Genomic DNA, 55,432 nt, shown 5'->3' on the forward strand with positions numbered 1-55,432 from the left:
TAAGACCACGAACACACAGCCAAATGTTGTGGCCCCTTAATGACCTTTGACCCCAAAATATATGAAAACCCCATAGACATTGGCTAATGTCAATGTATGTGTGCACGTGGCATCACTTTGCCATGTTATTTGTGGCAGAAGGGGCATTTTGAAGTGTTTTTTGTCTCAGACCGGAAATGACCCCTTAATAACCTTTCACCGCAAATTAAAAAAACTACCACGTATACACTGAGTAACATCAATTCATGTGTGAATGTACCGTATCTGTGCTATATTTTTCTTGGCTGATAAATTTTTTTGAAGTTATTTCGTTTTATACCGGAAGTGATCCCTTAATGACCTTTGACCCCAAATCTGTGTACACCCCATAGACACTGGGTAATAACAATGCATGTGTGCAAGTGGCATCACTGTCCTACGTAATTTGTGGGAGAAGATGCATTTTAAAGGTATTTCGTTTTATACCGGAAATGACCCCTTAATGACCTTTGACCCCAAATAAAAAAATACCATATATACATTGGGCAAACACAATTCATGTGTGAGCACACCATCACTCTCCTATGTTTTTCTTAGCTAATAAAAATTTTTGAAGTTATTTCGTTTTATACCGGAAGTGACCCCTTAATGACCTTTGACCCCAAATCTGTGTACACCCCATAGACACTGAGTAATAACAATGCATGTGTGCAAGTGGCGTCACTGTCCTACAGAATCTGTGGAAGAAGATGCATTTTAAAGGTATTTCGTTTTATACCGGAAGTGACCCCTTAATGAGCTTTGACCCCAAATAAAAAAAAATACCACATATACATTGGGTGACTGCAGATCATATGTGAACATACCGTTACTGTGCTATGTTTTACTTAGCTAATACAATTTTTGAAGGTTTTTCGTTTTATACCGGAAGTGACCCCTTAATGACCTTTGACCCCAAATCTGCGTACACCACATAGACACTGGATAATAACAATGCATGTGTGCAAGTGGGGTCACTGTCCAACGTAAGTTGTGGGAGAAGATGCATTTTTAGTTGAAATCACGTTTTTGACCCCTGTGACCCCTGCATGACCTTTGACCCCACAAGTTTCATGTGACATGTAGGGGCACGGTCAATGATCATTGTGACCAAGTTAGGTCAAAATCGATGTAAGCATGTGAGTGCTAGAGCAAATGTAATGGTTGACAGAAGAAAGAAGAAGAAGAACTAGACTTAGCTGTGGTCTAAGACCACGAACACAGCCGTGTTGTTACCCCTTAATGACCTTTGACCCCAAAATATATGAAAACCCCATAGACATTGGCTAATGTCAATGTATGTGTGCACGTGGCATTACTTTGCCATGTTATTTGTGGCAGAAGGGGCATGGTGGTTACCAAATTTGTGTTTATGGGCAGGGAAAGGAGATAAGTAGGGTCACAGGCATAGATATTCGTGTTTTGTCGAACACATCTCTGCTGAAGCCACGTGGTTCAGCTATGCAAATGATGATATTCCTAAACAATTTGAAGCAGCAAGAGATTTGCGGATTCGTCCTCAGTGCCCAGGACCCGCAAGACTGTACTTTGTCAAATCAAGAGAAGACAAAGTAGGAGACTAAGACTCGTTTCTGACTAGTGCAATTGTTGTTGTAGATAGAAAGGGGTCCAGTGTACTTTGTCTGCAGAGAAGACAAAGTTGCCCCATTTCTAACTTACGCAAAAATTGCCCTACCCTGGGCATACGAGTCTTAACTAAGACTCAATTATAATTATTGGTTAGCATATAGTATTATACAATAATTGCAAATAATTTATTATGAGTCATGACAAATTATTTTAAGTAGGCTATACAGAGTGACATTAATACATTATTAAAAAATAAACAGAATATTTGATTGATATTGCACAAAGTAAAGGTATATACATAATTTACCAAAAAGTGAATAAAAAGCGACTACAATATTATTTGATATAATGATGTCATGTATAATAGGCCGGACAATGAGAAAGCATAAATAGAATTACAACATAATTATCGAGGTTATGTCACTTATAATTTTTTATTGTACGTTGCATTTTCTAAAAGTAATACTAAGATAGAGGCATCTACGTGTACACATTCTCTGAACCACTAACAAATTATGAAAATGCATTTTTTTTACACTTTGAATATGAACATGTTGAAAAGTAGTTCAATGGAATGACGATGTTCGTTATATATACAAGTTATAGTATGATGAAATTCGGTAATTGATTGACATGATTCATATAATGTTGTTTTTGATAAATGAGGTATTGAAACTGTTGAAGACGAATATAAAATATACAGGAAAAACACAATATTTAAATAATCCGATTCATAAAACATTCATAGACCATTGTAGAATTAAACAATGTTATGTAGATATTAATTAACATCTGCTATGTCACAATTATTGCGTATAACAAAATACTTGGATTGACATAAAAATGTTTCACTGAGCTCAATTCTTTTTAAAAGATATATAAAATTTAGATTGACGTGCAAGACATTACCAAGTGCATGGTTTATATTAATCTTGACATAAGTTATACAGTTATCCTGCTCGTAAACTTGCTTTTGCATATAATAAATCATTTCACCTTTATTATTTTGTTTCAGTACAAGGAATCGTCTTCGTTTGTAAATCTAAATGGTTTAACTGAAAGAATTGCTAATACGTTATGGCAATAAATGTTGGCTGATGGTAGCTGTAATATGTTGTCATTACAGATGCTTGGTATTGCTTGGGCTTGGGCTTGACATAAATGTGATCTAGCAGAGTTCCTTTAGCGGTGGTAGAATTGGAGATAACCTGATGGTATTGTCTGAAAGCGGGTAAAATGGTTTCTTTGAACAAGTTGCGATTGAAATCTCCGACGAGTACTTTGTAATCTGTATCTAGTACTTCTATTTGGGCTGTGATATTGTTCATTTCTGTGGTAAACGTGCTTGTACTTGTTGCCATATGCTTGTATATTGTCGCAACCAGTAAGTTTGTTTTTCCACTTGTTCTTATGGCAAGTATATCACATTCATTACTGAAAAGTGGTACTACTGTATAACGGATGCCGTTCTGAATATACATAGCGACACCTCTACCATTTCCAGAGTTAACTACTTCCAATGTGTATCCTTCAATTGAAACAGAGTCGAGGTTACTCTCGTCGGTAAGCCATGTTTCAGACAAACAGATCACATGGGCCTTTCTTATTTCTGGGTTCTTTTTGAGATCATCTATGTGTCGATGTAAACTCTGTATGTTGTGATGAGCGATTACAAAATTTGTGTTGTGGTCGATTTCTGTCAAAGGGTTTGCTTTGGAAAGATCACATGTAGGCATTTTGGCGACGTTTGCTTCGATATCTTCATTACAAAAGATGCGGGATTCATCATAATCCATCAAATACATTCCTTCAAGATGAGTGACTCGACTGAGTGCTACGTAAGCCATCGATTTTCTTAGACCTTTCATAGAAATCACTGCCTGATCTGTCGTTTGGCCCTGCACTTTATGAACAGTAACAGCCCATGCAAGTTTCAATGGCATCTGTTCTCTTGTCGTAGTGAATGTTCTACCTCGGACCTGGAACGATTCTTTACGTGGCTTTATTGGTACACATCCTGCATAGTGTGGTGGAATAAACTGGGTAGTTCGTGTTTTTGCTCCAACTCGATCACTGTCAAATTTGACATATACAACAATTGGCATATTTTGAGAATTGCAGAACTCGATTCCTTTCACTATGCCAGGAACTCCGTTACATAGTCCATCTGAAACATTTACATTTGCTATGAGCATAACTCGAGCTTCTACTGCTAATTTCAGGTAAGATGCTAAAGAAGTATCATCTGCACGTGTTGTTTTATGTGGCGTTTCATGCACTTGGATAATTCGTCCACCTCTTTGGTCAACGTCATTAGCTTTAATGGTGAACATTTCAGTGTTCAGTGACGCAAGTTTTCTTTCATTGTGGCTATCGACATCTTTGTTAAGGTAAAACAAATGCAATGCATCAGGAGGCGCTGTTAGATTATTTTCCTCAACTCTTCGCGATTCGAGCAATTCTTTGTTTGTCTTTTGCAGTGGTTGCTTCTTTTTCCGTTCACGTAGCCGATTAAGCATTTGAGCAAAGATAGCATCATCTTTTTGGCGCATGATTTCTTTGAGCTCAACTATTTGAAAGAGTGGGTTCCATATATCTTTCAAAATTTCTTCGTGTGGAAAGCATAATGGTGTTGGTGGGCTAATTGGTGGCAATTGATAGAAATCTCCCACTGCTAGGATTGACACATTGCCAAAGTCGGTATATGTTCCTTTAATCTGCTGCAACCGTCCGAATATATATGTCAGCTGAGTTGTACTAACCATTGAAATTTCGTCTATAATTACTAATTGCAAATGCCGATATTTGACTCGTAAAGTGTTTAGTGATTCTTCACCAAGTGGTTTGTATTGTTTTTGAGATTTAGGATTAATTTTTAATCCGGAGCAGATTGTTTGACCACAAATATTGAATGCAGCTGTTCCAAGATGAGCAAGTGACAAGACTGTCATATCTTCGGCGGATTCTGTCATGCCTGCAAATACTTTTTTTGCATAGTACTGAATGCATTTGATAACATGCGACTTTCCGGTTCCTGCACCTCCAGTAACAAACATTTGAAATGGGTCGACACTCTGATCTCTTGCTTTATCGTCACACCATTTTGTAACATGATTAAATACCTGACGTTGCTTTTCGTTCAGTTGGCGCATCATGTGTTGTGCTTGTTCTTCGGTTATTTCAGGATCGCATGTTTCAATCGCACATCTAGGTTGATCTCCCTGATGTATATTTTGTCGTGACTGCAGTTCAGGAATTTCAATTTCGGCAAATTCATCATCTGAATCTTGAACTAAATTGCGGTCTAATTTGTCATCCAGACGTTGTTGTTCACCTTGTGGATTAATTGCTGCCCATGCATCTTGAAGGTCTGCAACATGTTGAATCGCATCCCATGCTTCATCTAATTGATCAGTTGCTGGTTCAAACTCTTTCATATTTTCTTTAACTATATCTTTGACTCGTGCTCTTTTGCCATTGATATTCACATTACCCTTCATATGATAATCTTCATATTTGGTAAAGGCATTTGGCTTGATTTGTTCATTTCTGTGTGGCAAATATAAGCGTAACATGTTCATATGATAACGCTCACTATCTTTCTTAACTGATACTCTTGGGTAACGAATAACAGCTGGCTTTCCTCTTGTACGTTCTTTCATCTTGATGGAGCAATTTTGCAGTTCGATTGGTTTATTTCGTTGGCAAGATTTTGCTTCTTTCTCATTACTTGCTTCATCACCTACATCTTGTTCATTCTCTGATTCAGTTTGCTCAACATCTGTTTCGTTATCTGCTTCATTGTTTGTTTCGTCATCACGTACATCTTGTTCATTCTCGGGTTCAGTTTGCTCAATATCTCCAACATCTGTTTCGTTATCTTCTTCATTGTCTGTTTCGTCATCAATTATATCATCTGGACTGGCATTGATATTATCTGATTTGCCTGATACTTGATAATGACTGGAGAAAAATTTAGCCATGCACATGTTATTATACTTTGAGGTTCTTGGTCTACCTATATACTTTTCAATTTGGGATGTTTTCCAAACTTGTTCAGATTTCCCTGCGTTTGCTTGTACCTCTTTCAATGGCAATGATATTTTGTGTCCGTCCAAATCAGTTTGAACAAAGATGACCTTTCTGGTACTATTTCGTAGAGGCATGCTACAGATTAGGTAGATGGCGCCCATGACACTGATTTCTCTATGTTGCAAATAAACACTACCAAGTTTTCTTAATTGCGAAACAGCATCATCATTTCCCAATTCCCTTGCTTCTCTCTGTGCATTTCTTAACAAATCACCCATTTCTCTTTCAGATTTGGTAATGTAGGAAAGCATGTACATGGCGGCACCAAATGGATCTAACACAAACTGTATGTCCATATTTCCATTCCAGCATCGAATCAAGTGTGGGTTGTAATTGTTGATCCATTGATCTTGGATACGTCGTTTCAGGTTTATTGTGTTTTTTCTTGTAACCAATGCTAAGTACTCTTCAAATTCAGATTGTGTAACTTGTGCGGTACGGAGTATTTGTTCAAATTCTGCGTCAGTGTTACCTTCGACAAGTTCCCAAATCTTCTTTAAAGTTTCCTTTGCCTTTGTCTCATCTTCTTTTCTATGTTCAAGAGCTTCTTGATATTCGAGATCTTCTTCATTTCCTTCTATCCCTTCAACTGGTCTGGAGATAAATGTTCTGTTGGATGGTGGTTTTGGAAAATTAAACCGACAGACTTTTACTGTGTAGTTGCACATTGGTCACTAGTTCATGTAATTCTTCATCAGTCTCAGGGGGCTGTTCACAAGATATATACTTGTCAACAAACTCTGTAATATCTTCATCAGAATCTTCATCAAACTTGGGTGCATCTTTAACCCATACCATCATGTGAATGTGTGGCCAACCTCTTTGTTGAAACTCTGTCCTGTAGTAATAGTCCTCAACTTTACCAATTGGGTTAGCTGATGAGCACATTACATCTTTAATTAAAGTGTGCACTCTTCGTTCAAACATTCTGGCTGCTGCTGCAGGATTAGACATGATGATGGTACAGTGATCTTCCCATGTCATGTTCTTATGTTGCTCTTCAGTCATTGGTGGTTTGCCTTGTGCTATTAGGATACCATTGGTTATTTCGATCCAGCGTCTATCTGCAGCACTAAATGACATGAAAAATGTTGGGATTCCTAATTGACGTATCATTGCAAACAGATCTCGCTTTGATCTTTCCCAATAAGCAGGTGTTCCTCTTATTTGTGTCAGGAATCTATATCCTTCGTCCCTTTTGATTAGGTTTTTACTTGTTCCTTGTCTCGCAACATAGATGCAGTTATCTTTCTACCTCCTGCTGTCTTAGTGTTGCCTACTCTAATTGCGATAGAAATACCGGAGTGAATTTGGTGAACCTCTGTTGCATACAAAGCAAAAAAATATGTATTCCGGATTCCTGACAAATCTGTTGTCCATTGAAAATAAGCGAGCATTAAAGTATCGTGAAGGTGATATCTTTTCTCTCTCTTTTCCATGTAGGTGTTTTTGCCATCAGGAAATTCAGTTGGAAAACTCTTTGATTCCATTTCCAAAACCTTTTCAGGTATATTTCCTTCGCCAGGAGCAAGACACATTATTGATTCATCATGTTTGTCTGCAACATATTGAGCAAAATCTACTGGATGTAGAAACGAAAAAAGTGGTGCTGAGGTATTTGTAACATAGTCAGTTTCCGCTTGTACATTATTTTCTGATGCATCTGGAGGGTTATATTCGGAAGGCTCATCTATCATCATAGGATCTATATCAGAATTGTCTTTAGTAGCTTGGCTATCTTTATTTGCATCATCAGCAATATCATCTTTGTGTTGATCTTCAACATTACTCATATTGTCACTGGCCAGATGACTGGAACATTCTGATTCATTTTGGATGACATCGGTAGACTTAATGTTTGTTGTTTCATTCACAGATATATATGTATCCACTTCTATGGCTAGTGGTTGAATGACAAACGTTTTGTATCTTAGATGCAGTTCCTCAGACAAGAGAAGCAGATAGTCGTGAAGGTTTTCAAAGTTTTCAAAATACAATGCAACTGCAGTTCCTTCTGATGTTGGAAAACCGAATTCATCTCGAGAATGAGAATAAAAAAATACATATTGTCCTGATGTAATGTCCTTATAAATCGCCATCATGTAAGGTTCAAATATCAAAATGTTAAAATTTGATACATGGAATGCGTCCTGTAATTCAACATTAAGTGGTCTTAACGCACTGTCTGGAGTAGCGTCTAATCTTCCACATCTTTGAATCAGATATCGAATCGGGAAAGATGAATTGCCAAAGGTACAAGTCGTCGGCAATTGTTCACTATCTAGATACTTGCTACGATCGAGTTGGCCATTTGCATTTAGTTCCTGAGATGTTGTCTTGTACAATTCATCACCATATATCAGAATTTGGTCTAAATCATCGGATGTCAATTTGTGGGAAATACTCGGTATATAGCATAACATTACTAATGCATTACACGAACATTGTACAGCTCTTGATTCTTCGCTGAATTGGACATCTCCTTGATGAAAATTTGCGAAAATTCTGTTTGCATAGGTTAATCTAATGGCCAGATCATCATCATGGAAGTCATGATCTCTGTTCTCATTAACGTGGTCATCGTAACATTGACTAGAACTTCCGTCATAGTCGGTACTTTGTATGAATGACTTATCATCGTTCTTCGAGGTATCATGGAAAAGTTCATCTGAAGCATTAGTGTGGTGACTTGATTCCGACATTGTTTCTTCCAACGCATCGTTTTCTGCCTGATGTTCTTCATTGCGAAGTAACTGATCGTGTAACATAGTGTCAAACTCGTCGAAATTTATATCAATACTTTCATACTGTGGATTGTTTTGTTTTAACCAGACAAGCGCTTGCCTTACTTTTGTTGGATTTATGTCCTGACACATGTGATGTCCTTTGTACTCTAATTTCTTTTTTAGTTTCACTCTGATTAGACTTTGTTCTGTTGGCAGTCTTGGTAAACATCGTGCAGTATTATCGACATTAGCTTTGACGCATACAACCTGTCCATTGATTCCTTTTGAGCACCCTTTATAAGTGAAATCATCTTCATGAATAGTATGGCAGGCGAAATGAGATGTCTTTCCAGCATATTTAACTGAGATAGTTCAGGTGGCTGCTCATGTAAGCTAAGCTTATTTACTGTTGCTAATCTAGGAACAGAATTTGATAACATATTTCTATGACATGTTTCACAGATCCATTTATTTTGGTTATCATTATCTGAAGTAAGAGCAAATTCTGCAATTGCAATATTTGCTGGTATACTCTTGAGTAGGATGCGCTCATTATATTTGTCTCGATATAATGCTCTAACCTGTTGTTTGAAAAGGATTCGCTGGCATATTTGGCATATGTATATTAGTTGTTGGTCTTCTTTGCACGATTTTTTTGAAATTCGCAATAACAAATACCATATATACATTGGGTAATCACAATTCATGTGTGAGCACACCATCACTCTGCTTTGTTTTTCTTAGCTAATAAAAATTTTTGAAGTTATTTTGTTTTATACCGGAAGTGACCCCTTAATGACCTTTGACCCCAAATCTGTGTACACCCCATAGACACTGGGTAATAACAATGCATGTGTGCAAGTGGCGTCTCTGTCCTACATAATTTGTGGAAGAAGATGCATTTTAAAGGTATTTCTTTTTATACCGGAAGTGACCCCTTAATGAGCTTTGACCCTAAATTAAAAAAATACCACATATACATTGGGTGACTGCAGATCATATGTGAACATACCGTTACTGTCCCTTGTTTTACTGAGCTAATAAAAATTTTTGAAGGTATTTCGTTTTATACCGGAAGTGGCCCCTTAATGACCTTTAACCTCAAATCTGTGTACACCACATAGACACTGGTTAATAACAATGCATGTGTGTTAGTGGCGTCGCTGTCCTACGTAAGTTGTGGGAGAAGATGCATTTTTAGTTGAAATTACGTTTTTGACCCCTATGACCCCTACGTGACATTTGACCCCACAAGTTTCATGTGACATGTAGGGGCATGGTCAATGATCATTGTGACCAAGTTAGGTCAAAATCGATGTAAGCATGTGAGTGCTAGAGTAAATATAATGGTTGACAGAAGAAAGAAGAAGAAGAAGAAGAAGAAGAAGAAGAAGAAGAAGAAAGAACCTGTAAGAAAAAAGACACAGCCGTGACTAACGTCACGGCTGTGTAAGAAGAAGAAGAAAGAAAGAACTAGACTTAGCTGTGGTCTAAGACCACAAACACAGCCGTGTTGTAACCCCTTAATCACCTTTGACCTCAAAATATATGAAAACCCCATAGACATTGGCTAATGTCAATGCACGTGTCCACGTGGCATCGCTTTGCTATGCTTTTTGTGGCAGAACGGACATTTTGAAGGTATATCGTTTTATACCGGAAGTGACCCCTTACTGACCTTTGACCCCAAATGTGTGCACACCATATAGACACCGTGTTTAACAATGCGTGTGTGCAAGTGGCGTCACTGTCCTACGTAATTTGTGGAAGAAGAAGCATTTTAAAGGTATTTCGTTTTATACCGGAAGTGACCCCTTAATGACCTTTGACCCCAAATCTGTGTACACCCCATAGACACTGGGTAATAACAATGCATGTGTGCAAGTGGCGTCACTGTCCTACAGAATCTGTGGAAGAAGATGCATTTTAAAGGTATTTCGTTTTATACCGGAAGTGACCCCTTAATGAGATTTGACCCCAAATAAAAAAATACCACATATACTTTGGGTGACTGCAGATCATGTGTGAACATACCGTTACTGTTCAATGTTTTACTTAGCTAATAAAATTTTTTGAAGGTATTTCCTTTTATACCGGAAGTGACCCCTTAATGACCTTTGACCCCAAATCTGTGTACACCCCATAGACACTGGGTAATAACAATGCATGTGTGCAAGTGGCGTCTCTGTCACACATAATTTGTGGAAGAAGATGCATTTTAAAGGTATTTCTTTTTATACCGGAAGTGACCCCTTAATGAGCTTTGACCCCAAATAAAAAAAATACCACATATACATTGGGTGACTGCAGATCATATGCGAACATACCGTTACTGTGCTATGTTTTATTTAGCTAATAAAATTTTTGAAGGTTTTTCGTTTTATACCGGAAGTGACCCTTAATGACATTTGACCCCAAATCTGTGTACACCACATAGACACTGGGTAATAGCAATACATGTGTGCAAGTGGGGTTGCTGTCCGACGTAAGTTGTGGGAGAAGATGCATTTTTAGTTGAAATCACGTTTTTGACCCCTGTGACCCCTGCGTGACATTTGACCCCGTAAGTTTCATATGACATGTAGGGGCACGGTCAATGATTATTGTGACCAAGTTAGGTCAAAAACGATGTAAGCGTGTGAGTGATAGAGCAAATGTAATGGTTGACAGAAAGAAAGAAGAAAGAAAGAAAGAAGAAAGAACCTGTAAGAAAAAAGACACAGCCGTGACTAACGTCACGGCTGTGTAAAGAACCTGTAAGCAAAAGGACACAGCCGTGACTAACGTCACGGCTGTGTAAAGAAAGAAAGAGAAAGAAAGAAAGAAAGAAAGAAAGAAAAAAAAAAAAAACTAGTGGCAAATGGTGGTCATAGACCACAAACCTAGCTGGGCGTGTTGGTGTTGTGGGGGTATCTGACCCCTACAAAATGTTCCAAAAATGTTCCCCTGGTCATGAGGTCTGTTGTCACTGTGTTTGAGTCCCGTACTCCTTACAGATGTCCAGAAAATGCAATTTTACGATTTGATCCCAGATGACCTTTGTACTGACCCCTGCAAAATGTTCCAAATATGTTCCCCTGTCATCAACTTTGTTGTCACAGAGTTTGAGCCCTGTACTCTTTATAGATGTCCAGAAAATATGTTTCTGAGATTTGACCTCTGCATGACCTTTGCCATGACCCCCCTGCAAAATGTTCCTCTGGTCATGAGATTTATTGTCACTGAGTTTGAGCCTCATACCCCTTACAGATATTCAGAAAATGAAATTATAAGATTTGACCCCAGATAACCTTTGACCTGACCCTGTAAAGTGTTCCAAAAATGTTGCCCTGGTTATCAAGTTTGTTGTCACCAAGTTTGAGCCCCGTACCCCTTACATGTGTCTGGAAAATGCACTTCTAAAATTTGACCTATGTATGACCTTTGAACTGACCCCTGCAAAATGTTCCCCTGGTCATGAAATCTGTTTTCACCGAGTTTGAGCGCCATACCCATTACATATGTCCAGATAATGCAGTTGTAAGATTTCACCCCTTAATGACCTTTGACCCCAATTCACGGTTGTTTGATGGGATCATTTATTAGTTTTCAAACAAAACATCATGTACAACCAAATTTTAGGCTTAAACAGCTAAATGTGATATCATGCTAATGTATACAGATGCTTTTGAGTCATTCTCAACTTTAATTTCCCCTCTTTTACACAATTTTTCACTTTTATAGCATTTTATAGCTTTTTCGGATATAAAATGTATCTATTAATGACAAAATTGGTGGCGCTATTTAGTTACTGTAAATTACTCTTTCAAGCTTTTAATTAATACAAATAACTCCTTTTATTGTTTGATAAAAATGTTTATAAAATTTCCTTGTTGCTTGTTTCACCTATTCCAGCTGTTTTAATGGCAGTATTAATCACCTGCCCCTTGCAAATAAAAAAATATGATTTAGGATAAATAGCGCCATCTATAGTTTGCATTTACTTAATAATGAAGCTAATTCTATATACATCAAACAACCGTGTTAATTCCGTATACAAGTTATAGGCGTGTGGTATAGCCGATGGATATATGCAAATGACATCATTGTACTATATAATATGTGACAGAAGAATCATTTTGAAGATATTTGGTTAAATACCAGAAATGCCCCTTTAATGACCGTTGACCCCAATTCTGTTTAGACACTATGGGCATTGGATATAGCCGATGCATATATGCAAGTTACCTAATTTTAGGGTGGAACATGTAGGAGGAGAAGCATTTTAAAGTTTGTTGCCAGAAGAAGAAAGAAAGAAAGAAAGAAAGAAGAATCGGATAGCAAAACAGTACCTAGCTCGGGGGGTTGAAAACCCCCCAGCTAGGTAAAGAAAAAAGAAAGAGAAACAATGGGAAAGTAAGAAAGAGAAAGGAAGAAAGAAAGAAAGAAAGAAAGACGAGAGAGAGAGGGAGGGAGAGAGAGAGAGAGAGAGAGAAAGAAAGTGAACAAGCAAGAAAAAGAAAGAGAAATGGAACGCTGGAAAGAGAGAGAGAGAGACTGAAAGAAAAAAGGGAAAGACAAAGAAAAAATAAGTAAAAAGGGTGTTTGGTAGAAATATTACGCAAAAGATTTTATGCTTAGGAAGTCGTTTGCAAAGTAGTGGCAACAAATGGTAGGCCTACCAAATAACTAACCGCGTAATAATAGCTAATAATAAATTGAGCTGTTAAAAGCGATACCAATTGCCATGATTACCATTTCCATCGTTTATACTAACCGCTCCCGTTTACTAACCGCTCCCATTTACTCATCTAGCGGGTACCCGCTTGTATTGATGAAACTATGGTCAAAAGTAGCACAATATTTCTTATTCAGTTGAGAGAAATGTATAATCGATTTTGCATATGAATAATTGCAAAAGATCCGGATCAATCCAACTTAGCCCGTGATGCCACTTTACGCATGCATTTCGTAACTAATGCGCGTTTTAACGGTTCACATGTTGCTTGTTTGGTCCAATTACGGGATAGAAATGACGCACCTAAATTGGCTTCAAATAGTGTCGATTGGGAAATTACGTGCCCGAGGGCAACCACTTCGATCATGTAACGGTCACCTTATGAATATCATATTCGATTACTGCTAGTAATTTAGTCAATATTGGAATGATGTGTCCGTAGCCCGGTCACCGGATACTGGAAAGCATTTTATCACCCAACGCACAGCGACAACGCCTGGTAAATAATTTGTACAGACAGGGAAACAAAATCAATACACGTGCATCTTCTATGCACGTAGATACACGATGTATTGATTTTCAGACGATGAGATAATAATTCTGCTTGACAAATAAGCTCTTTTACAAACTACTAGTTGTTTTAAAGTAGGTTCTTTTAAAAATCATAAGTTGATTTGAAACAAGTATTTGAACAATATCTCAAGTTAATCAAAAGGAGATTCTTAAACAAAATACACTCTTGTTTCAAAATTGTCATTTCAACGGTTTTGCTTCAACGTAACATAAATATGATCAAGGAAGAGTTGTTTCAAATTTTACGGTACTAATAAGCTACATGTAGGTTTTGGTATTAATTGGCGGTAAAGACCCCCAGTTGGACTCGCAACTCGCATCTCAGGTATTTACGCCCCTAACAATCCAGCTCTTCAGGACCCTATGGACTTCTCCTCCAGTTATTTGAAACCATAAGTTCCTGCAAACAAAAATAATAGTTCACTCCAAAGGTACATTTTTTATAGTTCAAGATCTAAATTGTCTGATTCTCTAGCTTCACAAGATTTATACATGATCAAGATTTTGATACAGCCTGTATGTAGCTTTTAGTATATATGTGGCGGTAAAGACTTCACCTGACGCCACCAGGTTGAGCATGCTCCAGCTCTTCAGGGCCCACATGCAATTCTAAATAAATTCTTCCAAACAAAAATAATATTCCCCCCCCCCAAGCTAAAATTTTGAGTAAATTTTCAGTTCATCATCTAAGCTGTCTGATTTCAGAAGATTACATGATCAAGGAAATTATTCAATGTCGAAAATATTAAATTAAAGTTATTTTTACATCACTTCAAAAATGCTACGTTTTGATACAAAATACGGAATATTAACTTCTCGTTACCACTTAGGTTATAGGCAATGTATCTGCTGCTGAAAACAATTAGAAACAAAATAAATTAGGTCTTATTTTGCCAGTAACTAAAAGTCAATGTTAGGCAATTTAGACTCATTTCCCTTGATCTTGATCCTTTTTTGCACTCAAGAATCAATTCTTTTAGCCTCTAGTATTATAATATACCACCATCACTCTCTAAGTCTATGCTGCTATTTAATATAGCTCAAAAATGAACTATACTGTATGAGTTTCTTGTATGATAAATATTAGGAGAAGAAAGTCCAAACTGTTATGGTGCATGTCCATCTTAATAATAATTCGGTTCGTATTTTTCATTCACTGCATTATGAATGACAAAAACTTTCGTGACCGAGGATATCTTGCAACTACGTGAAGCTCGTCGTGCAAATTCTAGAAATTAATAAATTCGCTTCACGTAATGAGCAAGTCGTATTTGATTGGTCAGTTTTACCTCCGCGTAATGAACGTTGAGTGCCCCAGTGGTGCGGTATTTGGTCCATGCTCTTAATAAAATAGCATAATTATTGTCAAGTTTAGGTTTTCTAGATATAGGGTCTCTAGATATAGTTTATGTGAACAAATGTTCCTATTTCAGTTGAAATACTATGGAATTGTTGTCACAGATAAGCAGCTCTTCTTCATCGTCTTTGAGTGCGATTCCCCAGGGAGATCTGACTTCTTTAGTCAGGATTCCAATATAGTCACCTGTGAGAGAATAGCGGTAGACTGCTGGAACTCCTTGGTAGCTGGAGACGAAGACTTCATCTTGGACAACGCATAATCCTGTAGGGTAGAAATTACCTCCTGGTGGAGTGGCGAAGGTGTGGAGTTTGGTACCTTTGGCGTCGTACACGTGGACGGCTACTTGAGAGCCACCATGATCGCTGACGATAACGTGATCATCTGCGGTGACAGCAATGAAGTATGGATGCAAATTATTGAGTTTGAAGCCAGATACTCGAGTACCGTCTTGATTATGGATACTAATGTACCGATTATTACTTCCGATATACACGCGACCTTTGTTGTCAATGGCTAGACCGTACAACCGGGAGTTTTCACTTTGTGACAGGGTGCCGTTAGGATTCTGAACACCGAACCTTTTCTTGAAAGTTAATTGTGCGTTGAAAACTTTGACGTATGGATTAGTGTCCGTGATGAAATAGTCGCCATTTTGCGCGATTGCCAGGCCAAATGGATACGAACCACATTGAGGATCGCCGCCACCTGCACCGCTAGTCTGGATTTGCCGCTTGTTCGTCACATTTTCATCAAAAACTCGAACGTAATGCCCACTGTTGAATGTAGCCACAGCGATGTCATCATTTGTGTCAAAAACGATGTATCTTCCCGTAGTGAATAATCGCGATGCAATAGTCTTTCTTAGAGCCCATTGCTCGTAGGTATTGAGTGAACCAAGAGACCACAGGCCGTTATCAAGATCCTCGCTTGGTATGAAGTCAACTTTACCCATTGACTTTCTGACAGCTTTTGGATTCAACGTAGACATTCGATCCATGGTATTAGAGAGCGATGAATACATAGTGGCTACATCATGCTCAGAACCGTTCTGGGTAATCTGTTGTGTCATCTCCATTGCAGTATAAAGACGTGCTTTCCAAAATTGCAGACTATCTCTGTGCGCTTCTATCTCCTTTCTTCGTTTTGCCTCTAATGCATTCATTTTCTGCGTGAATTCCGATTCTGCTTTCTTTGACGTCTTCTTGTAGAGACTGATGGCTTTCTGCACATTGGCTCTCAATTCTTTAGCAGTTTTCTCATCCTGTGCAGTGGCAATATCAATAGCTTTGGGACCGAGTTTCACCTTTTTGAGTAACCCTTGGAGTGTGTCATTTCGCTCGTCGGCCGCCCTCTTCAGCTCTGTCTGTTTATGATCGGGGCGTGGGTGGCCTACGACGGTACAATCTCGGCACATTGGCTCGTCGCATGTCTCGCAGTAGAACCGCAAAACTTCACCCTTGTGCTTGGGACACATCTCTTGCTCAGGTAGATTGTGCATGGTCAATTTTCCCGTGCGGAGTTCTTCCAATGTAAGCACGTGGTGATGTTTCAATACTCGCAACGATTTGTGACTCTCCGCACATTTATTACACAAGAAATCATTGCATTCTACACATCGACCAACAGCCTGATTATCAGAATTATCGCACGAGGTACATGGAATCTTGGCATCTTTCTCGTACAGTTGCTTCATAATTTCATTTCGCTCTTTCAATTTGCTGACGAAAAAGTTAGTCCGGAGTTCCTTGACCCCACCTTTTGGCAACGGAAAGTCTTCGCGACAGGTGGGGCACGATACCGCGTCCTTGTACTTATCCGGATTTTTCTTTGCCGAGCTTTGAGCCCAACTTGTGAGACATTTCAAGCAGAATGTATGAAGACATGGCAATGCCTTAGGTTTGTCAATAGCGACATGGCAAATGCCGCACTGGACAAGATCGGCGTTATTAACAGTTCCTTCCAGGTTTAGTAGCTTTGAATCGGCCATTTTGTTCGCCTTTGTTCCCGGCCCTTTTTGGCCTACGTACATGTACACGAAACAACAACTCGCGACTTGAGTAGCCTATATGTGACGCTTTCAAGTCGGTCAAAGTCTATTGCCTATAACTCACTACTGTATGTTTTTGACGTATTTCGATATGATAAGTTCAGATGCAAAAGCCGATAAACGCAATTTCAAACTTTTTGAGTTAAGGGAGTGTTCATAAATACTTTGGTGGAGGGGGGGGGGGGGCTGGAAAATATGGGGGATCAAAAATATTTTGGGTCAGGGGGATCAACAAAAATTTAGTCCTTAATTTGATGGTAAAAGTCCGGGCTAATATGTACGACAAGGCATGCACATTCAAATGTTTTGCGCCTTCCGCGCGCATGAATGTTAAGTATTTCAATTGTGTACTCACAAGCTTCAAACCAACAAAATCATTTTGCGAACTTTACAATTTGGGTGGAAAACTATGACTCCAATGAGTAATAACTCCAAGCGCTAATTTTTAGCTTTAGCTAATGGGTTAATAACATTGTATTTGTGGTTTCTTTTTTAGGACATGAAGGGGGGTCCAAACAATTTAGACCATAAAAAGGGCGGATCAGAAATTTCCACTCCAGCAAAGTATTTATGAACACTCCCTAAGGCCATCAACATCTGCCCTATAATGCTAGCTGTAAATTAACACCCTACTTTAAAATTGTCAAGGTAGATTGATGAATTTATGATCAAAAATAGCACACATTTTCTTACTATTTTCTTTATATTTCACCAATTATATTGAGAACAATTTATAGATCGGTTTTTGCATATGAATTCTCCATGCGAACTGCAAAAGCTCCGAATTAATCCAAATTGGCGAGTGATGCTACGTTACGCATGTATTTTGTCACCCGATGTACATTTGAACGGTTCATATACTGCTTGTTTGGTCCAAATCCAATTACATGAGAGATGACACAACTAAATTGGCTTCCAATAGTGTCGATTAGGAATTATGTGCCCAAGAACAACCACTTTTATCATGTAACGGTCACCTTATGAATATCATATTCGATAACTGCTGATAATTTAGTCAATATTGAAATGATGTGCCTGGCCCGGTCCCTGGATACCATTTGATCATCTAAGGGTTACCTTATATTATGAGCTCTGTGCGCAGCAATCACGAATATTATATAATCGCGTCAATAATGCATGAGTAATAGTTCTCATCCTTTTAATATCATGTTTATTACCATAGCTAATATGATATACGAATAAGTTTATCAATTAATTTCGTAATCGTACTTTTATGAAAAAGGGTAATGTTATGGTGTGGTCACCAATCGGGTACCTCTATTGACAGTTTCCCATTTAGACCATTCCTTTAGGTTGTTCCAAATGTTCCCAACCTTCTTACTAACCCTGTCATAAACTGAAAGATAAAGCGCACAAAGAAAACGATATCCCAGAGAATGGCCCATTTGCAAGCCAATGATGCTAAAGACAGTTACGCAGATTTTCGAATGAATTAAATCCATTATACGATCTTTTCGAATGAATATGGTTTTTATTTCGGTCTAGATCCGTTAGTCCGAAAATAAGGTTCACTTACCGAAAAATGAAGGAGTCGCTGGTCCGAAAGTTCTCTAGTACCCTACCCCTAAACCCTAAAACTCTAAACCTACCCGTAAACCTAACTTTCGGGCTAGCGACCACTTTTTATTTCTCGGGCTAGCAAACCTTATTTTTGTACTAGCTGACCCTAGGAGTAATGGCCCTGCATACCACCTGTTCAAATCTGAACATATCCCAGATTACACTTTTTTTGGAATCGGTCAAATTAGTGGTGTTTGTAGGACAACAGAGCAATGTTGTAATTATAACAATCATATATATATATATATGACCCAGATAGTAGTTGGGGTTTCTTTCATTTTACCTCATTATTTCGACTTAAAACGGACAAAAACCCTTCCTAACAGTTACAGTAAAATTGTTATTAATATTATATCATAATTGTTGGCAAACAGGGTTACAATTTGACCGAAATTATATACTGCGGCTTTATCCAGTCTCTGATAACAAATCAATACCCCATGTCGGTCATAAAGGCGCAGGATTGGTCATTGCACGAAAGTGTGCAATTTGTATAAATAGTACAAATAGCACAAATAGCCAGTTGCTTAAGCAATTTTTACAAATTGCATAAATAGCCACAGATAGCTGCAATTGATGCAATCTATGCCGGACGAATTGTATAAATAGCCACAGGTGTTGCAATTTGTGGAATTTATGTCAGTAAATTGCACGAATAGCCTACAGTTGCAAGAAAGTGTACAAATAGCACAAATAGCCACGTATGTAAGCAATTTTTACAAATTGCATAAATAGCTACAGGTGTTGCAATTTTTGCCATTTATGTCAGTCAATTGCACGAATCATTTGGAAATTCTGATCTTTGGTATTGAACACATACAATTTTTCCCCAAAATGCCTAAATATTTTAGGTCTAAGATTATCTTGACCTGACCAAGATTAACTTGAACTGTCCACATTAACTAGATATAATCGACAATTGATCTGCAAACTTTGAACAAAAGAAATACAATGGAGAATGGCACAAAAGAACAGGCCTAGACGTATTTAAGTTACTATAAAGTAAGTTCTTAAACGTGTTATATCAGAGATCATGATCTTTAAATTCCATTTTCAATATTTTTTCACTCCAAAGCTTCAATGTAGAGTAAAATTTCAGTTCAACATCTAACTTGTCTGATTTCCTAGTTACATAAGATTACATGATAAATATCAAATCCCAAGATATTTTACATCAGCTAGGAGCCCTTCAAAAACTGTTTTGATTTAAACCACGTGGAATTTTAACGTCTGGTACAATTCATCAGTTGCTGAGCACAACGTGAAACAAAATAATATTAGCACGAGGGGCGGGGGTTTTCGAAAAATTTTGTACGGAGATGCGCCACGAAGACTTTCTGATGCTGAATTTTTGTATATCTGCTTTTTGCTGTTTATATATGCAACCCATTATACCAATATTTCACAAAAAGCACCAAAATAGCGCCCAGATTTGTCCAAATTAGGTGCTTTTAAGGGCACTTTTGCCCAAATGCGCCTAATTAGGAGCATTGGTCTTCACTTAAAACCTAAGCATCGATACCAAAATCGCTGAAAAGGTATCCCAAAACGGTGGCATATCCCTGTACACCTTCAACCCGAGAAAGAACCCCCTCCGAAATGAACTTGCTTTGCTAATAACTGAAAGTCAATGTTAGCGACATTAGGCTCATTTCACTTGATCATGTTGATCGTGCCCCTTTTTTTGCACTCAAGAATCAGTTCTTATAGTACATTAACTTATCCCTACAAATCAGTTCCACCAAGACCCCAATTCATTCCAAACCATTTTGTTTCAGAGCCGCACACCTCCATCAAAATGAAGGTCGAGTGCCCCTGATCAAACGGATGCGGTAATGCGGTCCATGTCCTTTGGATATAATCATGATAATCGATTTCGATCATTGTCGAGTCCTTTGGATAATTGTCGGTATCTAGATGATAGTTAATGTGAATGAATGTTACTATTTCAGTTGAAATACTTTGATGGAATTCTTGTCACAGACAAGCAGCTCTTCCCCGTCGTCTTTGAGTGCCATTCCCCAGGGAGATGTGACTTCCTTCGTCAGAATTCCAATGTAGTCACCTGTGAGAGAGTAACGGTAGACTACTCTGGGTCCTGTGTAACTAGCAACGAAGACTTCATCTTGGACCACACATAATCCTGTAGGGTGGAAGTTACCTTCTGGTGGATTGGCGAAGGTGTGGAGTTGAGTGCCTTTTGTGTCGTACACGTGGATAGCCTGTTGACAGCCGCCATGATCGCTGACGATGACGTTATCATCTGCGGTAATGGCGATGAACCATGGATACATATTGTTGAGGTTGAAGCCAGATACTCGAGTACCGTCTTGGTTATGGATACTAATGTACTGGTTAGAACTTCCGACATACACGCGACCATTGTTGTCAATGGCTATACCGTACAAGTAGGAATCATCATCGTATGACCAGTTGCCGTTTGGATTCTGAACACCAAACGTTTGCTTGAAATTTCCCTCCGCGTTGAAAACTTTCACGTATGGATTAGAGTCCGTGATGAAATAGTCGCCATTTTGCGCGATTGTCAGGCCCCATGGATTCGAACAATTCCTTGGATCGCGTCCACCTGCATCGCGCGTTTGGATTTGCCGTTTGTTTGTGCCATTTTCATCAAAAACCTGAACGTATTTATTGCCACTTTGGATTGCAACAGCGATTTCGTCATTTTTGTCGAAAACGATGTATTTTCCATTATTGAACTGTCGCGATGCAATGGTCTTTCCTAGAGTCCATTGCTCGTAAGTATTGAGTGAACCGAGAGAACTCAGACCGTTAGCAAGATCCTCGCCTGGTATGAATTCAATTTTACCTATGGACTTTCTGACAGCTTTTGGAGTCAATTTGGACATCCGTTGCATGGTATTAGAGAGCGATGAATACATTGTGGCTATATCATGCTCGGAACCATTCTGCGTAATCTGTTGTGTCATCTCCATTGAAGTACACAGACGCGCTTTCTGAAATTGTAGGCCATCACTGTGCGCTTCTATCTCCTTGATTCGTTTTGCCTCCAACTCTTTTATTTTCTGTGTGAATTCCTTTTCATCTTGTTTCATTTTCTGTATGAAGTCTGTTTCTGCTTTCTTAGCCGTTTCCTTGTAGAGACTAATAGCTTTCTTCACATTGTCGCCCAGTACTTCAGCGGTTTTCTCATTCTCCGTAGTCGCGGTATCAATAGCTTTAGGAATGAGTTCAACTTGCTTGAATAACTCTTGGAGTTTATCATTTCTCTCTTCAGCCGCAGTCTTCAGGTCTATCTGTTTATGATCGGGAAGCGGGTGGTCTAAGACGGTACAAGCTCGGCACATTGGCTCATCACAAGTCTCGCAGTAGAAATACAAAACTTCACGCGTGTGCTTTGGACACATCTCTTGTTTGGGCAGATTGTGCATAGTCAATTTTCCCGTGCGCAGCTCCTCCAGTGTAAGCACGTGGTGATGTTTCAGTATGCGCAACGACTTGTGAATATCCAAACATTTCTTACACAAAAAATCGTTGCATTCTACACAGCGACCAAAAGCCCGGTTGTCAGAATTATCACACGAGGTACATGGAATCTTGGCATCTTTCTTGCACAGTTTTCCCATAATCTCATTGCGCTCTTTCAATTTGCTGATGAAAAAGTTAGTCCTGAGTTCCTTCACTCCATCTTTTGGTAACGGAAAGTCCTCGCGACAGGTGGGGCACGATACCGCGTCCTTGTACTTATCCGGGTGTTTCTTTGCCGAGCTTTGAGCCCAACTGGTGAGACATTTCAAGCAAAAGGTATGAAGACACGGTAGTGCCTTAGGTTTGTCAATAGCGGCATGGCAGATGCTGCATTGAACAAGATCGGCGTTACTAACAGTTCCTTCGAGGTTTAGTAGCTTTGAATCGGCCATTGTGTCTTTTTCCTGAGTCTATATTATCCCGATCTCTACATGTACACGAAATAAAACTCGAATAATGTATGCAATTCGATTCGGTGCAACGTCTATGATTTTACCATCTGGATTCTACTATCAAAATCTCACTAGTTTTTGATGCATTTCAATACGAACCACATAAATATCCGGATTAATTTAGTCCAGGTTATCGCGTGAATGAGCTCCTTATCGCGTGATGCCGCAAACGTCCTGCTGTAACGCCACCGGGTTTTTTTAATCGGTTCCTAGCATATGTTGCTTGTTTGGATCACTTTATCATAATATACAACGCAACTAAATTGGATTCGAATTATTGTAGATTCGGAATTACGTGTCTCGGGATAGTCCCTTTGATCATGCAACAGTCACCTTATGAACTCCGTGCGCAGCAATCATGAATCACAGCGGCATTCGTCATCGGGCCACGGCGTTTTTAAAATGCGTAAAAAAACTACTTGATTTTAATGCTAATTATTGCACATTCTAAGGAAGTCTGATTATCTTTTTGAAATAGCCGAGTGGGTGGGTTTTCGCTTAAATTTGTTTTGTAAAAACTGAAGCATCATATGTATAAATTAATATATGAATATTAACTGTACAACATGTATAACGATTCGTGATACCCAATTATGGGACAGTTGGTGTCGTTTAGGATGCAGAGAATTTTATTTCAATTTTATATACGTCAAAATATTTTTTTAATTTAGTGAAATAAACGCTCACAAAATGATGAATTTTTTTTACATAGAACCCCAATAAAGATTACTGTATCGTTTTTATGGTATTCTAATCTTCCATTTTCTAAAATTATCTTGGGGGTTCTATGCAAAAATCTTGCAATGAATAAACTGGGAGGGAACCCAACGTATAATACCCCTGGGACTATAGGTCTACAAGAAAAATGGCAGGCTCAAAAATGGCAGGCTCGCTATACATTGCTCGAACCGATATACCATGTATTGTGCGGACCACGTACACGTATTGTTGTATTTCTATTATACTGTATGCCCGATAAATGTTGGAGTTGCCTGTAGCCTAAGCTAGCCTATAATAAATTCGATTCATGTGGTCCAATGGATTAGCGCGCTGGACTTGAGTATTCTGTATGTAGCTGCGGCGTGGGTTCGAGGCCCACCTCTGCCGAGCTGAAAATTCCCTTTTTTAAATTTCATATTAGGGAAATAGGACTGGGCGAATTTATGTATGACCTAGGGAGGAGTGATCATGAACATCATATCCGATGATATCCGGTAACTGCTGATATAGAATTGAGTCAGTATTGCATGAGTAAGCTATATATAGTGCTCGTTCTTTTTAATATCATGTAATATTTTTAAATATCTTGGCTTATATAATAGTACGTATACGTTGGCTTATAATTTTCTATCATCAAATGTTTGATACAAAAAGTCATCAAAATGTGAAATGTTCTGAATATAAATTTGCAGAAATATAATGAATTTCGTGAATATTAGAGAAAAAACGGGGTCAATCGATACAAGATTATCAGAAATTTGTTCAAAATTCTTGAAAAGGGGGATCTTTTGGTGTCAGTAAAACAAAAAAATAAATAAGGAGGTCATTGGTTTAGATTGTGGTCAATGTGGCCGCACATCCCCGTCACTCATTTATAGTGGGTGCCCCGGAACCTTCACAACCTTGTAATCAACATGATCAAACCTGACATTAGCTGGAAGGTACGAGGGCGGTCAAAAGTTCGTAGAACAAGGTACTTGAAAGAGTACTAGCCAAATTCTTTCTATCTCACTCTTGAGCATGGTCACTACAAACCATAATGCACCCGTCGCAATTTTTCTTGAAACCTTCTTCGTCAACAAAATGGAAGTCTTCCGATAGCTCCTTGAGCCACTCTTCCGTGAGGGCTCACCAGCATTGATCACCAGCAAACCTGATATTATGAAGGTAGGACTTAAAATTCTAAAATAGGTTTCACTAACTGGAGGTCATGCCTGAACCACAATGTGGTTACTTTAGTTAACTGACCCCTCTGTCGTGAATGGCAGCTTGACAAACTAAGAATAACGTACAGAACACAATCCGAGAACAGTCACATTCCTACCATCAACCTTCTTCACATGATGGCTTGCCTCAATTTTGCTATATTGTATGATATATGCCTATGATTGTACTTTCATTTGGCAAATGATCTGTCATCAAGACTCTCCCTGGATCTCAGAAACAGCGATGAAGACCTTGCACTATGGTGACCGAGTGATGATCTTCTTAGGGGTGGGAGATCTAGGTGCTTCCACTAAATGCACTCGTAATTCCACTGATTAATGTATGTCTTATCACCGTTGGCCACATATAGATTAAACTTGCCTCGGTCCTCATTCTAAGTGTATAGAAGGTGTGGATGTGAATATGTCAATTGGTATCACTTTTGTACATGAAGATTCTGGGACCCCATCTAGAAGACACCCTGGAATACCCAATGTTAATTGATTAATGTTGAAAACACATTCAACAGAGTTGTCATATTTTGTGGCTATCTCATCTTTCTTATTTGGCTCTTTATTCATTATCAATGCCACTGTACCAGCACGTATATCATTAGTGGTGACATCAGCAAGTCTTTTGAACCTTGGATGATCTTCAAGGACGCTCATTCCATTCTTGAACTCTAAGAACTATTTCATTGCTGTTGAATACCAAGGACTTCATTACCAGTTACAGCAACTGTACATTGTTAAGTTTCATTTGAGTTTTCACCGCCGTCCGGAGAAATTTCCATAATGAGCTACATTCACTTCTGGTAGTACCTGTGAATTCATGGAGGTAGGCTTTCTCTGAAGAGTGTCCTGCCCACATACAGTGATGTAAAAATCTAATATCTTTGCAGTAATGTTTTGAAGGAACACGCTTTCAAATGAGACCAAATTCAATACCGTGCGACAAAGTAGCATACCGAGTTCTACGAACTTTTGACCGCCCTCGTAAGCACACAAAGAAAATGTGCGAGTTGAATTGTCAATAACCTTAACAAAAAAATTAAATGGTTGTTTTAAACATGGCCAGATGACAAGGTTGGTAACGCCAAGTGTTTCTGGAATGCTGCTAAAATAAGAAAACTTTTAATGCTAATTTATTGCATATTCTAGGGAAGCGTGTTTACCTTTTTTTAGATAGCCGAGTGAGAGGGTTTTCAATGAAATAGTTTTTGTGTCAAAATTGAAGCATCCTATGTATAAAAGAATATATGAATATTTACTGCACGTCATATATAACGATTCATGATACCCAATTGTGGCACATTTGATGTCGTTTAAGAGGCAGAGAATTTTATTTCAATTTTATATACGCCGAAATATTTTTTTAATTGAGCGAGAATAAGGATAGAAAAACGTTGAAAATTCTATGTAAAATTACATTAGAACCCGCCAAAGATTACTGTTTTGTTTTTATGATATTCTAATCTTTTATTTTCCGAAGAAACATTTGAAGTCTAATGTAGATTTTTTTTATATAAATGATAAAAACATCGAACGCGTATACAAGAAAAATGGTAGGCTCCACTATTATACTGAACCACATGTATATACGAGCACGTGCGAGTCAAAATCGATATAATGTATTGTCCATGTAGAGGCCCATTTATTGTCGGATTTCTGTGTGTAGAACACGCAGTTAACAACAATTGAGCGCTATTAATACACATTAATGTTTTTAAGCAAATAAAATTCCAAAATATGGTAGGTTTTCTGTCTTTGCTTGTCACGTGGTAAGCCTATGTTGAAGTTGCGATTATATGTTCAAAAAACTTTCAAGATGGATACCAACAAGTCATGTGGCCGAGCGGTCTAAGGCGCTAGGCTCATTCAGAATTCACGATAGCGGTTCGGCGTGAGTTCGAGCCCCACCTCTGCCAAACTAAATTTCCCTTACGCGTATGTAGGGCTGTTAAGACCCCCTTTGTCAGCGTCGCTGTCACACAAAGACCCCATATTTTTTTACGAACACATGCTCTGTCACCCGAAGACCCCTTATTTTTCCATTTGATTTGTTACCCAAAGACCCTTATTTTTCAATTTGAACAGCAAATTTCATTTATCACTGATTTTGTTACTTATTTTGAAAAAACGAAGAAATTTGAAACCATTTAGAGCTAGAAATTCGATGTTCGAGGTTTTTGTGGCGCTGTTTCGGCTCTCACCCGAAGGGTCCATTAAAAAAAAGGTCATGTTCTCACCCACTGACCCCATAATTTTACATTTTGCTCTCACCAAATGCCAAAAATCATGCTCTCACCCACTGATCCCATATATTTTTTTACATTTTGCTCTCGCCGAATGCCCCTTACTGCGAAAGCGCCAGCCCTACACCTATATCCATTTCATATTAAGTGCCCCCCCCCCCGGAGCTGATCCTGGTTGCGAAGGTTATTTGTGGAATGTCTAGGGTGTGCGCTCTTGAAGCAGCAAAGTCCCTGAATTGTTGTTTAATTTATGGAATGATGTGGGGCCGTAGTGGTCAGCGACAACCTGTAAAGTGTGCTGAGGTTTGTGGATCAACGTCTAGGCGTTGTGCCTGTGCGTAGCGCACTATAAATCACTGTGCTTTTTCCCCTCTTGCAAGCCAATGATGCTAAAACATCTGCTCGGCTTTTCAAATGTGTTCAATCAGTTGGTGCATTTGGATGGCCTCACTTAAACAAACGAATGCCACGTCATTGACTCCTGTTCTGCACTTATCATTTTCACTTTTTCAAGTTCAAAACAGCAATAACGTTTGTTTATGTTTTTCGGCCCTTCCAGGGCAAAATTTATTGTAACAGACGTACATTAATCAAAATAAAACACGTTAAATACTAAGATTTTTTTACAAGCTTACACGTAAATCAAAAAACAAAAATGGGTTTAAAGATCATACAGTAAATTGAAATATTCCTTATAAATTCCTTATAACATGTATAAGCGGATTTGATTTTATTTCTGTATATTTCTACCTGAATTAAATTTTTTTTTTTTTTTTTCAACATCCATTCTGTTATTTATTTTATTTCTTGGTTTATGAATGTTATTAATTTTAGATGATCAATTTTTTATTTTCTAAGTTTCCTTGGACAATACACAAAGCAGGGTTAGGGTAAGGAGTTAGAGTTTATACGGTTAACTCTCTCCACGCGGGTGTCGACTGCAGACGACAAGTTTCAAAATTTTCTTTAACATTTCAGAATTTTACATTTTCATGACCATATTTGAAAATATTTTAAATTACTACAAACAAGCCTAGCATTACTTTTATCATATTTACACCTTGATTACCATCAAAATTGACGAACATTAATTTGTAAAAAAATTATGTTGACATCGGTAGATTAGAATTCCCAAATTGTCCATTAGTTTTAAATGTACATTCATACTTATTGAAGAATCGTCATGAAAAGAAAGACTACTATTAGCCACACTGTTTGAAGTAAAGGCCGGGAGTAAAGGCTGGATATATAGATATTATATACAAGAAGTGTACAAAATACACTAAATATACAGCTATACTCTGAGCAGCCTGAATTATTATGAAATAAAATCAAACAAGATAGCTGCAGTGCTATAGATAAACACATACACATTTTTGCGTAAATTGGAAGTGGAAAACTCTTTCCAAGCGCCCTTATGTTTGGATTTAATAAGTATACAAATCTGATGCAGTGTTAAGGGATCCAAAATGAGCGTTTATTGCGTTTCGACAGTATTTTTTTGGGACATGAGAGCACCTCAGACCTATCGAATTGCATTCTGAATACGAAGCATGTCTTTCTGATATCAAATAATTTTCATTTTTTTAAATCACAATATAATACAAATTTTATGACAAATTATAAAAATTTGATATTTTTCAAATTTTGATATATAACAGTCCTCGAAGTAAATTATATAAATCTAATGATATATTCTTAAAGTGTATGTAACAGGAGGAAAAGCCGACGGTCAATTGAAAATTTTGACCTTTCATATTGAAGATATGGATTTTTTTCCCAAAAAGACCTAATTTTTTTTGGTGTTTTGGGAAAAAAATCCATATCTTCAATACGAAAGGTCAAAATTTTCAATTGTTCGTCGGCTTTTCATCCCACCTACATACACTTTAAGTATAAATCATCAGATTTATAAAGTTTACTTCGAGTACTGTTAAATATCAAAAATATCAATTTTTAATGATTTGCCATAAAATGTGTATTACATTGCGAATTTCAAAAATCAAAATTATTTGATATCAGAATGACATTGTTCGTATTCAGAATGCAATTCGATATGTCTGATGTGCTCTAATGTCCCAAAATAAATACTGTCCAAACGTTCATACCCCAGCCCTTAAAGCACATACATGTAAAATTGCTCGTAAGTTAATAAGTTATACTCTAAGCGCACTGATGTATCCGCTTAAAGTAAAGTGTGTCAGGCAAATTGCTCTCGTGATTAATAGCTATAGCCTATACTCTGAGTAGCTGGACTTATGAAGTAAAATCAAGCTTTGTACAGAATATTTATTTATTTTATTTATTTATTTATAACATTCGGCCGAAGCCAGGCTAATCCCAATAGTGCTCAGAGGCTACTATATTTAAGGGACGCCATCCGCATATGACGGGTCGGGACAGGGATATGGGAAGAGGTCCGATTTTAGATGCAGGAGGAAAACCGGAGCACCCGGAGAAAAACCTGCGAGGACGAGCATGGATCGGCAACCAAACTCACATGTGGCGCCGCGGGGAATTGAACCCGGGCCACAGTGGTGAGAAGCGAGTGAGAGGACTACTACACTAACCAGTGCTAAAATATAATACATGCTAATTGCGCTTTATTGGAAGTGATTTAGTTCATCACAGTTTTCCATGATACTTATAAATGAGAAAAGAAGGTCTGCTAAGACTCAAAACGATAGCATAATTCATCATGTAAAAGATGAGTCAAAATGATTGGTACCCATTTGTTTTCATTCATAATGGATGAGTATGACACCTCAAAATTCAACATGAAAATCAAAATAATTTGTAGATTAATTGCCATAAAAAGTCATAAATTATTCATTCTGAACATTAAAAAAAACACGTTGCATTTGGAAGACGCAGGCTTTTCAATAAATATCATTATTATGTTTTGTTTAATCCAAGTGTGTAAAAATAGTGTATCCAAAACATAATAATGATAAAATTTGATGCTTTACGCCCAATATTTCGTCCAATATTTTAAAACTCATAGCTCGACCAATAAATATGGGCTCAATCGATCCAATTTTATATCAAAATTGATGGGTAACAATTATTTTGATAGAGGCAAAGTTAGCAATTAATAATTGACAAGAGCAGCATATTCAAACAGGAAGCTAATTTGAAAGAAACCAGTAAGGAAAATGGTTGGTTATTTCTTTATACTCAAACCACATTCAGAATTATTTGTACAAATTTGTTTACACTCACAAACTTCCAATTGATAACAATAACTAGTAAACGTTTTCATGAAATAGGTCAAGTAATTCCCTTTTTGAAGTGTCGATTGCTATTATAGAGCTGAGCATGGTTTCCGAATTCGATGTCCTTTATTACATGAAGTTCATTGACTCACAAATGAAGGTCTGATACTTGCCTGTTTTAACAAGAAATACAGAAAAGTTTCTAACTTATTCATCTCAAGCGTCGGTTACAACAATAGTAAAGGTTGCAAACATGCCGTCACCTGACAAGTTCGGGAAAAGTGTGGTTCAGCACTGACGGGTCGCTTAATGTCCTTTTGAAGCTCGGAGGTAGAACTTAATTTTCATGAACAAGTTTAAGATGGTTTTATGTTTTACCATTTCCATTGTACTAAATCCTATTATGGTCCGAGGTCATCCACAAATTCACAGAAAGCTTTCAAAGCTATGGTAATTAATATACCCATATTAAAAGCGTTAAAAAGTGTTTATAAAGTTTCAAGATCATGTACAGAGCTATAAGGCCTGAGGCAGATCTTTTTGAACGACCTTCTCGTAGTTCGATCTGACTTGTTTATCCGCCAGTTTAGTCGTTATTTCTTATTTAAATAAAATGCAGCAAATTTTTTTGCAAATACGAGGGCCATTCAAAAAGTTCTACCTCTATCATCACATCTCTCTTATCTTACGTACCAGGATATTGAAATTAATTACCCATGGTTATACTCTTAAATCTTGGCTACAAAATAAAAGTTATTTGATTAAAATGTGATTTGTAGTTGTATTTGTTAAACCGAATACAGATTTGGTACATCGGAAACGGTCTGAAAAGTGAAAAGAAAGGCTAGTTTTGATTTAAAAGGTTGCCAACATCTATATGGAAATCATTACAAATTTATTCCTGAAAATGACTAAATTGCTATATTTTTGTTCAAATAATTTATCAATATCCAATGCTTGCAGATAGTACAGTTTTACTGGGTATCATGTCTGTTGCACAACAAAACCGATACATGTTCAGAATAGCCTTCATACCCAGCAAACATAAAACGTTTTCGACATCATTCGCAAAAGGTTATAAAAGGTTGTCAGGAAACGTTTAAATGTCGGGTTATATAAAGGGTATATTAAGAGTATAAAACGTTTTCATAACCTTAAAAATCATTATTTGATAATCTAATGCTCAGCAAACAAAAATGTTTAACAGACAACGTTTAAATGTCGGGTTATATAAAGGGTATAAAAACGTTTTAATAACATTCCAAAAACATTCTTGAAAACTTGATACAAAACATTTTAAACAGAATGTTATTTTGGGGCTGAAAAAATATTTTGCGAAAAATGTTTGCCCAAAATATTTTCAATAACGTTTTAAAAACGTTTTCATGACCTTTATATAACCCGACATTTAAATGTTATTAAAAGGTTTTGAAAGAAACATTTCAAGAACATTTCTGTGTTTGCTGGGTTCAAACATTTTAACATAATGTTATTTAAGTATTGACACAATATTTGGCAAAAATGTTTGCAAAAATAGTTTACAATAACATTTTTGAAAACATTTAAAAATATTGTTGTAGCGTGTTTTCATACAAAACGTTTTAAAACGTTATCATGACCTTTATATAACCCGACATTTTAATGTTATTAAAACGTTTTACCTAAACCAAAAGCCAAAATATAACTTATTTAAAACGTTTTTAAAACGTTTTTGTGTTTGCTGGGTATAGACCCTTTGCCATATGTTGTTGACTTCGACCGGGTGAGAAAATGTTGGATCCAGTCATATCAATTGGTTCTTAAGTTAAAATCAAGTAAGTCTTTTACACAGTTTTTGTACTTTGCAAGTATATACAAGGTCATTAACAATCTGTTCATCTCATTTCCACGTCAAGATGTATCCATTACTTAAAATAGGACGTAATTACCAATTACCCTTAAACGTGGTCTAGTCGAAATCTGGCAAATTTCACTAACATTTGTATGTCTGTTGAACCCTTCGACGGTTTCTTCTCATATAAACCATGTTTACACAGCCGTGACGTTAGTCACGGCTGTGTCTTTTTTCTTACAGGTTCTTTCTTCTTTACACAGCCGTGACGTTAGTCACGGCTGTGTCTTTTTTCTTACAGGTTCTTTCTTCTTTCTTCTTTCTTTCTTCTTCTTTCTGCCGACCACTACATTTGCTCTAGCACTCACATGCTTACACCGATTTGGACCTAACTTGGTCACAATCATCATTGACCATGCCCCTACATGTCACATGAAATTCGTGGGGTCAAAGGTCACGCTGGGGTCATAGGGGTCAAAAACGTGATTTCAACTAAAAATGCTTCTTCTCCTACAGATTACGTATGACGGTGAACCCACTTGCACACATGCATTACTATTACCCAGTGTCTATGGGGTCCTCACAGATTTGGGGTCAAAGGTCATTAAGGGGTCACTTCCGGTATAAAACGAAAAACCTTCAAAAATTTTTATTTGCTAAGAAAAACATAGGACAGTAACGGTATGTTCACACATAAATTGTAATTACCCTGTGTATATGTGGTATTTTTTATTTAGGGTCAAAGGTCATTAAGGGCCACTTCCGGTACAAAACGAAATACCTTTAAAATGCTTCTTCTCCCACAAATTACGTCGGACAGTAACACCACTTGCATACATGCATTGTTATTATCCAGTGTCTATGGGGTCCTCACAGATTTGGGGTCAAAGGTCATTAAGGGGTCACTTCGGTATAAAACGAAAAACCGTCAAAAATTTGTATTTGCTAAGAAAACATAGGACAGTAACGAGTATGTTCACACATGAATTGTGGGTACCCAATTCATATGTGGTATTTTTTATTTGGGGTCAAATGTCATTAAGGGTCACTTCCGGTCTGAGACGAAAAACCTTCAAAATGCCCCCTTCTGTCACAAGTAACATAGCAAAGTGGTGCCACATGCACCCATGCATTGACATTAGCCAATGTCTATGGCCGTTTTCATATATTTTGGGGTCAAAGGTCATTAGGGGTAACAACACGGCTGTGATCGAGGTTTATACCACAGCTTAGTCTAGTTCTTTTTTACACAGCCGTGACGTTAGTCACGGCTGTGTCTTTTTTCTTACAGGTTCTTTCTTCTTTCTTTCTTCTGCCGACCACTACATTTGCTCTAGCACTTACATGCTTACACCGATTTTGACCTAAGTTGGTCACAACCATTATTGACCATGCCCCTACATGTCATATGAAACTCGTGGGGTCAAAGGTCACGGAGGGGTCATAGGGGTCAAAACGTGATTTCAACTCAAAATGCTTCTTCTCTCACAGATTACGTAGGACAGTGACACCACTTGCACACATGCATTGTTATTATCTTGTGTCTATGGGGTCCTCACAGATTTGGAGTCAAAGGTCATTAAGGGGTCACTTCCGGTATAAAACGAAAAAACCTTCAAAATGTTTTATTTGCTAAGAAAAACATAGGACAGTAACGGTATGTTCACACATGAATTGTGGTTACCCAATTCATTATGTGGTATTTTTTTATTTGGGGTCAAAGGTCATTAAGGGGTTACTTCCGGCCTGAGACGAAAAACCTTCAAAATGCCCCTTCTGCCACAAATAACATAGCAAAGTGATGCCACGTGCACTCCATGCATTGACATTAGCCAATGTCTATGGGGTTTTCATATATTTTGGGGTCAAAGGTCATTGGGGGTTACAACACGGCTGTGTTCGTGGTCTTAGACCACAGCTAAGTCTAGTTCTTCTTTCTTCTTTCTTTCTTTCTTTCTGCCGACCACTACATTTGCTCTAGCACTTACATGCTTACACCGATTTTGACCTAACTTTGTCACAACCATCATTGACCATGCCCCTACATGTCATATGAAACTCGTGGGGTCAAAGGTCACGCAGGGGTCATAGGGTCAAAAACGTGATTTCAACTCAAAATGCTTCTTCTCTCACAGATTACGTAGGACAGTGACACCACTTGCACACATGCATTGTTATTATCTTGTGTCTATGGGGTCCTCACAGATTTGGTGACAAAGGTCATTAAGGGGTCACTTCCGGTATAAAACGAAAAAACTTCAAATTTTTTTATTTGCTAAGAAAAACATAGGACAGTAACGGTATGTTCACACATAAATTGTAGTTACCCTGTGTATATGTGGTATTTTTTAATTTAGGGTCAAAGGTCATTAAGGGCCACTTCCGGTATAAAACGAAATACCTTTAAAATGCTTCTTCTCCCACAAATTACGTAGGACAGTGACACCACTTGCACACATGAATTGTTATTACCCAGTGTCTATGGGGTCCTCACAGATTTGGGGTCAAACGTCATTAAGGGGTCACTTCCGGTATAAAACGAAAAACCTTCAAAAATTTTTATTTGCTAAGAAAAACATAGGACAGTAACGGTATGTTCACACATGAATTGTGGGTACCCAATTCATATGTGGTATTTTTTTATTTGGGGTCAAATGTCATTAAGGGGTCACTTCCGGTATAAAACGAAAAACTGTCAAAATTTTTTATTTGCTTAGAAAAACATAGGACAGTAACGGTATGTTCACACATGAATTGTGGGTACCCAATTCATATGTGGTATTTTTAATATGGGGTCAAATGTCATTAAGGGGTCACTTCCGGTCTGAGACGAAAAACCTTCAAAATGCCCCTTCTGCCACAAGTAACATAGCAAAGTGGTGCTACATGCACCCATGCATTGACATTAGCCAATGTCTATTGCCGTTTTCATATATTTTGGGGTCAAAGGTCGTTAGGGATAACAACACGGCTGTGTTCGTGGGTTAGACCACAGCTTAGTCTGGTTACACAGCCGTGACGTTAGTCACGGCTGTGTCTTTTTTCTTATAGGTTCTTTACACAGCCGTGACGTTAGTCACGGCTGTGTCTTTTTTCTTACAGGTTCTTTCTTCTTCTTCTTTCTTCTGCCGACCACTACATTTGCTCTAGCACTTACATGCTTGCACCGATTTTGGCCTAACTTGGTCACAATGATCATTGACCATGCCCCTACATGTCACATGAAACTCGTGGGGTCAAAGGTCAAACAGGGGTCATAGGGGTCAAAAACGTGATTTCAACTCAAAATGCTTCTTCTCTCACAGATTACGTAGGAGAGTGACACCACTTGCACACATGCATTGTTATTAGCCAGTGTCTATGGGGTCCTCACAGATTTGGGGTCAAAGGTCATTAAGGGGTCACTTCCGGTATAAAACGAAAAACCTTAAAAAATTTTATTTGCTAAGAAAAACATAGGACAGTAACGGTATGTTCACAAATAAATTGTAGTTACTCTGTGCATTTGTGGTATTTTTTCATTTAGGGTCAAAGGTCATTAAGGGGCTACTTCCGGTATAAAACGAAATTCCTTTAAAATGCTTCTTCTTCCACAAATTACGTATGACAGTGACGCCACTTGCACACATGCATTGTTATTACGCAGTGTCTATGGGGTCCTCACAAATTTTCAATCAAAGGTCATTAAGGGGTCACTTCCGGTATAAAACGAAAAACCTTCAAAATTTTTTATTTGCTAAGAAAAACATTGGAGGGTGATGGTATATTCACACGTAAATTGTGTTTACCTATTGTACATGTGGTATTTTTTCATTTGGGGTCAAAGGTCATTAAGGGGTCACTTCCGGTCTGAGACGAAAAACCTTCAAAATGCCCCTTTCTGCCACAAATAACATAGCAAAGTGGTGCCACTTGCACCCATACATTGACATTAGCCAATGTCTATGGGCGTTTTATATATTTTGAGGTCAAAGGTCATTAAGGCGTCAAAACACGGCTGTGTTCGTGGTCTTAGACCACAGCTAAGTCTAGTTCTTCTTCTTCTTTCTTCTGCCGACCACTACATTTGCTCTAGCACTTACATGCTTGCACCGATTTTGGCCTAACTTGGTCACAATGATCATTGACCATGCCCCTACATGTCATATGAAACTCGTGGGGTCAAAGGTCAAACAGGGGTCATAGGGGTCAAAAAACGTGATTTCAACTCAAAATGCTTCTTCTCTCACAGATTACGTAGGAGAATGACACCACTTGCACACATGCATTGTTATTAGCCAGTGTCTATGGGGTCCTCACAGATTTGGGGTCAAAGGTCATTAAGGGGTCACTTCCGGTATAAAACGAAAAACCTTCAAAATTTTTTATTTGCTAAGAAAAACATAGGACAGTAACGGTATGTTCACAAATAAATTGTAGTTACTCTGTGCATTTGTGGTATTTTTTCATTTAGGGTCAAAGGTCATTAAGGGCTACTTCCGGTATAAAACGAAATTCCTTTAAAATGCTTCTTCTTCCACAAATTACGTATGACAGTGACGCCACTTGCACACATGCATTGTTATTACCCAGTGTCTATGGGGTCCTCACAAATTTGGAATCAAAGGTCATTAAGGGGTCACTTCCGGTATAAAACGAAAAACCTTCAAAATTTTTTATTTGCTAAGAAAAACATTGGAGGGTGATGGTATATTCACACGTAAATTGTGTTTACCTATTGTACATGTGGTATTTTTTCATTTGGGGTCAAAGGTCATTAAGGGGTCACTTCCGGTCTGAGACGAAAAACCTTCAAAATGCCCCTTTCTGCCACAAATAACATAGCAAAGTGGTGCCACTTGCACCCATACATTGACATTAGCCAATGTCTATGGGCGTTTTATATATTTTGAGGTCAAAGGTCATTAAGGCGTCAAAACACGGCTGTGTTCGTGGTCTTAGACCACAGCTAAGTCTAGTTCTTCTTCTTTCTGCCGACCACTTCATTTGCTCTAGCACTTACATGCTTACACCGATTTTGACCTAACTTGGTCATAACCATCATTGACCATGCCCCTACATGTCATATGAAACTCGTGGGGTCAAAGGTCACGCAGGGGTCATAGGGGTCAAAAACGTGATTTCAACTCAAAATGCTTCTTCTCTCACAGATTACATAGGACAGTGACACCACTTGCACACATGAATTGTTATTATCCCGTGTCTATGGGGTCCTCACAGATTTGGGGTCAAAGGTCATTAAAGGGTCACTTCCGGTATAAAACGAAAAATCTTCAAAATTTTTTATTTGCTAAGAAAAACATAGGACAGTAACGGTATGTTCACACATAAATTGTAGTTACCCTGTGTATATGTGGTATTTTTTTTATTTAGGGTCAAAGGTCATTAAGGGCCACTTCCGGTATAAAACTAAAATACCTTTTAAAATGCTTCTTCTCCCACAAATTACGTAGGACAGTGACACCACTTGCACACATGCATTGTTATTACCCAGTGTCTATGGGGTCCTCACAGATTTGGGGTCAAAGGTCATTAAGGGGTCACTTCCGGTATAAAACGAAAACCTTCACAAAATTTTATTTGCTAAAAAAACATAGGACAGTAACGATATGTTCACACATGAATTGTGGTTACCCAATTCATATGTGGTATTTTTTTATTTTGGGTCAAAGGTCATTGAGGGGTTACTTCCGGTCTGAGACGAAAACCTTCAAAATGCCCCTTCTGCCACAAATAACATAGCAAAGTGGTGCCACGTGCACCCATACATTGACATTAGCCACTGTCTATGGGCGTTTTTATATATTTTGGGGTCAAAGGTCATTAAGGGGTCACAACACGGCTGTGTTCGTGGTCTTAGACCACAGCTAAGTCTAGTTTATTTTGTTTTTGAGTCCCAAGGCATGTCAGGGAGCTCAAATAGGACCAACATATTTATTCTGAGTAAACAGTGAGACAACCACATCGTGGAACATTGTTATGGACATTATCCATAGCTACAATATTATGTTTACTAAACTTTTGGCTTCAGTTTCTAACCGTTTCCGACGTACCAAATCAGTATACGCTTTAACCAACATATCTTATCAACCAAAATCACATTTTCATCATATAACTTTTATTTCGTAGCCTAGATTTAAGAGTATAATCATGGGTAATTTCAATTGCCTGGCTTATAAGATAACAGAGATGTGATGATGGAGGCAGAACTTTTTGAATGAACATCGTATGTACAATTCTAAGTCAATGGATAGCTCTTGTCGTTTGCAAAGATCTCGGAACCAGCAGGTCGAAGCCGCTCTAGCCGAGAGTCAAAGCTATGCAAAGGTCTGGTGAAGCCTTTGAAACATGACGTGTTAATCAAGGATGAAAAACTTTGATGGAACTGTCTTCGCAGACAAGAAGCTCTTCTCCGTCGTCTTTGACTGCTATTCCCCAAGGAGATGTGACGTCCTTAGTGAGGATTCCAATAAAGTCGCCCGTGAGAGAGTAGCGGTAGACTGCTGGAACTACTTGGTAGCTGGCGACGAAGACTTCATCGTTGACAACGCACAATCCTGTAGGGTAGAAGTTACCTGCTGGTGGAGTGGCGAAGGTGTGGAGTTGAGTACCGTTGGTGTCGTAAACGTGAACTGCGCAGCTGTTATAATCGCTGACGATAACGTGATCATCTGTAGTGATGGCAATAAAGTATGGCTGCAGATTAACGCTGAAGCCAGACACACGAGTAGTGTCTTGGCTATGGATACTTATGTACCGACTTGTGCTTCCGATATACACGCGATCCTTGGTGTCAATGGCTAGGCCGTATAACTGGGCATTATCACTTTGAGACCAGGTGCCGTTAGGATTCTGAGCACTGAACCTTTGCTTGAAATTTCCTTGTGTGTCGAAAGCTTTCACGTATGGATTAGTGTCCGTGATGAAATAATCGTCATTTTGCGCAATTGCCAGGCCCCATGGATAAGAATACCCATATGGATCGTACCCACCTACATTGCTAGGTTGGATTTGCCGCTTGAACGTACCATTGCCATCAAAAAGTCTAACGTAATTGCCACTGCTGTATGTAGCCACTGCAATTTCATCATTTGTGCCGAGAACGATGCATCTTCCGGAACTGAACTGTCCCGATGCAATGGTCTTTACTAGAGTCCATTGCTCGTAGGTATTGAGTGAACCGAGAGAACTCATCCGTTGTCAAGATTCTTGCTGGGTATAAATTCAACTTTACCCATAGACTTTCTGACAGCTTTTGATTCAACTTAGACATGTGTTGCATTGTATTAGAGAGCGATGAATACATTGTAGCTACATCATGCTCGGAACCATTCTGCGTAATCTGTTGTGTCATCTCCATTGAAGTGCACAGACGCGCTTTCTGAAATTGTAGGCCATCACTGTGCGCTTCTATCTCCTTGATTCGTTTTGCCTCCAACTCTTTTATTTTCTGTGTGAATTCCTTTTCATCTTGTTTCATTTTCTGTATGAATTCCGATTCTGCTTTCTTAGCCGTTTCCTTGTAGAGACTAATAGCTTTCTTCACATTGTCTCCCAGTACTTTAGCTGTTTTCTTATTCTCCGTAGTCGCGGTATCAATAGCTTTAGGAATGAGTCCAACTTGCTTGCATAACTCTTGCCGTTTGTCATTTCTCTCTCCAGCCGCAGTCTTCAGGTCTATCTGTTTATGATCGGGAAGCGGGTGGTCTAAGACGGTACAAGCTCGGCACATTGGCTCATCACAAGTCTCGCAGTAGAAATACAAAACTTCACGCGTGTGCTTTGGACACATCTCTTGTTCGGGCAGATTGTGCATAGTCAATTTTCCCGTGCGCAGCTCTTCCAGTGTAAGCACGTGGTGATGTTTCAGTATGCGCAACGACTTGTGAATATCCAAACATTTCTTACACAAAAAATCGTTGCATTCTACACAGCGACCAAAAGCCTGGTTATCAGAATTATCGCACGAGGTACATGGAATCTTGGCATCTTTCTTGCACAGTTTTCCCATAATCTCATTGCGCTCTTTCAATTTGCTGATGAAAAAGTTAGTCCTGAGTTCCTTCACTCCATCTTTTGGTAACGGAAAGTCCTCGCGACAGGTGGGGCACGATATTGCGTCCTTATACTTATCCGGGTGTTTCTTTGCCGAGCTTTGAGCCCAACTTGTGAGACATTTCAAGCAAAAGGTATGAAGACATGGTAATGCCTTAGGTTTGTCAATAGCGGCATGGCAAATGCTGCACTGGACAAGATCGGCGTTATTAACAGTTCCTTCGAGGTTCGGTAGCTTTGAATCGGCCATTGTGTCTATTTCCGCGAGCCTATACCCGGTCTCTACATACATGTACACGGAACAACAACAACTCGAATAGCGTATGTCATGCTATTGATTCGGTACAAAGTCCATGATTTTACCACCTGGATTTTACTATCAAGATCTCACTAGATTTTATGATGCATTGCAATACGAACCACATAATAAGAGCTCCTTATCGCGTGATGCTGCAAACGTCCTGCTGTAACACCACCGTTTTTTTGTTAAATCAATTCCTAGCGTATGTTGCTTGTCAATTTGGATCAATTACCTAAATAATAATATTATGAATAACGCAACTAAATCATGTACATTGGATTCGAATTATTGTAGATTCCGAACTATGTGTCCTGGGATAGCCACTGTGTTCATGCAACAGTCACCTTATGAACTCATGAATATCCGGTAACTGCTGATATACTTTATCAAGCTCAAAACAGCAATAACTTTTGTTTATGTTTTTCGGCTCTTCCAGGGCAGAATTTATTGCAACAAACGTGGATTAATCAAAATAAAACACGTTAAATACTCAATTTTAAATGCTACGCAAGAATTTCTTATAAGCTTACACGTAAACTTAAAAAACAAAATGGTTTTAAAGATCATACAGTAAATTGAAATTCCTTACAAGAAATAAAGAACAGAATGAATTTCTTGGTTTATGAATCTTATTAATTTTAGATGATCAAATTCTTTATTTTCAAAGTTTCTTTGGGCAATAAACAAAGCAGGGTTAGGGTAAGGGAGTTAGCGTTACGCCGCGGGTGTCGACCGCAGACGACAAGTTTCAAACTTTTCAGAATTTTACATTTTCATGACCATATTTGAAAAAATTTAAAATTACTACAAACAAGCCTATCATTTGGCCACTTTTATCATATTTACACCTTGATTACCATCAAAATTGACGAGCATTTTGCAAAAAATAAGTATGTAGATTAGAATTCCCAAATTGTCCATTAATTTTAAATGTACATTAATATTTATTTAAGAATAGTCTTGAAGAAAGACTACTATTTGCCACACTGTTTGAAGTAAAGGCTGGATATATAGATATACAAGAAGTATACAAGAAGTATACAAACCATAGGCTTAACTGGGGGCTGAGCCCCCCTCCCGAATAATCCTAGGTGAAGTTAAAATTTGTGATAAAATTGAGGGAAAATGGGTGCTTGTGACCTATATTTTACAAATTTTTCTGATACCGGGGGGGAAACCCCCCTCGGGCACCCCCCCCCCCCCCAGGGTGGCCCATCAAAATTTATTCAGGTTTCAGCCCTCAATGTTGAAAATCTTCCTAAGCCAATGCAAAATATACAGTGTTAAGATACAGTCAACTTGCTCTATACTGATTATAGCTATACTCTGAGCAGCCTGAATTATTATGAAATAAAATCAAGATAGCTGCAGTGCTAAAGATAAAACACATACAAATTTGTGTGTAAATTGGAAGTGGAAAACTCTTTCCAAGCGCCCTTATGTTTGGATTTAATAAGTATGCAAATCTGACATATAGGCCCTACATGTAAAATTGCTCTAAGTTAATAAGTTATACTCTAAGCGCCCTGATGTATCTGTTAAAGTAAAGTGTGTCAAGCAAATTGCTCTTGTGATTAATAGCTATAGCCTATACTCTGAGTAGCTGGACATACATGTATGAAGTAACATCAAGCTTTGTACAGAATATGCTGTACCAGTGCTAAAATATAATACATGCGAATTGCGCTTTATTGGAAGGGATTTAGTGCATTACAGTTTTCCATGATACTTTTAAATGAGAGAAGAACGTCTGCTAAGACTCAAAACGATATCATAATACATCATGTAAAAGTTGTGTCAAAATGATTGGTACCCATTTGTTTTCATTCATAATGGATAGGTATGACACATCAAAATTCAACATAAGATCAAATTAATTTGTAGATTAATTAACATAAAAAAGTCATAAACTATTCATTCTGAACATTTCAAAAGTATCCAATGTTGTATTTGGAAGACGCAGGCCTTTTCAATAAACATCAAAATTGATGGGTAACAATAATTTTGATAGCATGTAGAAGCAAAGTTAGCATTTAATAATTGACAAGAGCAACATATTCAAGCAGGAAGCTAATTGCAATTTGAAAGAAACCAGCAAGGAAAATGGTTGGTTATTTCTTTATACTTACAATAGTTCCATTTGATACAATAACTAGCATAGGCCTATACTTTTTCATGAAATAGGTCAAGTAATTCTTTATGAAGTGTCCATTGCCATCATAGCGCTGAGCATGGTTTCCGAATTCGATGTCCTTGATTGCATAAAGAGAAGATCTGATACTTGTATTTTAACAATTGAAGCACAGCAATGTTTCTGACTTAATCATTTCAGGAGTCGGTTACAACAATAGTAAACATTGCAAACATGCGTAAACCTGACAAGTTCGGGGAAAGCATGTGGTTCAACAGTATCGGGTTTCGTAATATTGTTTAGTGGGTACTACACCCTCAATAAATTTGTGTCTATTTTTGCATTTTTCTCAAAAACTAATGACACACTGGTAACAAAAAGTTATGTATATTATAAGCAAGGAATCAATTACTACACTGAATTTCAGTGACCCAAGACAAGCGGTTTGTTATTTATGATAAGAAATAAGGTACCACTAGGATGTACCTCATTTTCTGTCATTATACTGAACTGCTGTCTTGAGTCACTGAAATTTCAGTGTAGTAATTGGATTCATTGCCCCAATAATATACATAACTTTGGTTACCAGTGTGTTATTATTTTTTGAGAAAAATGTAAAAATAGTCACAAATTTACCAGAGGGGTGTAGTACCCCCTTAAGCTGGGAGGCAGAAATTAATTTTCATGAACAAGTTTAAGATAACTATGAACTTAAGATTATAATCTGATTGTAATATGTATAATTTTCACCAACCATACAATGTTACGCCAATGGATAGTTCTTGTCATTTGCAAGGATCTCGGAACCCGCAACTCAAAGACACTAGCCGGGATCAAACGCTATGTACAGCCTGTCTCAAAAAAAGTTGTGCAAGTGAATGGCGCCCTCTTTGGCAACTAGAAAATACCATTGTGACATAATACGTCAAGGGAGTAGTCTTAGGTCTCCAATGCCGTTTGTTCTGTTCAATTTGCTTGTTTTAATCTCGAGATATGCTTACTTAACAACGAAAGGGTAAAATCACAATTGTGCCACTTTTACTAGGAAAGGGGGTTGTACATGTAAATCAATGATAGCATCAAGTTTATCAAGGGTTTCTTCGTGAAATCAAAAGAATGCATCAATTACACAACAATATAAAATTGTTTTTACTGTTTTTACTGTTTTATCATGATACAGATATAATAATTCTCTTTTCCACTTACGACAAGTTAAAAGATAAATAAATATTTCACATTCTGCTGTAAAATTAAATACATGTGCATGATTTTATCATGGTAAATACTGTTTTCTTTGTCACTCAAGACATGTTAAAAGACAAACAAATATTGCACACTTATAGGTTAATCAACTTAGACAAGTTCATGAAATTTGACAAATTAATGAAATTAGACAAAATAATGCACGCGCGCTGATGTTGAAGCGTCTAATGCACGAGCCCCGAAGGGGGAGTGCATAGATGCATCAACATCAGCTATCATTGATTTACAGGTACAGCCCTATTCCCTAGTAAAAGTGGCACAATTGTGATTTATCCTTTCGTTGTTAAATAAACATATCTAGAGATTAAAAAAAGCAAATTGAACAGAACAAACGGTATTTGAGAGGTAAGAATGTGCCCTTGACGTTGATGTAAGCATCATGTCACAACCGTATTTTCCAATTGCCAAAGAGGGCGCTTTTCACTTGCACAATTTCTTTTGAGACAGGCTGTAGGTCTGGTGAAGCATTTGAAGCATGACGTTTGCTAATCACGGATGAAAAATTTTGATGGAATTGTCTTCACAAACAAGCAGCTCTTCTCCGTCGTCTTTGAGTGCTATTCCCCAGGGAGATGTGACGTCCTTAGTCAGGATTCCAATATAGTCACCTGTGAGGGAGTAGCGGTAGATTGCTGGAACTCCTTGGTAGCTGGCGACGAAGACTTCATCTTGTACAACGCATAATCCTGTAGGGTAAAAGTTACCTCCTGGTGGAGTGGCGAAGGTGTGAAGTTGAGTACCATTGGTGTCGTACACGTGAACGGCTGCTTGAGCGTTACCGTAATCGCTGACAATAACATGATCATCTGTGGTGGTGGCAATGAAGTGTGGAGACAGATTATTGAGTTTGAAGCCAGATATGTAGGTACCGTCTTGGTTATGGATACTAATTTACTGATTACTACTACTGACATACACGCGACCCTTGGTGTCAATGACTAGACCGTACAACCGGGAAATCTCACTGTATGACCAGTTACCGTTAGGATTCTGAGCACCGAACCTTTGCTTGAAATTTCGCTCCGCATTGAAAATCTTAACATAGGGATTTTCGTCCGTCATGAAATAGTCACCATTATGCGCGATTGCCAAGCCCCATGGACGCGAATAGCCTCGTGGATCACCGCCACCTACATTATAGGTTTGGATTTGCCTTTTGGGTGTGCCATTGTCGTCAAAAACTCGAACATAATAGCCACTACTGTATGTAGTCACCGCTGAGAACGATGTATCTTCCAGAACTGAATTGTCCTGATGCGATAGTCTTTCCTAGAGCCCATTGCTCGTAGGTGTTGAGTGAACCGAGAGAACTCATCCCGTTGTCAAGATTCTTGCTGGGTATAAATTCAACTTTACCCATAGACTTTCTGACAGCTTTTGATTCAACTTAGACATGTGTTGCATGGTATTAGAGAGAGATGAATACATTGTGGCTACATCATGCTCGGAACCATTCTGTGTAATCTGTTGTGTCATCCCCATTGAAGTGCACAGACGCGCTTTCTGAAATTGTAGGCCATCATTGAATTTTAAGCTGTATGGAATTAATATTTTGTTTAATTCCTAGTTAGCACGCTTACTTTTCAGAACGCCGCATTAAAAGCCAATAAGACATGTAACACTGATCTCTCACAAAGTTGTTTCGATTAATCAATATTGTTATACCATGTACACGGTAGAGTGAAGAGATCAGATGGTGTTTAACATGTTTAGATGTTTACAGCATGATTCGATATTTCGGGTATTTCTAGCCAGAATTACCCGAGGGATTTCCAGATAGAAATTCCTTACAAAAATGAGACTCTAAATTGTTCCATAGTTTTGGATATTTCTATGTTTTTCGTATTATATTTTCATCGCCCAATGAGATAGCTTCTGACTGGATTCAGGTTCTGTCCGGGACCTGCCGCAGTTATAATTTTGTGCGCTTCTATCTCCTTGATTCGTTTTGCCTCCAACTCTTTTATTTTCTGTGTGAATTCCTTTTCATCTTGTTTCATTTTCTGTATGAATTCCGATTCTGCTTTCTTAGCCGTTTCCTTGTAGAGACTAATAGCTTTCTTCACATTGTTTCCCAGTACTTTAGCTGTTTTCTTATTCTCCGTAGTCGCGGTATCAATAGCTTTAGGAATGAGTCCAACTTGCTTGAATAACTCTTGGAGTTTGTCATTTCTCTCTTCAGCCACAATCTTCAGGTCTATCTGTTTATGATCGGGAAGCGGGTGGTCTAAGACGGTACAAGCTCGGCACATTGGCTCATCACAAGTCTCGCAGTAGAAATACAAAACTTCACGCGTGTGCTTTGGACACATCTCTTGTTCGGGCAGATTGTGCATAGTCAATTTTCCCGTGCGCAGCTCCTCCAGTGTAAGCACGTGGTGATGTTTCAGTATGCGCAACGACTTGTGAATATCCAAACATTTCTTACACAAAAAATCGTTGCATTCTACACAGCGACCAAAAGCCTGGTTGTCGGAATTATCACATGAGGTACATGGAATCTTGGCATCTTTCTCGTGCAATTTCTCACCCTTGTGCTTCGAACACATCTCCTGTTCTGGCAGATTGTGCATAATCAACTTTCCAGTACGCAGCTCTTCTAATGTCAGCACATGATGTTGCTTCAATACACGCACAGATTTGTGAATGTCCACAAATTTCTTACACAAAAAATCGTTGCATTCTACACAGCGACCAAAAGCCTGGTTATCAGAATTATCACACGAGGTACATGGAATCTTGGCATCTTTCTCGTGCAGGTTTCTCATAATCTCATTGCGCTCTTTCAATTTGCTGACAAAAAAATTAGTTCTGAGTTCCTTCACTCCACCTTTTGGTAATGGAAAGTCCTCGCGACAGGTGGGGCACGATACCGCGTCCTTGTACTTATCCGGGTGTTTCTTTGCCGAGCTTTGAGCCCAACTTGTGAGACATTTCAAGCAAAACGTATGAAGACACGGTAGTGCCTTAGGTTTGTCAATAGCTGCATGGCAAATGCCGCACTGAACAAGATCGGCGCTACTAACAGTTCCTTCTAGCTTGATATAACCGAACATTATTTACATATATCTGCCTTTATATTAGTTCTTTGTTTCAATTCAGTTCTTAAACAAAATAGACAAAATAACGAATCGGTACGATTAATTCTTTATTAAAATAGCGATTGTTTAACCCAAATAGCTCTTTAACAATTACTAGTTGTTAAAAAATCAAAAATCAAAAATCACAAGCTGCTTGGCAAGTTGGGAAAATGCCATTTTGTTTCAAAGTAACATAAACACGATTAAAATAAAAATTCCTTTAAAAGGAATAGGGCGGGCAAATGAAAAATTGTCAAGAGAAATGAAAGAATGAGTAAGTCTTCACAATTAAAAACAGGGAAAATATGACACAACATCGATTTCCAATGGGGGAATAACACAAAACGTATAAACAAAGTTAAAAGAGTTTTTAAAGAGTTGTTTCAAAGATAATTTGTAACAAGACGCCAATCGTTTCAACAGATCAAACGTAAGCAAATAATCTTCTCAACCATGTCAACCAAATAGTTCACTCTGACACCGATATACTGGTATATGCATGGTAGGTGTACGTCGTATAAACATTACAAAACACAAAAGTATCCGAACACTTAAAACAAAAGCAATAAGCGACAATAGGCTATTACCAAATAAAGTAGTCCAAGGCGTATTTTGATTCTTCATTCGGCACGATGCGACTTTATTTTACCAACTTTGGCCAAAAAAAGTTTGTCTCAGGACCTTTTGCCTAAAAAGCTATGTCCTATGCGACTTTTTTAAGGGCTTTTTATTTAGCAAAACTGAACGCCACCCAAGCTACATGCCGTACGTAATCGTAGTTTCTTGGAAATTATCATTCAAAAATAAAAATGCACTGGCGCGTAGGACTACGCGCTAAATCTCATTTTAAAAGCTATGCGTGCGGGGTCCTGAGACGAACCTTTTTTTAAAAATATATTTTGGCCTTATACCAATTTGAATGGATGAAGAGAGCGTTTTAAAAGTGACAAATATTTACATAGACTTTTTTTCTCGAAACACGCTCATTTTGAGCACAGCGAGTGAGTGTTGATTTGTCACGCTGACGCTGTAATGAGCCCTTACAAAAGCCGATGGGAATCGCCCTGATTATCCCAAATGTGTCACTGTTGAAATGCTCTATTTTCCATTCAAAATGGAATAACTTAAGGGAATGATGCTGCATCGTGCCGAATGAGGTGTTTGTTTTAAGGGTAAAGATACTTCTTGTGCGCAGTATGCTCAGATCAGTATAATATGCGTGGCGGTGAAGGCTACCGTTCGCGTATCTTTGACAGTTCTCTAACCCCGGAGGGGTCACTCCCATTGTGGCCTATTATAAATACACCATCCGCGATAATCAACTTTTGAAAAGCACCCTAAACAAGGATTTAACCTTTGGCTAAAACGATACCCTAAACAGGTAACACGCACCTGTTTTCACACCCTAAACAGGGATTTTATTCCTTGCATCAAATTTCATACCCTAAATTTCATTTCCGCGTATTAGCAATTGCAAATTTGCTACCCTTTTCCCAATTTTTCACGTTTTTGACACCCTAGACGATACGCGCGTATCGTGCCTACCCACGAAAAAACCCCTTTTACGCGTTTTTATTATCGCGGATGTGTACAGGCCACAATGGGAGTGACCCCCCCGGGTCTCTAACACACCAAGTTCAACATATTTCGTCACTTCAGGACCCCTACACAGTTCAGCATGCCCCTAGCACTTTAATATCATGATCCTGTTCTTTCAAACAATTTTAAACAAATTGTTGCAAACAAACTCATTTGCTTAACTTTAAAAAGCTACACAAAATTGTGAGTAAATTTTCATTTCAATATCTAAATTGTCTATTTCTATTTTAACAGCTCAGGATTTTCTATTCTAAAGCAGTTTCTCAATACACCAATTCACCTTTTCGGCAATCCCCAAAATCAGTTGCAGTCGATGCACATCGATTCGCACATCCTTATTGCGAACGTTGAGCTGCGTATAGTAACCACTGACTAACAATGCGCGCATTGGTGTGACGTACTTACGGTTAATTCGCAAAGCCTTTCAGGAATTACCGAAATTGTCTATTAAGCTCCAAGCTACAATCATGGAAAAATGTGTTGGGACACGTGGTCAATTTTACCTCTTGTTCTATCCCCAGTCACATACATTTTGATGGACGTTTTTCAAATAATATTCTACGTGTAGCTTCAACCCTCCTAATATACCTCTCCTTCCCCCACCAATCAACGTTGCAGAGTCTAACACGGAGGCTGATGATAAGAACCCGATGAACATTGTTACGGGGGGAGGGGGTGGAAGGGAGATCGATTTCAGTGCATGGTCCTAAACTGTCCCAAGACATTACCATGAGTTCTTATTGAGAAACCAATATTACCTCGACGCTGCACACCCCTACCGTAACGAAAGTCGGGATGCTCCCACGCAGTATTCTTACCATTTTATTTAATACAATAACATAATTGTCGAGTGTAAAGCGTCTCAAGAATGGTTTATGAGAATGAATGTTCCTATTTGCGGTGAAATACTTTGATGGAATTATTGTCACAGACTAGAAGCTCTTCCTCGTCGTCTTTGAGTGCTATTCCCCAGGGAGCTGTGACGTCTTTAGTCAGGATTCCAATATAGTCACCTATGAGAGAGTAACGGTAAACTGCAGGAACTCCATAGTAGTTGGCGACGAAGACTTCATCTTGGACCACACATAATCCTGTAGGGTAGAAGTTACCTCCTGGTGGAGTGACGAAGGTGTGGAGTTGAGTGCCTTTGGTGTCGTACACGTGGACGGCATATTGAATTAAATAATGATCGCTGGCAATTATGTGATCATCTGTAGTGATAGCAATGAAGTATGGACATAGATTGAGATTGAAGCCAGATATGCGAGTACCATTTTGATAATGGGTACTAATGTACTGATTAGAACTTCCGACATACACGCGATCCTTGTTGTCAATGGCTATACCGTACAATTGTGAATTCTCACTGTGTGACCAGTTACCGTTAGGATTCTGAACACCGAACCTATGCTTGAAATTTCCCTCCGCATTGAAAACTTTAACAAACGGATTTTGATCCGTAACGAAATAGTCGCCATTTTGCGCGATTGCCAGACCCCATGGATTCGAAGCTCTTGAATCACCGCCACCTGCACCACTGGTTTGTATTTGTCGTTTGGGTGTGCAGTCGTCATCAAAAAGTCGAACGTGATGTCCACTGCTGAATGTAGCCACCGCAATTTCATAATTTTTGCCGAAAACGATGTATCTCCCCATATTGAAGTGTCCCGATGCGATGGTCTTTCCTAAAGCCCATTGCTCGTAAGTACTGAGTAAACCAATAGAGCTCATCACAATATCAAGATCCTCGTTTGGTATGAACTCAACTTTACCCATAGACTTTCTTACAGGCTTTGGATTCAATTTGGACATCTGTTGCATGGTATTGGAGAGCGATGAATACATTGTGGCAACATATATCATGCTCGGATCCATTCTGCGTAATCTGTTGTGTCATCTCCAATGAAGTACAAAGACGCGATTTCTGAAATTGTAGGCCATCTCTGTGTGCTTCTATATCCTTGCTTCTCTTTGCCACTAATTGTTTCATTTTCTGCGTAAATTCCGATTCTGCTTTCTTCACTGTTTTCTTGTACAGACTGATGGCTTTCTTCTCGTTCGCTTTCAATGCTTTCAGCGTTTTCTCATCCTCCGCCGTGGTAATATCGATAGCATTGGGAATGAGTTCAACTTGCTTGAATAACTCTATGATTTTGTCATGTCTCTCTTTAACCGCACTCTTCAGGTCTATCTGTGTATGGTCAGGACGCGGATGGTCTACAACGGTACAATCTCTGCACATGGGTTCATCGCATGTCTCGCAGTAGAACCGCAAAACTTCACCCTTGTGCTTAGGACACATCTGGCCCATTCCATGTCAACTCAGGGATGTGCACCGCAGCACCTCTTCAATTTTTTTCTTATTCTGTGTGGTGGTAGATATTGATGAGAAAGTACAATCCCGATTATTTGAGCTTCATTTCATACTGCATTTTCGTTTTCCCGTGGCATCAATTTGAAATTTGGAGGTCAGCGTAAAAAATGTGTTGAACACGAAAGACGACGTTTGGAGGTCCATAAATGTTATAAAGGAACCCTTTAAATACTTTGAAAAGAGTATGTATCCTGGGGTACTTTTGGTGTAGAATTTAAATCTGCTATCAAAATGAAAACTTGTAACTCCTTTACTTTAAAAGATATAGGGCCCTCAAAATGCAACTTCGTCCAACCAGGACCAACTTTGATAGAGGTCAATTGTCTACAAAAGGGTGAAAAAAAATTTTACGTCTAAAATTAAATTTTGCCAGTCAGAGCCCTTTGGTAGGACATTACTCTTATCCAATATTGAGCATATTAGAATACATTTAGCTGAGATATTACTCATGGAAAACCACTAAATTTTATCTGGACGAATGTTGACAAAGTCAGGAGTTACAAGTTTTCTGATAGCCAGATTTGAATTCTACAACAAAAAGTACCCCAGGATACATACTTTTCAAAGTTTTAAAGGGTTCCCTTTATACATTTATGGACCTCCAGACGGCGTCGATCGCGTTGCGACACATTTTAACGCTGACCCCAATAAATTTCAAATTGATGCCACGGGAAAAACGAAATGGAGTAAGAAGCTCAAATTTTCAGGATTTTACTTTTCATCAATATCTACCACCACACAGAAAAAGAAAAAATTGAAGAGGTGCTGCTGGTGCACATCCCTGGAGTTGATATGGAATGGGCCATCTCCTGTTTAGGCAGATTATGCATAGTTAACTTTCCCGAGCGGAGCTCTTCCAGTGTAAGCACGTGGTGATGTTTCAGTATGCGCAACGACTTATGAATATCCATGCATTTCTTACACAAGAAATCGTTGCATTCTACACAACGACCAAAAGCCTGGTTGTCGGAATTATCGCACGAGGTACATGGAATCTTGGCATCTTTCTCGTACAGTTGTCTCATAGTTTCATTTCGCTCTTTCAATTTGCTGACGAAAAAGTTAGTCCTGAGTTCCTTCACTCCACCTTTCGGTAAAGGAAAGTCCTCGCGACAGGTGGGGCACGAAACCGCGTCCTTGTATTTATCCGGGTGTTTCTTTGCAGAGCTTTGAGCCCAACTTGTGAGACATTTCAAGCAGAATGTATGAAGCAGTGTTGTAGTCGAGTCCTCATCATCCGAGTCCGAGTCCGAGTCCGAGTCCTTGGTGTCCGAGTCCAAGTCCGAGTCCGAGTCCTTGCCAATTTCTGATGTCCGAGTCCGAGTCCGAGTCCGAGTCCTCAATGTTCGAGTCCGAGTCCGAGTCCGAGTCCTTATGTATCAAATTCAAGCGCCGGGGTTTTCACCAATACTTTGTCAACATAGGCCCATACTTAACCAGAATTTTAGGTCTATATTATTTTCTTGTAAATACATAATTTGCTCGTCCCACCTAGCATGCCTAGTATTGTTTGGGGGCTGTGCAATAATTATGCGGAGCCCGGGGAGGGGTGAAATTGCAAAAATGCTTATCCCCTCTCGGTCTGCCTAAAATCGCTTGTCCCCCTCCCAGCTTGCCAAAATCTTTGCTCCCCCCCCCCTTTGCACATGCCATTTTTTAGGATTCCAATTTACAAACCTTAATGGTTTAGATTATGTTGCGAGCACAGCGAGCAGGGAAATTTGTATATGTAATCGTTTCCGTACTGTTTTCTATGAGCCTTTTAGAGCGTTTTATTTGAAAGGAGCCCCGTATGTGCCAAAAATTCTCGGTTTCCCAAAAATGGCTTCCACCCTCCCTTTCGATCGGCCAAAAATTCTTGCCCCCAATTTTACCTTCCCCCAATGCTCATAATATTTGCTCAGCCCCTTTAATGTGTAGCATACCTTGGAAACAGAATAATCACAGACTCACAGTAACTTATTAGGCTTGTGTTTTAAAGCGAGCAAAAGATGCATTATGACAATAAAAATATGACGGCAGTACCAAACGTCAGGTGCTAAACGAAGGGTGTTGGATCTGGCTGTAGGCCTATGCAGTATTATTCCGGGGGTGGGGGTGGTCACTCACATGTAAAGGTGGTACGGGTATGGTATGTGCGGCGGTCAAGGGTCCCTAATGTTCAGGCTCTCCGGCAGTTCCTTAAGACACACATTTGCATCATGTTCCAGTTCAATGTTGAAATTTCAGTTCATCAAGCCCCTATTTTGCCCACAAATCAGTTCTTAGTTCCCAAAGTTCGGCGCCACACACCCCTACCAAAATTTAACTTGAGTGCCCCATCCCAGGGTATTATTATTCATGTAGGCTACATTCTAGACTTGCGTCTAACAAAGCAGTCATGTCAAAACAAATTATTATGATTAAATACCATTTATAAAGATATAACTGAAAGCAATCTTGCTTTTTGGTTGTACTTTTATTTACAAACTGAATTTATTGATCAAGCAAGGAAGTTTACAATGAAAGACCTAAAAAGACCCTATTTTGCCGGACTCGAGGAGGACTCGGAGCCGAGTCCCCGAGTCCTTGGGGTCCGAGTCCGAGTCCGAGTCCGAGTCCTTAGCTCCCGAGTCCAAGTCCGAGTCCGAGTCCTTGAAAAAAGGACTCGAGTCCGGACTCGAGTCCGAGTCCGAGTCCCGAGTCCTCCAACACTGGTATGAAGACATGGCAGTGCCTTAGGTTTGTCAATAGCGGCATGGCAAATGCTGCACTGTACAAGATCAGCGTTATTAACAGTTCTTTCGAGGTTTGGTAGCTTTGATTCAGCCATTGTGTCTATTTCCGCGAGCCTATACCCCGGCCTCTACATACATGTACACGAAACAACAACAACGTGAATAGCGTATGTCATGCTATCGATTCGGTACAAAGTCCATGATTTTACCACCAGCTACCACCTGGATTTTACTATCAAGATCTCACTAGATTTTATGATGCATTGCAATACGAACCACATAAGAAGAGCTCCTTATCGCGCGATGCCGCAAACGTCCTGCTGTAACACCACCGGTTTTTTAATTGGTTCCTAGCGTATGTTGCTTGTAAATTTGGATCAATTATCTAAATAATTATATTATGAATAACACAACTAAATCATGTACATTGGATTCGAAATATTGTAGATTCGGAACTATGTGTCCTGGGATAGCCACTGTGGTCATGCAACAGTCACCTTACGAACTCCGTACACAGCAATCATGAATATCCGGTAACTGCTGATATACTTTAATATCAAGTTAAAAACAGCAATAACTTTTGTTTAAGTTTTTCGGCCTTTCCAGGACAAAATTTATTGCAACAAACGTACATTAATCAAAATAATATACTTTAAAATACTAAAATTTAAATGTTACGCAAGAATTTCTTACAAGCTTACACGTGAACTTAAAAAACAAAATAGGTTCAAAGATTAATACAGTAAATCGAAATTCCTTACAAATTCCTTCCCAGTAAACACAAAAACGTTTTTAAAACGTTTTAAATAAGTTATATTTTGGATTTTGGTTTAGGTTGTCGGGTTATATAAAGGTCATGAAATCGTTTTAAAACGTTTTGTATGAAAACACACTAAAACAATATTTTTAAAATGTTATCGAAATGTCATTGTAAACTATTTTTGCAAACATTTTTGGCCAAATATTTTGTCAACGCTTAAATAACATGTTAAAATATTTGCACCCAGCAAACACAGAAATGTTCTTAAAATGTTTTTTACAAAACGTTTTAATAACATTTAAATGTCTTGTTATATAAAGGTCGTGAAAACATTTTAAAAACGTTATTGTAAATATTTTGGGCAAACATTTTTTGCAAAATATGTTTTCAACCCCAAAATAACATTCTGTTCAGAATGATTTGTACCAAGTTTTCAAAAATGTTTTTGGAATGTTATTAAAACGTTTTTATACCCTTTATATAAACCGACATTTAAATGTTTTCTGTAAAATATTTGTGTTTGCTGTGCAGTAAATTACCAACAAATGTTATTTAATGTTATGAAAACGTTTTATACCATTAATGTACCCTTTATATAACCCGACATTTAAACGTTTTCTGACAACCTTTTATAACCTTTTGCGAATGATGTCGAAAACGTTTTGAGTTTGCTGGGTTATAACATGTATAAGCGGATTCGATTTTATTTCTGTATATTTCTGCCTGAATTAAATTTTTTGTTTTAAATTCAACATCCATTCTGTTATTTATATTATCAACAGTTTTATTTTCTAAGTTTCTTTGGACAATACACAAAGCAGGGTTAGGGTTACGGTTAACTCTCCCCACGCGGGTGTCGACTGCAGACGACAAGTTTTCTTTAAAAACTATTAAAAAATCAGAATTGTATATTTTCATGACCATATTTGAAATCAGCATGAAAAAAAATTAGTACAAACATAGCATAGCATTTGGCCACTTTTATCATATTTACACCTTGATTACCATCAAAATTGACGAACATTTTGCAAAAAATAATTATGTTGACGTCACGGTAGATTAGAATTCCCAAATTGTCCATTAGTTTTAAATGTACATTCATACTTATTTAGAATACTAGTAGTCTTGAAGAAAGACTACTATTTGCCACACTGTTTGAATTAAAGGCTGGATAATTATGTAGATATGCAAGAAGTGTACAAAATATACAGTGCTAAGATACAGTCAACTTGCTCTATACTTATTATAGCTATACTCTGA

General features: G+C 38.3%; 3 protein-coding genes across 3 annotated transcripts; all 3 read right to left on the bottom strand.

Moving 5' to 3' along the window:
* Positions 1-2,675: 2,675 nt before the first annotated feature.
* LOC140167806 (uncharacterized) lies at positions 2,676-6,816 on the bottom strand. The gene is made up of 2 exons (XM_072191099.1): positions 6,344-6,816; positions 2,676-6,309 (listed from the first exon to the last, which is right to left on the bottom strand). Exons 1-2 carry the CDS (start codon positions 6,814-6,816, stop codon positions 2,676-2,678), a joined length of 4,107 nt encoding a protein of 1,368 aa, XP_072047200.1.
* A 13,122-nt stretch (positions 6,817-19,938) lies between these two features.
* Positions 19,939-22,624, bottom strand: LOC140167354 (E3 ubiquitin-protein ligase TRIM45-like). Its single transcript, XM_072190667.1, has one exon. It carries the CDS (start codon positions 22,604-22,606, stop codon positions 20,648-20,650), a length of 1,959 nt encoding a protein of 652 aa, XP_072046768.1. The 5' UTR covers positions 22,607-22,624; the 3' UTR covers positions 19,939-20,647.
* A 22,871-nt stretch (positions 22,625-45,495) lies between these two features.
* LOC140167807 (E3 ubiquitin-protein ligase TRIM56-like) lies at positions 45,496-46,698 on the bottom strand. Its single transcript, XM_072191100.1, has one exon. The coding sequence runs from the start codon at positions 46,696-46,698 to the stop codon at positions 45,496-45,498; it is 1,203 nt and encodes a 400-aa protein (XP_072047201.1).
* Between the last annotated feature and the right edge of the window lie 8,734 nt (positions 46,699-55,432).

This window comes from Amphiura filiformis, chromosome 13, assembly GCF_039555335.1.
Source record: "Amphiura filiformis chromosome 13, Afil_fr2py, whole genome shotgun sequence".
Lineage (NCBI taxonomy): Eukaryota > Metazoa > Echinodermata > Ophiuroidea > Amphilepidida > Amphiuridae > Amphiura > Amphiura filiformis.

What these genes read in the sequence shown, in the direction of transcription:
- LOC140167807 (XM_072191100.1), bottom strand. Translation starts at nt 46,698, where the DNA reads ATGTTCGGTTATATCAAGCTAGAAGGAACTGTTAGTAGCGCCGATCTT.
- LOC140167806 (XM_072191099.1), bottom strand. Translation starts at nt 6,816, where the DNA reads ATGATACGTCAATTAGGAATCCCAACATTTTTCATGTCATTTAGTGCT. An exon ending in CAACTACACAGTAAAAGTCT is followed by an intron (nt 6,310 to 6,343) that starts GTCGGTTTAATT and finishes ACCATCCAACAG; the next exon opens with AACATTTATCTCCAGACCAG.
- LOC140167354 (XM_072190667.1), bottom strand. Translation starts at nt 22,606, where the DNA reads ATGGCCGATTCAAAGCTACTAAACCTCGAAGGAACTGTTAGTAACGCC.